A 72,089-nucleotide genomic window follows, 5' to 3' on the forward strand; every position below is an offset into this window, starting at 1 on the left:
TTGGATTGAGGATGATATGCAGAAGAAAAGTTTAATTTAATCTTGAGTTGTTTACAGAGAGCCCTCCAGAATTTTGACACGAATTGGACGCCTCTATCCGAGACTATTTGTGTGGGCAACCCGTGAAGACGAAAAATGTGTACAAAAAATTGTTTAGCCAACTGAGGCGCTGAAGGAAGACCAGGAAGAGGGATGAAATGTGCCATCTTGGAGAATCGATCAACGACCACCCAAACAACAGTGTTGCCACGGGATGGGGGTAGGTCTGTAATAAAATCCATACCAATCAGAGACCAAGGCTGTTCGGGGACAGGCAGCGGATGAAGAAAACCAGCGGGCTTCTGGCGAGGAGTCTTATCCCGAGCACAGACAGTGCAGGCTCGCACAAAGTCCACGACATCCGTCTCCAGAGTCGGCCACCAATAGAAGCGAGAGATGAGTTGCACAGATTTCTTGATGCCTGTATGACCTGCGAGATGGGAGGAGTGACCCCATTTGAGGATTCCGAGGCGTTGGCGTGGAGAGACGAAGGTCTTTCCTGGAGGAGTTTGCCTGATGGAGGCTGGAGAAGTGGAGATCAGGCAGTCAGGAGGAATGATGTGTTGCGGAGAGTTCAACTTCCGAGGCATCCGAGGAACGAGAGAGAGCATCGGCCCTAATGTTCTTATCGGCAGGCCGAAAGTGAATTTCAAAATTAAATCGGGCAAAGAACAGAGACCACCTGGCCTGGCGAGGATTCAGCCGTTGGGCAGACTGGAGATAGGAGAGGTTCTTGTGATCGGTGTAAATAATAACAGGAAATCTTGATCCCTCCAGCAGATGCCTCCATTCCTCAAGTGCTAATTTAATGGCTAGAAGCTCTCGATCCCCGATGGAGTAGTTCCTCTCCGCCGGAGAGAAGGTCCTAGAAAAAAACCCACAAGTAACAGCATGCCCGGAAGAATTTTTTTGTAGAAGGACCGCTCCAGCTCCTACAGAGGAGGCATCAACCTCCAATAGGAAGGGTTTAGATGGGTCAGGTCTGGAGAGCACGGGAGCCGAAGAAAAGGCAGACTTGAGCCGTTTAAAGGCGTCTTCCGCTTGAGGAGGCCAAGACTTGGGATTGGCATTTTTTTTGGTTAAAGCCACGATAGGGGCCACAACGGTAGAAAAATGTGGAATAAACTGCCTGTAATAATTGGCGAACCCCAAAAAACGTTGGATAGCACGGAGTCCGGAGGGGCGTGGCCAATCTAAGACGGCAGAGAGTTTGTCTGGATCCATTTGTAGTCCCTGGCCAGAGACCAAGTATCCTAGGAAAGGAAGAGATTGGCATTCAAACAGACATTTCTCTATCTTGGCATAAAGTTGATTGTCACGAAGTCTCTGAAGAACCATACGGACATGCTGGCGGTGTTCTTCTAGATTGGCAGAAAAAATCAGGATATCGTCCAGATATACAACAACACAGGAGTATAAGAGATCACGAAAAATTTCATTAACAAAGTCTTGGAAGACGGCAGGGGCGTTGCACAGGCCAAAGGGCATGACCAGATACTCAAAGTGTCCATCTCTAGTGTTAAATGCCGTTTTCCATTCATCCCCCTCTCTGATGCGGATGAGATTATAAGCACCTCTTAAGTCCAGTTTGGTAAAGATGTGGGCACCTTGGAGGCGATCAAAGAGTTCAGAGATGAGGGGTAGGGGGTAGCGGTTCTTTATCGTGATTTTATTAAGACCGCGGTAGTCAATGCAAGGGCGTAGAGAGCCATCTTTTTTGGACACAAAGAAAAATCCGGCTCCGGCAGGAGAGGAGGATTTACGGATAAAGCCTTTTTTTAAATTTTCCTGGATGTACTCCGACATAGCAAGAGTCTCTGGGGCGGACAGAGGATAGATTCTGCCCCGGGGTGGAGTAGTGCCCGGGAGGAGGTCAATAGGACAATCATAAGGCCTGTGAGGAGGTAGAGTCTCAGCTTGTTTTTTGCAAAAAACATCCGCAAAGTCCATATAGGCCTTAGGGAGACCGGTTACAGGGGGAACCACAGAGTCACGGCAAGGGGTACTGGGAACCGGTTTTAGGCAGTCCTTGAAACAAGAGGGCCCCCAACTCTTGATCTCCCCAGAGGACCAATCCAGGGTTGGGGAATGGAGTTGAAGCCAGGGTAGTCCAAGGAGGATTTCGGAAGTGCAATTGGGGAGGACCAAAAATTCAATCTTCTCGTGATGAGGTCCGATGCACATTAGAAGGGGCTCCGTGCGGAAACGTATGGTACAATCCAATCTTTCATTGTTTACACAATTGATGTAGAGGGGTCTGGCGAGACTGGTCACTGGGATGTTGAACCTGTTGACGAGAGAGGCCAAAATAAAATTTCCTGCAGATCCGGAATCCAAGAAGGCCATAGTAGAGAAGGAGAAGGCAGAGGCAGATATCCGCACAGGCACAGTAAGACGTGGAGAAGCAGAGTAGACATCAAGGACTGTCTCATCTTTGTGCGGAGTCAGCGTACGTCTTTCCAGGCGGGGAGGACGGATAGGACAATCCTTCAGGAAGTGTTCGGTACTGGCACAGTACAGACAGAGATTCTCCATGCGGCGTCGTGTCCTCTCTTGAGGTGTCAGGCGAGACCGGTCGACCTGCATAGCCTCCACGGCGGGAGGCACAGGAACGGATTGCAGGGGACCAGAGGAGGGAGGAGCCGGGGAGAAAAAACGTCTTGTGCGAACAAAGTCCATATCCTGGCGGAGCTCCTGACGCCTTTCGGAAAAACGCATGTCAATGCGAGTGGCAAGATGGATGAGTTCATGTAGGTTAGCAGGGATTTCTCGTGCGGCCAGAACATCTTTAATGTTGCTGGATAGGCCTTTTTTAAAGGTCGCGCAGATGGCCTCATTATTCCAGGATAATTCTGAAGCAAGAGTACGGAATTGTACGGCGTACTCGCCAACGGAAGAATTACCCTGGACCAGGTTCAACAGGGCAGTCTCAGCAGAAGAGGCTCGGGCAGGTTCCTCAAAGACACTTCGAATTTCTGAGAAGAAGGAGTGTATAGAGGCAGTGACAGGGTCATTGCGGTCCCAGAGCGGTGTGGCCCATGACAGAGCTTTTCCAGACAGAAGGCTGACTACGAAAGCCACCTTAGACCTTTCAGTAGGGAACTGGTCCGACATCATCTCCAAGTGCAGGGAACATTGGGAAAGAAAGCCACGGCAGAATTTAGAGTCCCCATCAAATTTATCCGGCAAGGATAGTCGTAGACCAGAAGCGGCCACTCGCTGCGGAGGAGGTGCAGGAGCTGGCGGAGGAGATGATTGCTGAAGCTGTGGTAGTAGCTGCTGTAGCATCACGGTCAGTTGAGACAGCTGTTGGCCTTGTTGCGCTATCTGTTGTGACTGCTGGGCGACCACCGTGGTGAGGTCGACGACAACTGGCAGAGGAACTTCAGCGGGATCCATGGCCGGATCTACTGTCACGATGCCGGCTGGCAGGTAGTGGATCCTCTGTGCCAGAGAGGGATTGGCGTGGACCGTGCTAGTGGATCGGTTCTAAGTCACTACTGGTTTTCACCAGAGCCCGCCGCAAAGCGGGATGGTCTTGCTGCGGCGGTAGTGACCAGGTCGTATCCACTAGCAACGGCTCAACCTCTCTGACTGCTGAAGATAGGCGCGGTACAAGGGAGTAGACAGAAGCAAGGTCGGACGTAGCAGAAGGTCGGGGCAGGCAGCAAGGATCGTAGTCGGGGGCAACGGCAGGAGGTCTGGAACACAGGCTAGGAACACACAAGGAAACGCTTTCACTGGCACAATGGCAACAAGATCCGGCGAGGGAGTGAAGGGGAAGTGAGGTATAAATAGGGAGTGCACAGATGAACACACTAATAGGAACCACTGCGCCAATCAGCGGCGCAGTGGCCCTTTAAATCGCAGAGACCCGGCGCGCGCGCGCCCTAGGGAGCGGGGCCACGCGCGCCGGGACAGGACAGACGGAGAGCGAGTCAGGTACGGGAGCCGGGATGCGCATCGCGAGCGGGCGCTACCCGCATCGCGAATCGCATCCCGGCTGGAGACAGTATCGCAGCGCACCGGGTCAGTGGAGCTGCCCGGAGCGCTGCGGTAGCGAGAGAGAAGCGAGCGCTCCGGGGAGGAGCGGGGACCCGGAGCGCTCGGCGTAACAGTATCTCCCACACTGTTCTCCTGAAATACTCTGTACTGCTGTGTACTCTGCTCCTTCTACAATGTAACCCCCACACTCCTCTCCTGAAATGCTCTGTACTGCTGTGTACTCTGCTCCTTCTATAATGTATCTCCCACACTCCTCTCCTGAAATACTCTGTGCTGCTGTGTACTCTGCTTCTTCTACAATGTAACCCCCACACTCCTCTCCTGAAATACTCTGTGCTGCTGTGTACTCTGCTCCTTCTACAATGTATTTCCCACACTGATCTCCTGAAATACTCTGTGCTGCTGTGTACCCTGCTCCTTCTACAATGTTTCTCCCACACTCCTCTCCTGAAATACTCTGTGCTGCTGTGTACCCTGCTCCTTCTACAATGCATCTCCCACACTCCTCTCCTGAAATACTCTGTGCTGCTGTGTACTCTGCTCCTTCTACAATGTATCTCCCACACTGATCTCCTGAAATACTCTGTGCTGCTGTGTACTCCGCTCCTTCTATAATGTATCTCCCACACTGATCTCCTGAAATACTCTGTGCTGCTGTGTACTCTGCTCCTTCTACAATGTAACCCCCCACACTGTTCCCCTGAAATCCTCTGTGCTGCTGGCATCCCTGTTGTGGCTTCTAACTTGTTTCCATTCCCACCATTGTCCATGCCCCATCAGTCTCTTTCCTCTTCACTTAAACACTCTGTGCTTCTGGGACTCCCTAGTAGGTTTCCTCCCTGACCTTGGCTACAGGTGCAGACAGAGCACTTACCTGTAATTTGGAATGGCGGTACATCCAAGGGAGAGCAGCGGCCGTCAGGTGGGTCTGTCCTCGCCGGACGCCCTGATCTTTCTTGGCCGTCATCTCCCCTGATCTCGTCTCTGTTCCTCTCTTCCATTTTCCCTTCTTTTTGCCTTCATTTTATAAGAAAGATGATAAAGTCTACAGAAAACGGCAGCCATGGGCGGTGAGGAGTCATGTGACTGTCCTGAGCGCTAGAGAGCCAATGAGAGATTGGAGGCGGAGTCACCTGTGGTCTGTGGTGATATCACAATGCTCCAGTGTTCTACATACGAGAGGGGAGAAGTATATGGACATATAGTAAATATACAGTATATATATATATACCTCGATGTCTACCATATATTCCATTACATCACAAAAAGATTTCCCATTTTTTTCCATATAAAACATTAAAAAGAAATGTATAAATTATGGGAGGGGTCTGCCTAAATATCATGGTGGTGGTGGTGGTGGGGGGCTATATACATAATGGGGACAGGTCTGCCTATATACATTATGGGTAGGGGGGTCTGCATATATATATATATATATATATATATATATATATATATATATATATATCCTATGGGGGGGTGTCTGTCTTTATATATTATGGGTAGGGGGGGTCTGACTATTTACATTATGGGGAGGGGTTGGCTACTAAATTACGGCTCCCAGCATAGATATTACTGCTACTACTACTGAAGAACTACTGCTCCCAGCATAAATATTACTACTACTCATGAAGAACTACTGCTCCCAGCATAGATATTACTACTACTACTGAAGAACTACTGCTCCCAGCATAGATATTACTACTACTCATGAAGAACTATTGCTCTCAGCATAGATATTACTACTACTACTACTACTAAAGAACTACTGCTCCCAGCATAGATATTACTACTACTACTACTACTGAAGAACTACTGCCCCCAGCATAGATATTACTACTACTCATGAAGAACTACTGCACCCAGCATAGATATTACTGCTACTACTACTGAAGAACTACTGCTCCCAGAATAGATATTACTACTACTACTACTACTGAAGAACTACTGCTCCCAGCATAGATATTACTACTACTACTGAAGAACTACTGCTCCCAGCATAGATATTACTACTACTACTGAAGAACTACTGCTCCCAGCATAGATATTACTACTACTACTGAAGAACTACTGCTCCCAGCATAGATATTACTACTACTCATGAAGAACTACTGCTCCCAGCATAGATATTACTACTACTACTGAAGAACTACTGCTCCCAGCATAGATATTACTACTACTACTGAAGAACTACTGCTCCCAGCATAGATATTACTACTACTCATGAAGAACTATTGCTCTCAGCATAGATATTACTACTACTACTACTACTACTACTACTACTGAAGAACTACTGCTCCCAGCATAGATATTACTACTACTACTGAAGAACTACTGCTCCCAGCATAGATATTACTACTACTACTACTACTGAAGAACTACTGCTCCCAGCATAGATATTACTACTACTACTGAAGAACTACTGCTCCCAGCATAGATATTACTACTACTACTGAAGAACTACTGCTCCCAGCATAGATATTACTACTACTACTGAAGAACTACTGCTCCCAGCATAGATATTACTACTACTACTACTACTGAAGAACTACTGCTCCCAGCATAGATATTACTGCTACTACTGAAGAACTACTGCTCCCAGCATAGATATTACTACTACTACTGAAGAACTACTGCTCCCAGCATAGATATTACTAATACTACTGAAGAACTACTGCTCCCAGCATAGATATTACTACTACTACTGAAGAACTACTGCTCCCAGCATAGCTGCATGAAATGGCCTAAAAGACATCCCAACTAAAAAACACCTGATGCCAAATAAATAGGGAGTAACTCCTGTGTAGGGGCAATACTGGGGGTGAATACTGTAGAGGCCGCTAATGGGAATAACTATTGTCCAGGGGCACTGATGGGGTTAATGACTGTGTGGGGCACCACTGGGGGTAACTAGTGTGCGGGTATTACACTTTTCATACCCCCCCTCCCAGAATGTAGATGTTCTGCTCTGATGCCAGTGAGATTATCGGCCTCATTTATCACAACCGTCTCCTTGTTGCCCCTAGCAACCAATCACAGCTCAGCTTTCATTTCTTAACCTCCTCTGGTAAAATGAAAGCTGTGCTGTGATTGGTTGCTATGGGCAACACAGATCCTTTTCCTATTAGACAGTTTCCATATATCTGCCCCATAGTGTGTTACCTGGAGTCCTGTGGTAACAATGAGAACCTTCTAGAAGAAGATGATGGAGGTTGTAGTTCCTCCATGGCGTCCATCAGATGGCGGTCGCTCGGTGCAGGGAGGTCCATCAGATGGCGGTCGCTCGGTGCAGGGAGGTCACTTACACTTCTCCTCTTACAGGTCATCCAGGCCCAAAATATAGGTGAGAAAGTCTATAGAAAACGGCAGCCATGGGCGGTGAGGAGTCATGTGCCTGTCCTGAGCGCTAGAGAGCCAATGAGAGATTGGAGGCCGAGTCACCTGTAGTGATGATGTCATCAGCTGTCACATGATGTCACAATGCTCCAGTGTTTTACAGGAGAGAGGGGAGAAATGTATGGACACATAGTAAATATACAGAAAAAAAAGAAAGAATATAATTATATATGTTTACAGTGCTATATACCACTCTGCCATAAACTACGGTAAATAATCAATAAATATGTTTAAAAATATGAAAAAAAATTGCCCCTATTATCCCCCATAACTCCCCTGATTCCCCCATAACCCCACATAAAAGCCCCTAAAATTCCTCCCATAATCCCCATAGCCCCCCTAAAGCCGCATGTGAGCGCCGTCAATTTTAGAAAAATACCAAATGCCAAAACACATCACATCACATGTCACAAAAGAATGGAAGAAAAGGTGATTGAAAAGTCAGATCAATGCCAAAATGGCACCAATAAAGACTACAGATTATGGCGCAAAACATAAGCCCCCTCCCCCATACAGCTTCATAGACAGAAAAATAAAAATGGAATAGGGGTAAGAAAATAGAAATGTATTATTTATTTATTTCTAAAAGTAGCAAAAAATGATAAAAATGTTACAAATTTGGTGTCATTGTAATGGAACCGATCTGAGGAATACAGATAACATGGACATTTTACTGCACATAGAAACGTGTAAAACGGAAGCCCCCCCCCCCCCCAATCAGCATAAATGCATTATTTTTATTTTCCATTTTACCTCACAAATAATTTTTTTTGTTTGTTTCTCCAAATAATCCAAAAAATTTCTCCAAAATTTTATGATGAAATGAAAGTTGACCTTACAAAGTAGAATGAGTCCCTCATACGGGTCTGTGATGGGAAAGGGACAGATTTGGGGTTGGGTCACATGTGCCGTATTTTGCTGCGTGTTGACTTCAATAGGTAGGAAAATCCGCAGCAGCAAATACGCTGCAAAATACGGCACGTCTGACCCGACCCGAATGGGTCTTAGAAAATGAGGAGAAGAAAATGCAAAAATTTATAACTTTTAGCAATTCCCCCACAGACCCATAATAGGCTTCTTGTTTATTGTGTGACCTATTGTACTTTGTAATGACACCTTTCCTTTTACCATAAAATGTTTGGCCACAGCCTTTTAGCCTTTCTCAGTGCCATTATTAGCTCTTAAGTGGCAGAAACCTCACCTACCCTTGGGGGAATATGTCCCACTTGCAGCAAAAGAGAAAGAAGCAACTATCTCAGCGATTATCTCAGTCTATAACTGATTTGTTTCGGACCTGGACATGCTCCAAGATGGCGCCATCTTGCTTAAGCTCTGCTGACCTCTCTGAGAAGCTCCCAGACCCTACAGACCTCACTCCTGACACCATGTTTCAGAACATCAAGCAACTCTTCCAGACCGAACTGTCTAAGGCTGCTACCAATCTTTCATCTCAGTGGCGAGAGCTGGGGCAGAGGGTAGCAGACTCTAAGGCCAAGTTTGACGACTTGGCGGACGCGATAAGAAACAACCTCCGTGTCTTGGAGGATCCCTTGACACAGCTACAGGCCCTTAAGCTGAAACCCGAGGACCTCGATAACCGCTCTAGACGAGTGAATTTGCGGATCCGTGGCTTACCGGAGGAGGTGACAGAGGTCTCTTAGACGATTTCCTCCCTGTTCTATGAGCTGGTCCCACAATTGTCTGTTTTGTCCGCATACACAGGGCCCTGGCTAGACCCAAGAATCCTGATCTACCGCGGGTCGTGATCCTAAAACTTCATTATCCTGAGGTTAGAAACCTTATTTTACAGGCTGCTAGAAATGTCCCTGCACTCCCTGGTGCCCCCCCCCCCCAGTGCATATCTACACTGATCTAGTTCCTTCCACCCTAGCTTGGGACTTTCACCCAGTAACGTTGGTGCTACAGTGGGGAGGGGTGTGGTATAGATAGGGATTCCCCTTCTCCCTCTCCTTTCAAGTGAATGGCCACTCCCACACTGTTCGCTCCCTGACTGATGCCAAGGATGTGCTCTCCCAGGAACGCATTAAGCTAGTAGACCAACCACCTTTGCCCGAGTGTTTAGGCTGCTTGATTCGTACCTGGATACCTGTTGCTAAGGACCGGTGTTCATCTCTCCCTCCTTCGGTGGACCCTCTTCCTCCTTGAAAGCTGAATACTGACTGTATTGTTACACCCTGTTACCTCTGTTGGGACGCTGCTCTGTTTTCTTCAGCTTGGATGGACATTCCTGTAGTCTCCCGATGGACTAGTGCACTTTACACCCTGGACATGTCATTGGACTGCCCCCTCTTCCCCTCTACCCCCCCTAGTTGGTCGGTTGTGGTCACCCACTCCCTTTCTTCAGGAGTCTTGTCTGCGGTCCAGAATACTGTTTTCCACCATCCCTCACTGGGAATTAGGAAGAATGTCAGACAACTCTCTCCGGCTGCCCGTCTCTCCTATTCTATGGTTTTGTTTACATTTTGTCTTTTTTTGTGTTTTTGTTTATTTTTTGTTTATGCAGGCATGGTATTATATTGCATGGATGTTCCATTTTTATGTCCTGGGTGCATGCCACCATTATTCCTGTAGTAGTCTTTTGCATGGCATCTAGGCCTTCATTTTTCATAGGTCGTATAAAAGGTTTTACTGCTTTTCGTTCACATCTAAATGTTGCAGGGTGAGGACTCTCCTGAGTAACCCATTCCCACTCTCTGTACAACATGAATATATGGACCCTGAGGTGTTTTTTGATATTACTAGGTACTCTATATGATAAGGTTTTATGTTTGGTTAATACATATGCTCCTACTGACTCTCCCCTGACATTTTTTGGGAAGATGTGATGACTTACGATACTTTGATTTGGGCAGGTGATTTTAACATTTAGCAAACTAGATAATTCTAACTTGGCCCCATTTCGCAGGTCAGGGGCTCAACAACGCCTGCTTTAGTAATTGTTTATAGATCATGGTCTGACGGACGTTTGGCGTGAGCATAACGGAACAGCCAGGGGTTATTCTTATTATTCCCCTGCTCAGCTACATTTCACCAGGATTGAATGGGTGTTGACCACCCGCAGGACCTTACCTTCTCTCTGTCTGTTGGCGTGGTCCGACCATGATATGGTATGTGCTGTGTTCAATTTTATGACTCCTTTCACATCCCCTTTTTGGTGGCGTTTGAATGAGTCCCTATTTGCCTAGGGTCAAACAGCAGTTGGATTCAGATCTGTCCTCCTATTTCACCTTCAATGTTGACTCTGATACTGCCCCTGAATGGGGATGGTTGGCCCACAATTCTTACATTCATGGACAAATCATATCTTTAGCCACAGGCATCAAGCACGACCGTAAAAAACGCAAGCAGCCCTTAGAGGCTAAATTGCAGAGACTTACATTTGTGGTCAGGGCTACCAACGTGAATAAGCTGCCTGAAAATAACAACAATACCTAATAATGATAACAACCATAATATTAGTAACGACAATAGTAATAACGATCATAGTTATAACCATTATAACGATACCTTATGACTATTAAATCTAACAACAACAACAAGGATAATGATAACATACTTACAGTGGTTAGAATTGTGACCAAAACCGCGACCGTGGGCATGCCTATAGAGGGCCAATAATTAAGCCGATTTCTTCTAAAGGTATGGTGTTCAGACTTACATTGTCTGAACACCATACCTTTAGAAGAAATCGGCTTAAGTATTGCCGAATACTAGGAACCCCATAATGACACCCCCCCCTGCTTTGAGGGGCAGGGGCGTACAAATGCCCGTGTCTCATCCGCTCGGCTGGTTGTAATTTATATATCCGTACTTGTATGATTGCTGTTACTTAACATGCTAAAGTATAGTAAGTCATAACCTCTACCAAGGGTCTGCCTATAAAGGGCCAAAAAATACACACAATATCCTTTTGATTCCCTACCACCACCTGAGCCAGCGATGTTATTACTCTGAAGCCGTGTCAGAACAACAAATATGCAGTGCATCCCCTTGCGGACGTGGCAGGCATAACTGGTATACTACCGCCTATGAGCCAAAATATAATTGCTCTGAAGCCGTGGCCGTAACCATGATTATGCAGTGCATCCCCCTGTGGACGTGGCAGGCATAACGGGTAAACCACAGCCTATGAGTCATGATATTATTGCTCTGAAACCGTGTCAGTAACAATACTTATGCAGTGCCTCCCCCTGCAGACGTGGCAGGCATAACAGGTATACTACCGCCTATTTGTCATGATATTATTTCTCTGAAAATGTGTCAGTAACAATAATTGCGCAGTGCAACCCCCTGCTGATGTGGCAGGCATAACAGGTATACTACTGTCTAAGTGTAGATATTATTACTCACAGGAATGAGTAATAATAATAACATAATTTGCAGTGAATCCCCCTGCAGACATGGCAGGTAAACCGGTAACATAACACCTATGTGAGGATAGCTCTGAAAACAATTTAGCAAGAAATATTACTTAGATGACTTACCAGTAGCAATAATTACACATTGCGACCACTTGCAGACATGGCAGGCATACAGAGTATACTACGAATTTGGGTTGTGAATATTGTTGCTCTAAAGACGTGCCAGTAACAATAATTACGCATGTGCATCCCCCTGCAAATGTGGCAGGCATGATGGGTATCCAACCTCCTATGAGTCATAATGTATTAATTCTGAAGACAGTTGTGAAGTAGAGGCTAAATGTAACATGACAAGTTAATCAGACTGCTAATAATGATCGTAACTGATTTTAATTGTTTTTATTGGCTGTAGTAATACATGTCTGCACCTATGTATCGCACAAATGCTATGAGCGTATCACCAGTATACAGCTGCGAATATATGAGCCGCGTTAATTAAGCGTATGCACCCACCATAAATGCTGTGTGTATGAACAGTATAAATGCTATGAGTACACGTACAGTATAAAAACTAGAAGCGGATGTGCAGTATAAAACTAAGAGCAAATGTACAGTATAAATGCTAAAAAAGTGCAGAGCTGTAGCCAGCTCCTTTTGCGCCCAAGGCAAGCCCAGAAAACTGCAACCCCCCCCCCCCCCCCCCCAAAAAAGAAAAAAGGTTAAAAAGTGGTTCTGGAGTATAATACAGGATATAACTCAGGATCAGTACGGAATAAGTAATGCAATGTATGTGTTACGCCGAGCGCTCCGGGTCCCCGCTCCTCCCCGGAGCGCTCGCTACACTCTCGCTCCCGCAGCGCCCCGGTCAGATCCACTGACCGGGTGCGCTGCGATACCGCCTCCAGCCGGGATGCGATTCGCGATGCGGGTGGCGCCCGCTCGCGATGCGCACCCCGGCTCCCTTACCTGACTCGCTCTCCGTCGGTCCTGTCCCGGCGCGCGCGGCCCCGCTCCCTAGGGCGCGCGCGCGCCGGGTCTCTGCGATTTAAAGGGCCACTGCGCCGCTGATTGGCGCAGTGGTTCTAATCAGTGTGTTCACCTGTGCACTCCCTATGTATACCTCACTTCCCCTGCACTCCCTCGCCGGATCTTGTTGCCATTGTGCCAGTGAAAGCGTTCCCTTGTGTGTTCCTAGCCTGTGTTCCAGACCTCCTGCCGTTACCCCTGACTACGATCCTTGCTGCCTGCCCCGACCTTCTGCTACGTCCGACCTTGCTTCTGTCTACTCCCTTGTACCGCGCCTATCTTCAGCAGTCAGAGAGGTTGAGCCGTTGCTAGTGGATACGACCTGGTCACTACCGCCGCAGCAAGACCATCCCGCTTTGCGGCGGGCTCTGGTGAATACCAGTAGTGACTTAGAACCGGTCCACTAGCACGGTCCACGCCAATCCCTCTCTGGCACAGAGGATCCACCTCCTGCCAGCCGGCATCGTGACAGTAGATCCGGCCATGGATCCCGCTGAAGTTCCTCTGCCAGTTGTCGCCGACCTCACCACGGTGGTCGCCCAGCAGTCACAACAGATAGCGCAACAAGGCCACCAGCTGTCTCAACTGACCGTGATGCTACAGCAGCTACTACCACAGCTTCAGCAATCATCTCCTCCGCCAGCTCCTGCACCTCCTCCGCAGCGAGTGGCCGCCTCAGGCCTACGACTATCCTTGCCGGATAAATTTGATGGGGACTCTAAGTTTTGCCGTGGCTTTCTTTCACAATGTTCCCTGCACTTGGAGATGATGTCGGACCAGTTTCCTACTGAAAGGTCTAAGGTGGCTTTCGTAGTCAGCCTTCTGTCTGGAAAAGCTCTGTCATGGGCCACACCGCTCTGGGACCGCAATGACCCCGTCACTGCCTCTGTACACTCCTTCTTCTCGGAAATTCGAAGTGTCTTTGAGGAACCTGCCCGAGCCTCTTCTGCTGAGACTGCCCTGCTGAACCTGGTCCAGGGTAATTCTTCCGTTGGCGAGTACGCCGTGCAATTCCGTACTCTTGCTTCAGAACTTTCCTGGAATAATGAGGCCCCCTGCGCGACCTTTAAAAAAGGCCTATCCAGCAACATTAAAGATGTTCTGGCCGCACGAGAAATTCCTGCTAACCTACATGAACTCATTCATCTAGCCACTCGCATTGACATGCGTTTTTCCGAAAGGCGTCAGGAGCTCCGCCAGGATATGGACTTTGTTCGCACGAGGCGTTTTTTCTCCCCGGCTCCTCTCTCCTCTGGTCCTCTGCAATCCGTTCCTGTGCCTCCCGCCGTGGAGGCTATGCAAGTTGACCGGTCTCGCCTGACACCTCAAGAGAGGACACGACGCCGCATGGAGAAGCTCTGCCTGTACTGTGCCGGTACCGAACACTTCCTGAAGGATTGTCCTATCCGTCCTCCCCGCCTGGAAAGACGTACGCTGACTCCGCACAAAGGTGAAACAGTCCTTGATGTCAACTCTGCTTCTCCACGTCTTACTGTGCCTGTGCGGATATCTGCCTCTACCTTCTCCTTCTCCACTAAGGCCTTCTTGGACTCCGGATCTGCAGGAAACTTTATTTTGGCCTCTCTCATCAACAGGTTCAACATCCCAGTGACCAGTCTCGCCAGACCTCTCTACATTAATTGCGTTAACAATGAAAGATTGGACTGTGCCGTGCGTTACCGCACGGAACCCCTCCTAATGTGCATCGGACCTCACCACGAAAAAATTGAGTTTTTGGTCCTCTCCAATTGCACTTCCGAAATTCTCCTTGGACTACCCTGGCTTCAACACCATTCCCCAACCCTGGATTGGTCCACAGGGGAGATCAAGAGTTGGGGTCCCTCTTGTTTCAAGGACTGCCTTAAACCGGTTACCAGTACTCCTTGCCGTGACCCTGTGGTTCCCCCTGTAACCGGTCTCCCTAAGGCCTATATGGACTTTGCGGATGTTTTTTGCAAAAAACAAGCTGAGACTCTACCTCCTCACAGGCCTTATGACTGTCCTATTGACCTCCTCCCGGGCACTACTCCACCCCGGGGCAGAATTTATCCTCTCTCTGCCCCAGAGACTCTTGCTATGTCTGAGTACATCCAGGAAAATTTAAAAAAGGGCTTTATCCGCAAATCCTCCTCTCCTGCCGGAGCCGGATTTTTCTTTGTGTCCAAAAAAGATGGCTCCCTACGTCCTTGCATTGACTACCGCGGTCTTAATAAAATCACGGTAAAGAACCGCTACCCTCTACCTCTCATCTCTGAACTCTTTGATCGCCTCCAAGGTGCCCACATCTTTACCAAACTGGACTTAAGAGGTGCTTATAATCTCATCCGCATCAGAGAGGGGGATGAATGGAAAACGTCATTTAACACTAGAGATGGACACTTTGAGTATCTGGTCATGCCCTTTGGCCTGTGCAACGCCCGTGCCGTCTTCCAAGACTTTGTTAATGAAATTTTTCGTGATCTCTTATATTCCTGTGTTGTTGTGTATCTGGACGATATCCTGATTTTTTCTGCCAACCTAGAAGAACACCGCCAGCATGTCCGCATGGTTCTTCAGAGACTTCGTGACAATCAACTTTATGCCAAAATGGAGAAATGTCTGTTTGAATGTCAATCTCTTCCTTTCCTAGGATACTTGGTCTCTGGCCAGGGACTACAAATGGATCCAGACAAACTCTCTGCCGTCTTAGATTGGCCACGCCCCTCCGGACTCCGTGCTATCCAACGTTTTTTGGGGTTCGCCAATTATTACAGACAATTTATTCCACATTTTTCCACCATTGTGGCTCCTATCGTGGCTTTAACCAAAAAAAATGCCAATCCTAAGTCATGGCCTCCTCAAGCGGAAGACGCCTTTAAACAGCTCAAGTCTGCCTTTTCTTCAGCTCCCGTGCTCTCCAGACCTGACCCATCTAAACCCTTCCTATTGGAGGTTGATGCCTCCTCAGTAGGAGCTGGAGCGGTCCTTCTACAAAAAAATTCTTCCGGGCATGCTGTTACTTGTGGGTTTTTTTCTAAGACCTTCTCTCCGGCGGAGAGGAACTACTCCATCGGGGATCGAGAGCTACTAGCCATTAAATTAGCACTTGAGGAATGGAGGCATCTGCTGGAGGGATCAAGATTTCCAGTTATTATTTACACCGATCACAAGAACCTCTCCTATCTCCAGTCTGCCCAACGGCTGAATCCTCGCCAGGCCAGGTGGTCTCTGTTCTTTGCCCGATTTAATTTTGAAATTCACTTTCGGCCTGCCGATAAGAACATTAGGGCCGATGCTCTCTCTCGTTCCTCGGATGCCTCGGAAGTAGAGCTCTCTCCGCAACACATCATTCCTCCTGACTGCCTGATCTCCACTTCTCCAGCCTCCATCAGGCAAACTCCTCCAGGGAAGACCTTCGTCTCTCCACGCCAACGCCTCGGAATCCTCAAATGGGGTCACTCCTCCCATCTCGCAGGTCATGCGGGCATCAAGAAATCCGTGCAACTCATCTCTCGTTTCTATTGGTGGCCGACTCTGGAGACGGATGTTGTGGATTTTGTGCGAGCCTGCACTGTCTGTGCCCGGGATAAGACTCCTCGCCAGAAGCCCGCTGGTCTTCTTCATCCTCTGCCTGTTCCCGAACAGCCTTGGTCTCTGATTGGTATGGACTTTATTACAGACTTACCCTCATCCCGTGGCAACACTGTTGTTTGGGTGGTCGTTGATCGATTCTCCAAGATGGCACATTTCATCCCTCTTCCTGGTCTTCCTTCTGCGCCTCAGTTGGCAAAACAATTTTTTGTACACATTTTTCGTCTTCACGGGTTGCCCACGCAGATCGTCTCGGATAGAGGCGTCCAATTCGTGTCTAAATTCTGGAGGGCTCTCTGTAAACAACTCAAGATTAAATTAAACTTTTCTTCTGCTTATCATCCTCAATCCAATGGGCAAGTAGAAAGAATTAACCAGGTCCTGGGTGATTATTTACGGCATTTTGTTTCCTCCCGCCAGGATGACTGGGCAGATCTTCTACCATGGGCCGAATTCTCGTATAACTTCAGAGTTTCTGAATCTTCTTCCAAATCCCCATTTTTCGTGGTGTACGGCCATCACCCTCTTCCCCCCCTCCCTACTCCCTTGCCCTCTGGTGTACCCGCTGTAGATGAAATAACTCGTGATCTTTCCACCATATGGAAAGAGACCCAAAATTCTCTCTTACAGGCTTCATCACGCATGAAGAAGTTTGCTGATAAGAAAAGAAGAGCTCCCCCCATTTTTTCTCCCGGAGACAAGGTATGGCTCTCCGCTAAATATGTCCGCTTCCGTGTTCCCAGCTACAAATTGGGACCACGCTATCTTGGTCCTTTCAAAATTTTGTGCCAGATTAATCCTGTCTCTTATAAACTTCTTCTCCCTCCTTCTCTTCGTATTCCTAATGCCTTTCACGTTTCTCTTCTTAAACCACTCATCATCAACCGTTTCTCTCCTAAACTTATCTCTCCCACTCCTGTCTCCGGTTCTTCTGACATCTTTCCTGTAAAGGAGATACTGGCCTCCAAAAAGGTCAGAGGAAAAACCTTCTTTTTGGTTGACTGGGAGGGCTGTGGTCCTGAAGAGAGATCCTGGGAACCTGAGGACAATATCCTAGATAAAAATCTGGTCCTCAGGTTCTCAGGCTCCAAGAAGAGGGGGAGACCCAAGGGGGGGGGTACTGTTACGCCGAGCGCTCCGGGTCCCCGCTCCTCCCCGGAGCGCTCGCTACACTCTCGCTCCCGCAGCGCCCCGGTCAGATCCACTGACCGGGTGCACTGCGATACCGCCTCCAGCCGGGATGCGATTCGCGATGCGAGTGGCGCCCGCTCGCGATGCGCACCCCGGCTCCCGTACCTGACTCGCTCTCCGTCGGTCCTGTCCCGGCGCGCGCGGCCCCGCTCCCTAGGGCGCGCGCGCGCCGGGTCTCTGCGATTTAAAGGGCCACTGCGCCGCTGATTGGCGCAGTGGTTCTAATCAGTGTGTTCACCTGTGCACTCCCTATGTATACCTCACTTCCCCTGCACTCCCTCGCCGGATCTTGTTGCCATTGTGCCAGTGAAAGCGTTCCCTTGTGTGTTCCTAGCCTGTGTTCCAGACCTCCTGCTGTTACCCCTGACTACGATCCTTGCTGCCTGCCCCGACCTTCTGCTATGTCCGACCTTGCTTCTGTCTACTCCCTTGTACCGCGCCTATCTTCAGCAGTCAGAGAGGTTGAGCCGTTGCTAGTGGATACGACCTGGTCACTACCGCCGCAGCAAGACCATCCCGCTTTGCGGCGGGCTCTGGTGAATACCAGTAGTGACTTAGAACCGGTCCACTAGCACGGTTCACGCCAATCCCTCTCTGGCACAGAGGATCCACCTCCTGCCAGCCGGCATCGTGACAGTATGTACACAGTGACCTCACCAGCAGAATAGTGCATACAGCTCTGGAGTATAATACAGGATATAACTCAGGATCAGTACAGGATAAGTAATGTAATGTATGTACACAGTGACCTCACCAACAGAATAGTGAGTACAGCTCTGGGGTATAATACAGGATATAAATCGAGATTTTCCTAGCTTGTGACGGAAAATATTAGTTATATGAAGACAGGAGGCGAGTATCTTATGCATTAATCTTTCTTTATTAATGCCCATAGCAGAAAACTATCTTTCTTTATATAATTCAAACAGAAAAAACTTTTCTTCTTTGAAAACGATGAAACAGACTACATATCCCAGCAGTCCTTGCAATCCTGATAGCCACTCCTATCCCAGTGACTCTATATAAAGGACTGCCTTAGTAACACTCCTCCTCTTTCTTGAAGCGAAGTGCAGACTCCTAAGAATCACGAACTCCATGTAGAACTCGGTACCGCAACTCGATTCTTCGGCCAGCCGGCCAACACCTTCCGACTCCGGAGCCATAACACGGGCTTGTGGAACCTTGCCACAAACGACACTCCAACAGGGATGTCTTGAAATCGAACTTCGTCCCAACGGGGACTCAGGAACTAATAGATTATCCGCAAACAGGAATTCTCCACCGTAGTTCAATACCCTGTAGAAAAGAGAAGAAAAACTCGTAACAGGGTGGGTCGGGAGGGAAGATACTCGCCTCCTGTCTTCATATAACTAATATTTTCCGTCACAAGCTAGGAAAATCTCGATTTATATATCAGACAGGAGGCTCATATCTTATGCAAGTTTAAAGCTGCATCATAAAATAGACATCAAATTTAAGAATGATTCAGGTCAAAGGACAGACATAGAGACATGATCCTCCGGTCTAAAGTAAAATTGACGAAAGGTCGACTCTGAAGACCAATCTGCTGCCAATAGAAGGTCTGACAGCGAACCCCCTGAAGTAACCACCTTAGTGGCCATAGCTCCCCTAGTAGAGTGGGCGCCAAAAAGGGAAATGTCAATCCCTGACATTTCCATCACTGATGTCACCCATCTGGCCAGAGTGGCCGAGGAGACTGGATGGTGTGGTTGGACATATGAAACAAGTAATTGGAAATAGTCGGGGGAACGCAAAGGTGCCGTGCGCCTCTCGTATGCCTGCAGGCATCGGACGACGCAAAGTCGTGGATGCGACGGAAAAAAGGGGTAGAAAACCGAGTGCAATCTGGTTTTGGTTCTACGAACCACTGAGAAATTAACTCCTTCTGGCGAAAATTGTCGCCTGGAAATATCGAGGGCTCTCACATCTGATACCCTTTTAATGGAAACCAGACATAATAGAGTCGTGAGCTTGAAGGATAAAACCTTCAAGGAAAGAGAATCATTGTCTTCCCACGAGGAAAACATCTGTAACACTTTAGCAACGTCCCACGTGGTCTGATAACGCGGTCGCGGAGGACGTTTAAATTTTACGCCGCGTAGGAGACGGCACACCAAAGGATGTTTGCCTACAGGCAAAGAGTCCACCGGAGAATGGTATGCCGAGATGGCGGACCTGTATACATTGAGGGAACTATATGATTTTCCCGATTCACATGATTCCGCCAGGTAGTTCACTACTAATGAAACAGGTGCCTGAACGGGATTAACTTGTCGTTGATCACACCAACGAACCCACAATCCCCAGGCAGATCGATATGCCGATCTAGTCCCTGGGGCCCAGGCCAAGGCGAGGAGATCTCTAGCCGATTGTGAAAGGACTCCACTTGGGTCTGGCACCCCGAAACCAACCACGCCAGGAGAGGTAGTTTGCCCTCCAGCACCAACGGGTGTTGACCCTTGGTTGGATTTGTCAAAAGATGTGGGAAGTGGGGAAGTAGTCTGGGATAGTCCATCGAGATCCCCAGAATCAGAGGGAACCACGGTTGCGTCGGCCACCAAGGAGTGACCAGAACAACCCTCGCCTTCTGGTTGACTATTTGAAGGAGAAGTCTGGTGATCAGCGGAAAGGGGGGAAACGCATAATGCGTCCCTGTCGGCCAAGTCTGGCGAAATGCATCCACTGCTACTGCCTCTGGATCCGGCCTCCAGCTGTAAAAGCGGAATAACTGTCGGTTGAGGCGTGAGGCGAAAAGATCCGTGTGGAACGGACCCCAGAGACCCTGAAGCGTTAGAAACACAGATCGTTCCAGCGTCCAGTCGCTGGAATCTGTAAGGTATCGGGAATTCCAGTCTGCCACGGAGTTGGACACACCTGGAATATACTCCGCTATCGGAATAATGTTGCGAGAAAGGCAGAAATGCCAAAATTCGGACGCGATGTCCGCTAACAGCTTGGATTTCGTGCCCCCTAGGCGGTTGATGTATTGCACCGCCGCCACATTGTCCATGCGTAGTAATACGCAACAGTTGGATCTCTGAGAGAGGAAGCTCCTGAGGGCGAAAAAGGCCGCCAGGAGTTCCAATGCATTGATATGGAGGGAAGATTCTTCGACGGACCATGTCCCTCCTGTGGTGGAGTGGCCACACCGGGCCCCCCAGCCCTGTCGGCTCGCATCCGACTCCAAAACGACGTCTGGGCTGGAATTGAAGATCGTCTTGCCGTTCCATTCGACGGCATGCCGAAGCCACCACCGTAACTCTTCCTCCGATTCTGGACAAAGAGTGACCTCGTCCGCATAACGCAGACCCTGCCGTAAGTGTAGGGTCTTGAGGCGTTGCAGAGCCCGATAATGAAGCGGGGCCGGAAAAATGGCCTGAATGGAGGCCGCTAGCAGACCGACTATACGTGAGATCACTCTCAACGATACTCGGCCTTTTCGCAAGACTGCCCTGATTTCCTTGCGAATCAAGGCCAGTTTGGACTTGGGTAAACGTAGTACCGCCTGTCTGGTGTCCACTAAGAACCCCAAAAACTCTATCTCCTGACCTGGAGAGAGTACTGACTTTTTGTGGTTGATGAGGAAACCTAGGTCCTCCAGTAATGTCACTGTCCATATTTTGTGCAGACTGGCTTGCTCTCTGGAACGTGCCATTATTAGTAAGTCGTCCAGATATATTATCAGGCGTACGCCTCTGCATCGCAATGCGGCTACGACGGGCTTCATTATCTTGGTGAAGCACCATGGAGCTGATGAAAGACCGAAGGGTAGGCAAGTAAATTGCCACATTCTGTCCCTCCATAGAAATCTTAGAAATTGCTGAGAGGTAGGATGCATGGGAATTGTTAGATATGCATCCTTTAGGTCTATCTTGACCATCCAATCTCCCGGGATCAGGAGGTCTCGCAGTAAGTGTATCCCCTCCATTTTGAAGTGACGATACGTCACATGTTGGTTTAACTGTCTTAAGTTTATCACCGGCCGATAACCTCCGTCTTTCTTCTTGACTAAGAAGAGAGTGCTTACGAACCCGGGTGACCCGGGATCGACTTCTACTACCGCCTGTTTTGATATGAGTTCTTCTAGTTCCAAGTCTATGAGGCGTACATTTGGAGGAGAAAAATGAATGGGGTGCGGTCTGATGTTCATGACCGGTTGAGAGAGGAAATCTATGTGATAACCCGTTACCGCTGCCAGTATCCACGCGTCTGCTGTAATCGTGGACCAGACGTGGGTAAAATACTGCAGCCTGCCCCCCACAGGTATGTGTGTGTGGTAATGTGGCATCATACTCACCAGTGGGCGGACGAGATCTAGGGAATCCTCTGCCTCCGCGTCCCCTCCAGGGGCGTCCTCGTGGGGGAAAGAAAGGGGCCGGTTGTGCCACAGGGATTGGATATTGCTGTTGAGCGGTAGCGTAAGGTTGAGCGGGGGGTCTGGAATAAGCTCTGTAATAATTGTTACGGCCGGCAGAGCGACCCCTACCTCTGCCGGCCTTGTGAAAAACCTTAGTCCCAGTACCAGGCTTTTTAAGAGAGGATTGAGCCTTGTCAAGGCTGGTGAACAGACTAACGAATTTGTTTATGTTTTTGATCAAATCCTCTCCAAATAGGAGGCCTTCGGCTGAAGGTCCCGGCTCAGTCTCAGCCAAATGAGACAACTGGGGGTCGAGTCTCATTAATATCGACCTGCGTCGCTCAGTAGAGCATGTAGTATTGGCCGAACCCAGGAGGCAGATGGCCCTCTGTGCCCAACCTCTTAATTGGGTCAAGTCCACGGGGTCATCTGTGGAAGCCGCTTGTTCTGATAAATTTAATATTTTTGTCAGAGGACCCAACAAGTCTAAAATGCGATCTTGTATCGCCTTAAATGAGCGCTCGATACCTTTTTTGGTATACTTGCCATTCTTTAGTAGGTACTTTAACAGTACTGGATCAATTTCAGGTGTATGGGCCACCTTTTTGGAGACAAATGGCCTGGGGCATTCTGCCCTCAGTTTGTTCCTATTGACCCTGTCCAGGGTCCTCCTTGTCCAGTATTCTACATATTGTGATACTTGCGGTAGGGGTGCCCAGTCACCTGACCGCGGATGCGATATTGCATCCGGGTTGAAGAATGGTTCCCCTAGGGAGTCTAAGATGGCCTCAGAAGGCAAGTCAGGGTCGAATTCTTTTAAGTCAGACATAAGCCCAGCTTCCTCAATCTCCGAATCAGAATCTGTGGTCACTGTCACCTCGGATCCTTCTGAAGATTCGTCATTAGACGTATCATTAAAGGAGTTCGGCTTTGCTCGCCTAAGGGACTTAAGGCGTTTATGTGGTATCTCCTTGTGAGTCAAGGGTCGTTGAGGATTCTGTTCAGGAAGGCTGGGTTGACCGGCCGTGTTGGGTCCGGTCTTATGCATCAATTCTACTTCCCCTGCCGGGGAGTCGGAATACGCAGTAAGGTGTCTGCGTTTGAAAGGAACTTTCCCTTTCTTAACATTACTCACTGTAACCTGGGAGGTGGAAGGGTTAACAGTAGAGGACAGTGCAGCCTGCACAGACCTGTTGATGAGGTCTTGAATTTGAGCAGCTGTGAGAAGCTGAGGTGAATCAGATGGAAAATCATCCACTGTCACCTCCCTGGGTAAGGTATTAGCTCCTTCTGCCATGATAATTCTATAATAGTACTAATTAGGGCTATAGTAATGTAAATGTATTACAATCTAGAGTAACCAAGTAATTATTAAGCGCCCTGCACTGAGTAAACTAAGTTTTCAGGGCAGCACAGAACAAGGCTGAACTCACTATACAGGGACAAATCTGTAGGTACCGCTCTCCTCACCGCTCGCAGCAGACTGGCGATGCGGTGAAGAGGAGGTACGGAACTAGGGTGTTCTCAGCCGTAATCTCGCGATGTTACGGCTGAAAACCCAATGATTGGTCAGTAAATGACCGCGCCTCACGGAGGGCCCGCCCCCTTCCCTGACCGCGCGCGCGAGTCGGAGCCGCGGCGGGAAAGGAGAAGAAGAAGGGGGGAAGGGTAAAGGACGCTCACAAGATGGCGTCTAAAGGTAAGAGTATGAGGCAAAAGGGGAAAAGAAAAACAGGATTAGGAGGGAGGAGAAGAGCGCCCGAACGTGCGGACAGCGGCTCTCTTCTCCCTACGATATAACAAGGGCAGAAGCCCAGAGGAAAAAGAGAATGAATAGAAAAGAGAGAATGAAATATTTAAAGAGAGAGTAGTAAGATATTGTTAAGTGTAAACACAAAACAATTCTGAATACACTGCACAGGTATGAACAATTTAAGAAGAATTTAAGAAGAATTTATACATGAATTGAAGTAATACTTATCTTATCTCTGCCATGAGCAGAAAGAAAGAGGAGGAGTGTTACTAAGGCAGTCCTTTATATAGAGTCACTGGGATAGGAGTGGCTATCAGGATTGCAAGGACTGCTGGGATATGTAGTCTGTTTCATCGTTTTCAAAGAAGAAAAGTTTTTTCTGTTTGAATTATATAAAGAAAGATAGTTTTCTGCTATGGGCATTAATAAAGAAAGATTAATGCATAAGATATGAGCCTCCTGTCTGATATATAACTCAGGATCAGTACAGGAAAAGTAATGTAATGTATGTACTCAGTGACCTCACCAGCAGAATAGTGAGTACAGCTCTGGAGTATAATACAGGATATAACTCAGGATCAGTACAGGATAAGTAATGTTATGTATGTACACAGTGACCTCACCAACAGAATAGTGAGTACAGCCCTGGGAGTATATTACAGGATGAGGATGCCCATACTACATTATAGAAAAAAAAAAACCTGTACTCACCTCCAGTGCTCCTATTGTGCCCATCTCCGGTCCCCCGGTGTAATCCTGAGCTGAAGAATGTTTTGGGCCCGGAGTGACATTGTGGCCCACTGTGTCATACTGCTGCTAAGCCTCCGTAGTGATGTCCCACCTCGGCCAGCTAAGCAGCAGCATGGCACACTGGGTCCCGATGTCACTCTGGGCCTAAGTGTCACACTGCAGCTCAGGAAGAGGACTGCACCCGGGGACCGTAGCAGGGCACAGCGGGAGAGCTGGAGGTGAGAACAGATTTTTTTTTTATAAACCTGTAGTATGGACATTCATCTAAAATGTCCTCTGAGCTGACCAGGTCCACCGACGCAAAATTGCGGTGTCCTGATCAGTTCACACGGGGAGCGGAGGGTCCCTACCTGCCTCCGGTTTATCCTATCAGCCCCTAAATATAAATAAGCCCCTTCCCTAATTAACGTTCTGATCAGCCTCCCTTTACCCATTTTTAAAATAAAATAATGTAAATAAAAATAAACGTGGTGTCGCCTCATGCGTAAATGTCCGAACTATTAAAATATAACAATAATTAAATAAACCACACGGTCATTGGCGTAAACATAAAAAAATGCCAAAGTCCAGAATTGATGATTTTTGGTCACTTTATATAACATAAAAAAAGACAAAAATGGTAAAGCTAAAAACTACAGATCATGACACAAAAAGGGAGCCCTCGTACAATATTATAATAAGGAGGCATATTTACAAATGAGAGGACACAGTGGGCATTATTATTTATTTATACATAAGGGGACACAAAAGGGCTTATGAGGGGGCACGAGGGCATATTTAAAAAATTAGGAGGCATCGTAAATATGAGGGGGACACAGAGGGCACATTTTTATATGAGAAGAACATAAGGCAATATATATATTGCCCTCCTGTTCTTCTCATATAAAAATGTGCCCTCGGTGTTCCCCTCATATATATAATGCCCCACAGTGCACCCTCATATATATATAATGCCCCACAGTGCACCCTCATATATATTTGATTGTGTGTCTTGGCCTTACCTGTTCGCACTGTTATCTAAATTTGGTTTCTTGGGTCCCTTTATTCTGATTTTGACTAATTTGTACTCAGCGCCGACTGCATACTTGTCGCCAGCTCTTTTCGCGTTAGTGATAAAGCTTTTGGCAGAGTTGATTAGGGATCATCCTGACATCAGTTGCACAACAATTGGCTCGTCTGTGTATAAGGTGAAACTTTTTAAAGATGGCCACTTGTTGACTCTTACGAATCCCCTTGTGTCCTTGCTGAATATTTTTCAACTTTGTGATGATTTCGCCCAGTGGTTGGAGCTACGTGTAAATATAACGAAATCTGAGATACTCTATTGTAATGTCCCGCCTCTTACACAACAGTCTATTGCCCATACGTTTGGCTTTAAAGACTTTCTCTGGTTTTTCCTATTTGGGGATTAAATGGACATCCTCCCTTCAGTCCCTCTACGGGGTTAAAGGGTAACTCTCATTAAAATAAATTTTTGCTATTGCACTCCTTATGGTAAATAAAAAATATTTCTAATATACTTTGTTTAAAAAAATTAAGTTATCTATGTTTTAATTGTGCTTAAAAAGGCCCAAGAGCACATTTTCCCGCATCTTATACACAGACTTAGGACCGAGGTCCAAACACAGAAAGTGCAGCCTGGAGTGCTGCTTTCAGCAGCCAGGGAGCCGCCGGTAATGGCCGACATCCGCAATCATGTGGATGTCCGCCATTTAAGGGGTACTCCGGTGCTTACACATCTTATCCCCTATCCAAAGGATAGGGGATACCTGACCGCGTGAGTTCCGCTGCTGGGGACAGCTATCACGCCCCCTGCCGTAGGCTTGCATTGAGTGGCAGAGCGTGACGTCACACGCCGCCGGCCGTGTGGTCGTCGGTAATCAGACATGGAGCGAACACGCTCCGGGGACTGATTACAAACGGGGGTGCGCGTGCAAGATCCCGGGGGTCTTTTGGATAGGGGATAAGATGTGTAAGCACCGGAGTATTCCTTTAACGTCAGATGCAGTGATCAATATAGATCACGGCATCTCCGGCAGTGGGGTACTTTAATTGGATGATGGGATCACCTGCAGCGGATGATTTAAATTTTTATTGGGGGGAGGGGATATTTCACATTCTTTTTTAAAGCTTTAATAGTCTCCATAGGTGATTATTTGTAGAAATCATTTGATTGCTAATACTGTTCAGTGTCATGCATAGGGCATAGCACTGATCAGTGTTATCGGTCATCTTCTGCTCTGGTCTGCTCGATCTCAGACCAGAGCAGAAGACCCCAGGAGACGGACGGAGGAAGGTGAGGGAATCTCCATCCGTCTCCTGGGGTCTTCTGCTCTGGTCTGAGATCAAGCAGACTAGAGCAGAAGATGACCGATAACACTGATCAGTGCTATGCCCTATGCATAGCACTGAACAGTATTAGCAATCAAATGATTGCTACAAATAGTCCCCTATGGAGACTATTATAGTGTAAAAAAAAAAAAAAATGTGAAAAAATCCCCTCCCTCAATAAAAATGTAAATAATTAGTTTTCCCATTTTACCCCCAAAAAAGAATAAAAAATTAATTAATAAACATGTTTGGTATTGCCGCATGTGTAAAAATCTGAACTATCAAAAAATATTGCTTTCTCAATCTCATATGGTGAAAGGCGTAAATGTAAAAATATTTTATTCCCAAATTTTTTTTTATAAAAAAACTTAAATATAAACAAATGTGGTACCGATACAAACTACAGATCACAGCGCAATAAATGAGCCCTCATACCTCCCTGTATACAGTAAAATAGGAAAAGCTATAGGTGGTCAAAATAGAGCAGTTTCAAACATACTAATTTTGTTAAAGTAGTTTGAGATTTTTTTAAAGCGGTACAATTCTAAAAAGGCATATAACATGGGTATCATTTTAATTGTATTGACCCACAGAATAAAGATGTCATTTTTACTGTAAAGTGTACAGCATGAAAACTTAAAAAAAATAGAAAAATTTGCTACATTGCGGTTTTCCCACATAAACAATATTTTTTTGGTTGCGCCGTACATTTTATGGTGAAATAAGTGATGTCATTATAAAGTAAAATTGGTGACGCAAAAACAAGCCCTCATATGGGTCTGTGGAAGGTAATATAATAGAGTTATGATTTTTAGAAGGCAAGTAGTTAAAAACGAAAATGAAAAAATAAAATCGGCCTTGTCCTTAAGGGGTAAGAACTGCCTCCACTGAGACCACCACTTTTGTAAAAGTGTGTGGGGCTGAAGAAATGCCAAACCGGAGGGCTACAAACTGAAAATGTTTTAAGACTCCCTTGACCTAGAATGCGATCCTCAAAAATCTTCCGGATCCAGGATGGTTGGGAATATGGAGGAAGGCTTCCTTGAGATCCAAGGTAGTCAGGAAATCTTCCGGCAAAATAAGATTGGTTACTGACTTTATAGCTTCCATCCGAAAGTGATTGTGCTTCATGTACTGATTAAAAAATCACTACGTACTGAGCCTTATGTGACCCTGCTCTAAGGATACGTTTACACATGCGTATTTTTGCTGCCGTTGACCTAAATGGGTAGCAAAATCTGTTACGGCAGACCTGCAGCAGAAAATATGCACGTGTGAACGTACTCTAAAGGTCTTGTTCACATGAGCGGATTTCCTTTCAAACCTGCTGTGAGTTCGAAAGACGGCGGCTCTCCACTGGCTGCCAGCAAAAATTTGTTGGCCATTTTTGAAGTCAATAGGGTCTGTGGCGGATTTTCAACAGCGTAAACCCGCTGCTAAAAAAAATCTTCTGCTGACAGGCCACAGAGACCCCGCCCCCATTAAAATTTGCAGCAGGAAATACAAGTTTGAAAGGAAACCCGCTTATGTGAATGAGCCATAAAGGTTGGAGTTTTTCCAGATTTACTCCTGTGCCGGGTAGTACTCTGTAAAGCTGAGGTTGGTGCTCTCAAATCACCCAAGTGCAAGTAAAAAGTGCAAACGTGTTCACACAAAAACCGTGCATGAGGATGCAGTCCATCACAAGCCCTTCACCGAAAGGAGAGAGGCCCCCCCCACCCAACAAAACCCTTAACCTCCAAGCCTTAAGGCACCTGCGAGGCTCCAGGAACAATGTCCCTTTTCGACAAAGCTACTCAGGGACCTAAAAGTGTTCCCGGGGGGCAACTAGGCGTTAACCAGGTTGCCACGAAGGAACCAATAAAACCGGTTTGGTACTCATGCCAAACAGGAATACCACGGGGTATGGCAGGGAGTTGACACACGTCCTCTAGATCGGCAGGAGGAACACCCAGAAGGGCAACCGCACCCTACCAAATTCTTGTGACACATAAAGAACACAAACGTGAGCACAGTGACAAAAACCATATAAATAAATAAGTGAATGTGCGCTGCGTAAAACTGCCCGGACATCCGTCCGGATCTATAGAAATTACTCTGCAGATCAAAAGCCAGAAGGCCGGAACAGTAGAGGTGAGTGCTTGGAAGAGTGAGAGATAACGTGCGTGCTTCGTGCCATCTGTCAAGTGGGGTTGCCAATACCAAATGAGTTCCGGCACCCTGGGGTCACCACTGGAGGCTCTGCTTTATTAGACTTTCTACATGTCAAAATTAGCACAGAACAAGGAGTGCTTACAAATGCCATGGCAATTTTCTTCTGCAGGTCAGTACAATTATGGCGAAACCTAATACATATACTTTTTAGAATGGTTCATTACAGTGACACTATAAAATGTATTTTTCGTTAAAAAAAAAAAAAGTTATTTTTGTGCATCTCCATGGTTTGAGAGCCATCTTTTTTCACTGACGCAACTTTTGGAAATTTTGCAATTGTTTAGATACTTTGTATGTTAGGATTGTGCCTAAATAATAATTGTGAATTGAAATTTTGTGAAAGATATTTTGTATGTAAAAATTTTACAAAAGAAAAAAAAAAGAAAAGAAAAAGAAACCTCGGCACTCAGGATTTCCTTTGAATAATCCTCTGTGTTTTATTCACATGTAAATCACAATGTAACACAGTGTTTCTAGTCAATTTACTAATTATTTGTGATTTTTTTCACACGCCCCTTCCCATAGATTTGCACTGAAGGGGTGTGGTGTGACATCTCGAAGGGTGTGGTGTGACATCTCGAGGGGCGTGGCGTGATGTCACGACCCCACAGCCCGCACCCAGCGTTTGGAACAAAATATTCTGAACACTGGGGCAGTGGAGTACCCCATTAAGTATGCGAGAAATACACAACAAACAAATAGCATACTATTGGATTTGTGTGTGTCTGCACAAAATACGGCCACTTGGGCAAATATTTTGCCCAAAAATTACTATCCACTGCATCTGCCAGAAAAGTAGACCCACACTAAGAAAGTGTGGTAGATGAAAAGTCACAAAAAAAAAAACTGCAACCATGTTCACTACGCAATAAATGCAACTTATAAACACAAAAACAAGTGTAAAGAAAATAATAAAATTCCCCCCATTTTGCTTCTTATATAACAGGCATTTTCAATCATAATTTATTCCTCTAAATGGCTTTACTGTAACAATTGTGTTAATTATTTTACTGTATTATTTGCCAATAAAAAAGTTAAATTAAAAAAGGCTGCTTCACTGCCTGAATTATTTGGTATTTATGAAGATGTGATTTGTGGATAAAAACGTTTCCCACATTCTGGTTATTATGACTTCTTCCGTGTGTGAATTCTCTGATGTTCAACAAGATGTGATTTCTGAGTAAAGCATTTGCCACATTCTGAGCATGAATATGGCTTCTCCCCAGTGTGAGTTCTATGATGTAGAACGAGACGTGATTTCACAGCAAAACATTTCCCACATTCTTGGCATGAAAATGGCTTCTCTCCTGTGTGAATTCTATGATGTTCAACAAGCTTTCTTTTCTCCAAAAAACATTTTCCACATTCTGAGCATGAAAATGGCTTCTCGCCTGTGTGAATTTTTTGATGGCGAATAAAAGCTGTTCTTTCCCTAAAACATTTTCCACATTCTGAGCATAAAAATGGCTTTTCTCCTGTGTGAGTTTTTTGATGTTCAACAAGCTTTGATTTCAGATAAAAACATTTCCCACATTCTGAGCATGGAAATGGTTTCTCCCCTGTGTGCGTTCTATGATGTTCAACAAGCTTTCCTTTCTCCGAAAAACATTTTCCACATTCTAAGCATGAAAATGGCTTCTCGCCTGTGTGAATTCTTTGATGGCGAATCAAATCTGTTCTCTCCCTGAAACATTTTTCGCATTCTGAGCATGAAAATGGCTTCTCTCCTGTGTGAGTTTTTTGATGTTTAACAAGAGCTGATTTTGGATTAAAACATTTGCCACATTCTAAGCATGGAAATGGCTTTTCTCCTGTGTGAATCCTCTCATGGTCAAGAAGATTTTTTCTTATAGAAAAACATTTCCCACATTCTTGACACGAAAATGGCTTTTCTTCTGTGTGAGTTTTTTGATGTTCAACAAGGTGTGATTTTACAGTAAAACATTTCCCACATTCTTGGCATGAAAAAGGCTTCTCTCCTGTGTGAACTCTCAGATGTGCAACAAGCCTTAATTTCAAAGTAAAACATTTCCCACATTGTGAACATGAAAATCTCTTCTCCCCAGTGTGAATTTCTTGATGGCGAATAAGATTTACTTTCTGCCTATAACATTTCCCACATTCTTGGCATGAAAATGGCTTCTCCCCTGTGTGAATCCTCTGATGGTCAACAAGATATGATTTCATAGTAAAACATTCCCCACATTCTTGACATGGAAATGCCTTCTCCCCAGTGTGAATTCTCTGATGTTGAACAAGATGTGATTTCATAGTAAAAAGTTTCCCACATTCTTGACATGAAAATGGCTTCCCCCCTGTGTGAGTTCTCACATGTCTATCAAGCTGTGATTTGAAAATAAAATATTTCCCACATTCTTGGCATGAAAATTGCTTCTCCTCTGTGTGAATTCTCTGTGTATCTTGTGTGGTATGATCATCTGCTTTATAATATGAAGATATAAGATTCTCCTCTGATCTCCTGGTACTGTCATCTGCCAAGGATAAAACAGTTTATGTTATTTATCAGTAATAGAACCTTAAACATTTTGCCCACATGTACAGTCAGTCACATGTACAGTCAGTCACATGTACAGTCAGTCAGTCACATGTACAATTAGTGCTGAATTATTTCATTATTTGACATCATAGAACATTCTCACTATCTGATCTAATAATCTTCTCTCCCCCATCTCCTGCAGTAAGACTGAGATCGCAGTGATCATTTTTTCTTTTTCTTCTCGCCTTCTTAAAACCACCACTCATACCCATTCACAGACCAATACGAGGGCTTGTATTTTGCAAGACCAATTGTACTTTGTACTGACACCCTTCATGTTATCATAAAGTATACTGGAAAATTGAAAAATATGTAATTTTGGATGCTTTAGTTTTTACAATACAGAGGTCCCTCAACATACGATGGAAATCCGTTCCAAATGGACCATCGTTTGTTGAAACCATCGCATGTTGAGGGATCCGTGCAATGTAAAGTATAGGACAGTGGTCTACAACCTGCGGACCTCCAAATGTTGCAAAACTACAACACCCAGCATGCCCGGACAGCCAACGGCTGTCCGGGCATGTTGGGTGTTGTAGTTTTGCAACATCTGGAGGTCCGCAGGTTGTAGAGCACTGTTAGAGGAAGTTAACTCACCTGTCCCCGCCGCTCCGGACCGTCACCGCTGCCCTGGATGTCGCCGTCCATCGCTGTCGCCGCGTCCCCTAGGTGTCCCCGACGCTCCGGCAAGGCCTCTGCTTCCCCAGCATCCGCGCTCTCCGTCGCCGCCATCATGTCGGTACGCACGGCGCTCCTATTGGATGACGGGACGACGTGATGACGTTGATGGGGAGCGCCTACGATGCAGGGGATCCCAAAGAGGACGCGCCGAAGCCCCGAGGACAGGTAAGAGACATCACCGGAGCTCACGGGGCACCGTAAACGGCTATCCGGCGGCAGCTGAAGCCGTTTATACGATGGCCCCGACATAAAAAAGCATCGTATGTTGATGCTGCCTTCAATATGCGATGGCCTCAGAGAGACCATCGCATGTTGAAATTATCGTATGTCAGGGCCACCGTAGGTCGAGGGGTCACTGTACTTTTTTTTATTCTATGTGTCAGTACAATTTCATCTATGACTTATCTTATCGACCCATAGAATAAAGAGAACGTCAACTTTACTCTATAGTACAATGTAAAAACTAAAGCATCCAAAACATTTTTTCATTTTACTACTGTTAGGATTAGCTACTGTTAGTAGTTGTTATTTAGTCTAGGATGTGCACAGGAGCTGAACCATCTATAAGTCTGCAGCTGTTGCTTATATTTCAGCAAATCTTCTATCTCTTTCTTTCTTCTATATATAATTGTGAAAATACTTTTTCCTCATCAGCAATGTCACATTTTTACCCATATTTTATTTATTTTTAGGCTGAATAGGAAATGTATAGAATAAAAAGTAACAGCAGATGTACACCAATTTTTTGAATTTTTTAGAAATTCCCTTTGAAACTGACTAAATAACATCTGTGACTCCACTCTGCATTTAATGGTTACTACTCACCTGGACAATAACCTGTAGGAATGTCCTCTTTATACTGTTCATCACTGCTCACATCTGTCTCCTCTTCTTCCTTTATGTCTGTAGTATTAATATAGTTCAGATCTTTCCCTGTAGGAATGTCCTTCATATACTGCTCATGACCGCGCACATCTGTCTCTTCTTCTTCTTTTACCCTTATGTTTGTAGCATTAATATAGATCAGATCGTTCCTTGTAGGAATGTCCTCTTTATACTGCTGATTGCCCCTCACATCTGTCTCTTCTTCTTTTACCCTTTTGTCTGGAGTATTAATAGAGTTAAGATCTTTCCCTGTAGGAATGTCCTTTTTATACTGCTCATCACCACTCACATCTGTCTCTTCTTCTTCCTTTATGTCTGTAGCATAGATAAGATCTTTCCCTGAAGGAATGTCCTTCATATACTGCTCATCACTGCTCACATCTGTCTCTTCTTCTTTCTTTATGTCTGTAGTGTTAATATAGTTCAGATCTTTCCCTGTAGGAATGTCCTCCATATACTGCTCATCACCACTCACATCTGTCTCATCTTCTTCTTTTACCCTTTTGTCTGGAGCATTAATAGAGTTAAGATCTTTCCCTGTAGGAATGTCCTCCTTTAATTGCTCATCATTGCTCACATCTGCCTTTTCTTCTTTCGTTATGTCTGTAGCAAAAATAGAGTTCAGATCTTTCCCTGTGGGAATGTCCTCCTTATACTGCTCATCACTGCTCACATCTGTCTCTTCTTCCTTTATGTCTGTAGCATTAATATGGAGCAGATCTTTCCCGCCAGGAATGTCCTCCTTATACTGCTCATCACTGATTACATCTGTCTCTTCTTCTTTTACCATTCTGTCTGGAGCATTAATATAGATCAGATCATTCCCTTGATTCAAAAGCTGTAAAAGAAATATTGTAAAAGTCATCAGACAGTAAAGTCACCTGGAATATTTTTAGGGTGAAAAAAAATTATAAAAGCACGGCTGTCTTTTGGGTAATGTATCAGGATAATCTACTTTATGTGGGAGTGTACATAAGGAGTAGCATTTTTTCAAGCCATTATATACTGTACCTTATATATTGCATGTTTCACCAGGTTTCTGCTCAATCTTAAATTTTTAGTTGTCTCTAAGCTGGTGGGTGCACCCTAGCCTCTATGATGTCTTCCATACACTGGATACACAGACAAGAGGATCCTGTTCTTCTGTCTCTTTATAGTACACACTAAAAATCAGCAGTAGCATGGAGAACATTATAGAGAAGTAGTGAGCAGTCTACGGCTAGGCTCTTTTAATAATGTCGGTGTATCTGATTAGGTCTGTGTGACTTTTCTGTCTTAACTTTAGACCAGTGTTTCCCAACCAGGGTGCCTGGCTACCCAGACATGCTGGAAGTTGTAGTTTTGCAAAACCTGGAGGCACCCTGGTTGGGAAACACTATTTTAGATAGCTGACTTAGAATGCCTTTCTCTGTACGCACATGCACCAAGAGATTCATTAGTCTTCCTCCCTAACGGAGGTCCTTTTCCTTAATATTCCTTTGTAAAAACTGAACAGAAGTATTCATTTAGACAGTCAGCTAGCCCATTTTAAATTACATTTTATTATCATAATGCCCAAAAATGACATAACAGGAGGTGTTATCTCAGCCTTATAGCTGCAGGTCTCCAAGAACAAGGGTTCTCAACCAGAGGTAAGCGTACCCCTAGGGGTATGCCAGGAGTTATGCGGGGATACAGCATTTCGCTGACAAATACCGGCCATGCATTTGCCAGTATTTGTCATCGCAGGGCGGGGATTGGACACCACAGTCACCGCGGCAGCTCACTATAGTGTACCATGAGCTGCAGTGGCTGCTGGGCCTGATGTATGACATCCCTGACAATGTGCGGAGCCGGAAGGACAGCGCAGAAGGATGTCACTCGTCAGTGCGGCCCTCTGACTCCCGCCGAACGGCATAGACAAAGGCCTGGGAAGAATGTTAAACTAAGTGTAACACCGCAATATGGGAGGGTGTTATTGTATGTATCTCATATATTGGCCTAGGGGGATCGGAGAGGAGAATAATGGCACAAGGGAATTAATATGGGGGGGGGGGTGAATAATGGCAAAAGGGGATCAGAGGGAGGGGGGAATAATGGCAAAAGGGGATCAGAGGGAGGGGGGGGATAATGGCACAGGGGGATTCATATGGAGGAGGGGGATAATCCTTATCAGATGTTATCATATTTTACATCTTTTATTATTTATTATCAAATATATGTAGAATGGAATATTTGTGTACTAAAGCTAATGCTATGTTTTATGTGGTATGTTGTGTCTTCTTTCTCTCTATCCTTGTTTGTTCTTCCTTTTTTTGCTTCCTGCTACAGGTTGTTACATCAGTCGGAGGATATTCAAATGAAGCCACAAATAAACCTTGCTATCTCCTATCTGCATTCACGTGCTTTGTATTGTATTTATGCCTGCTGTTATGTATTATAACATATGTTATGTATAGTTCTAAATGTCCTTTCATCTATTGTACATTGAGCTGTGCCTTTGTCCATGTGTTGCACGCTATTTATATATATTGTTCCTCCATATCTCGGTGCCTTTTAGGTATATATTTGTATACTGTTGTTGTCATCCCCTGATGAACCGTTGTATATCACAAGATACACGGGGAAACGCGTTGGGATATACGGTTGTTCATCATAGGAGAGCCCCTCTTTTTCTTATGTATTGATACTAATTATACTATTGTCATTGGGTTTTTTACGAGGATTAAATAAAATTGTTAATTTTTAGCTACATGGTTTAATGTTACTCGGATAATCCTTATCCCCCCCCCCTCTCAATCTTAATCCTTTTATCCGATTATGGCAAAAGGGGATCAGAGGGAGGGTGAAATAATGGCACAAGGAGATTAAGTTTCGCATTAGAAAGGTAAGTACACGCCATTATGAAATTAAGTACTTTTATTACTTATTTTGTCCACGGGTACGCCTCGCATGTAAGTTCTGCACAAACTTACGCGAAAGGGGTACCTGCGGACATACTTTCACCCATTGGGGGTACAGTTGCGAAAAAGGTTGAGAACCACTGTCCTAGAAGCTGGAAATTAAGATAATGGATCAATAACAACCTCAGGACCCTCGTACACATGTATATCCGGCATGGCTAGACAGGCTTCAGGTTGTGTCAGTGGAGGAGATCAGAAAGAAGTCAGATCGGAAAAGGGACAAATTCCTTTGTGATAAAAGCAATTACGACACAGACGCAGTGTTCACTTGGAGAAATCAAAAACCCGCAGGAGTTAATCAAAAAGGGAGAAGGAGAAAATTTCTAAAGAAAAAACAGAAGTCCTGACTATTGGACCACAGACTCTGATACGAGTGCATCGGATGAAGCCAACAAGGAAACAACTAGGGATCAAAAGTCGAAAGATAAAAAAGATGAAGCCCCTTTAGGAGAAAGATTAGGAGGGGGAAGCATAAGAGGAGGAATGAACAGATACCAACAGAAGGGAAAGACAGTGTCGTGGCAGGAGTAACTAGTACAGACAATGTCATCAATATCGGAACAAAAAACAACAGAGCGCTTCTGTGTGCGATCTTCCAGACCAAATGGGATAATGTGGGATAATGAGGAACGCACTCACCTGGTCAGGTTGTGCATATTCCAGGCACAACGCTGATGTGGGCTTAATGTAACAACTGCTGCGGCTTCCCACGCTGGATCCACCGGCGTGTAAGAGACAGTGAAGGAGGAGGAAATCGGAAGCTGAGATCGCGCTGTTGCAGAGAAGATTCAAGGATACTGGTAGAAGTCTTAATTTCTTTTATTCTATTCACACAACGCGTTTCTGGATATTAATAATCCTTTCTTCAGGCGTGATACAAAACACAGAATGCAGGAGATATATATATAAGGGAAGTGACGTATCGCACCTGGATAACAACACGCCCACAATTCTCACACAAGTAAACATAATGGATATTATTAATGCTACATATAATCACTAAATAATAAATCCACTATATTCCACAATAGATAATAAACCTGTCCAATAACAGAAAGGATTATTTTACAAAAAAATGCAATAATGTACAAATGCATAAAAACACATTGATACATAAAAAACACACAATAAAACCTACATTAAAAGGCCGTTTTTTCTATACACTCATTTAACCCCTCGGGCCACCCGCCCTGTCCTCACCCATACCACCACGATAATACCTATTATCAGTCCGAAGCGGGACACACTACCGCATTATTTCCCACTGAAACATCGACTGTCTACAGTCACCAAATCAATAGCCACGTCATCTCTCTCTTTGATTCCACATCTGGAAATAAATTCACCAACATTAAAAAGTACAAAAAGAAAAATAGACCACGGGGATGCAGGGGGGGCCGCAAAAAAGGAAACATATTTAACATATTATCACATGTATTGGGTGATAATGAGATTTCCCTTTTAGCCAAGGGACTCTCATTTTGTCCCTCTACTGCTCCGGACCCTTTTCAGTTGTTTTTGGATTTGAATGAATATATTCGCAAATTGGCCCTCACACGTTTTTTTTGTTTTTAAGGAAAACAAAACAGGTAAACTTGAAGCAAATATTCCGACTAATGTTGATGACCATGACAATATTGATATTTTAGATGCACGTGGTAAACATATGGATGTGCACAAAAAATCCACTTTTTTTCCTCTGGGACACAGAGGCAATTTTGTGGAGACATTTTACTCATTGGTGGGGAATGATTTTAGGAACATTAATGAAACTCCCCGTTTGACTCATAAGGATAATTTATCCTTGGAAGAACGAAAAGCGCTCAAATCATTAAGAAATAATGAGAATATTATAGTGAGACCCGCTGATAAAGGGGGGGGGGGGGTACAGTCATTTTAAATAGATCGGATTACATTAAGGAGGCAATGCGAATCCTTTCGGATATGAATTATTATGAAGTCCTGTCAGATGATCCCTCTGTAAAATATTTTGAGGATTTTTTATTCTTTATCAAGAATGCCTTTGACATTCAGGTGCTAAATAAAAATGAATATGCATTTTTAAAGATCAAAAATTACCAACTCCCCACCTTTTATTATTTGCCAAAGGTCCACAAGGATCAAAGTAATCCCCCCGGGAGACCAATTATCTCTGGGGTTGGTGCTATTAGTTCCCACCTATCCCATTTTGTGGACCTTTTTTTTACAGCAATATGTGTTGGAACTGCCTAGCTTTTTAAGAGACTCCACCCAGCTCATTCAAGAATTGGAATTTTTTAGAAATATTGATAATAATAATTATTTATTTATAACCTTGGATGTTAGTGCTTTGTATTCCAACATTTTAAAAGAAAAAGGGCTTGGTGCAATCAGATACTATTTGGAACAAGATGCTGCTATATCTAGTGCCCAGTTGGAATTTCTTCTTTATTCCATTGATTTTATTCTTGAGCACAATATTTTTTCTTTTAATGGACACATTTTTAGACAGACCCTCGGTTGTGCGATGGGGACTCGATTTTCCCCAAGTTATGCAAATTTATATATGGGGCATTTCGAGTCCCTTCGCATTTTAAATCCGCACATCATATTTTATAAGCGTTTTATAGATGATTTATTTATACTTTGGAATGGCACTGAAGATGAAGCAACACTTTTTATTAATGAAATTAATCACAATGATTGGGGATTATTATTTACTCCAACTATTTCATCTACCAGTTGCGTGTTTTTAGATTTGGAAGTTTTTAAAAATAACACAGATGAAATACAGACACGCACACATTTCAAAAAGGTAGATGTGAATAGCTTTTTGAACTTTAATAGTTGTCATTATCCGAAATGGATTTTAAATGTCCCATATGGACAATATCAGCGTGTGCGGAAAAACTGCAGTTCTGATGCAGATTTTCTTGTGCAATCTAAAATACTGCAGGAAAGATTTTTAGAAAAGGGTTATTCCAAAAAAATAGTGTCCACTGCTTTTCAGAAAGCAAGCACCTTAGAACGCAAGGAGTTGGTACATAAAATAAATAAAAAGACAAAAGGAAGGAATGCTGTGATCCAGAATATTAATAATAAAAGGAAATTTAATTTTATTACCACTTATAACAATAATCCTGATCGGATCCGGGGGATACTGACTAAATATTGGGGAATCCTGCATGCAGATCCGATTTTAAAACAAGTTTTACCAAAGAGACCTAATTTAACATTTCGAAGGGCAAAAACCCTTAGAAATCAGTTAGCCCCAAGTAGGCTAAAAATATTGAATAATGATGTAATCTCTAGAGATATTACAAAAAATGCAAAATCAGGTACCTTTAAGTGTGGGACCTCGAGATGTCTGTGCTGCAAATGGATCCCCTGTAAGAATACATCCCTACTAACATCTTTTTCCACTCAGGAGGTAATAAAGTGCAGGGATAGTGCAAATTGTGCATCTTCTTTTGTAGTTTATTTACTAATATGTAGATGTGGGATCCAATATATTGGGCGCACAGTGCAAAGTTTGCGAGCTCGAATGAACAAACATCGCTCTAATATTGCAAAAAAATTTATGTAGCACAGTGTCTCGAGACACATAACCTTAAGTCACCCTGATAATATCGACTGTCTGTCAGTTTTTGTAATCGAACAAATTCCTGCTAATAATCCTAATCGGTATCAACAGTTAATTAACCGAGAATCGTATTGGATTTTTAGATTTAATACTATGTGGCCCGAGGGGTTAAATGAGTGTATAGAAAAAACGGCCTTTTAATGTAGGTTTTATTGTGTGTTTTTTATGTATCAATGTGTTTTTATGCATTTGTACATTATTGCATTTTTTTTGTAAAATAATCCTTTCTGTTATTGGACAGGTTTATTATCTATTGTGGAATATAGTGGATTTATTATTTAGTGATTATATGTAGCATTAATAATATCCATTATGTTTACTTGTGTGAGAATTGTGGGCGTGTTGTTATCCAGGTGCGATACATCACTTCCCTTATATATATCTCCTGCATTCTGTGTTTTGTATCACGCCTGAAGAAAGGATTATTAATATCCAGAAACGCGTTGTGTGAATAGAATAAAAGAAATTAAGACTTCTACCAGTATCCTTGAATCTTCTCTGGAACAGCGCGATCTCAGCTTCCGATTTCCTCCTCCTTCACTATCAATATCGGAAGTCATTGCCGTCTTGTCCAAGGGTCTTAATTATGGACGGCATGAGGGGTTCGACTTCCCCCAGTTTGAAGTCGACCTCTTCAAAGCAGTCAGGAAAATAAATCTGCATAAAATATTTAACAATAAGGAAGATTCGATCTTTCGTTAACAAAAAGAAAGTCACCAATATGCATAGGCCTATTAGGTTTTAGTGTAGCTTCAGGTCTTGATGAAAGGGAATCCGATGATGTGAGGATATTGGCTGCGTTAGCTGCAGACTCTTCATTCGTAGAAAGTAAAGAGATATATACAACTAAATTCTCAGGGGGAAAGCCGTCAACTTTTAACCCCCAGTATGCCCAGGCACTCCATTAGATCTCTTCACTACTGCGGTGCTTAGCGATACGAGATGCTTAGTTCATCCAGAGAAAGATCTCAATACAGAAGAGAAAAAGGCCTTTGATTGGGTCAGTAATCAACCTCACTTAACCCCTTAAGGACGCAGCCCTTTTTCACCTTAAGGACGCAGCCCTTTTTCACAATTCTGACTACCGTCACTTTACGCATTAATAACTCTAAAACGCTTTTACCGAATATTCTGATTCTGATATTGTTTTTCATGACATATTCTACTTTATTTTTGTGGTAAATTTTCGTTGTTACTTGCATCCTTCTTTGGTGAAAAATCCCAAAATATCATGAACATTTTGAAAATTTAGCATTTTTCTAACTTTGAAGCTCTCTACTTGTAAGGAAAATGGATATTCCAAATACATTTTATTTTTCTTCACAAATACAATATGTCCACTTTATGTTGGCATCATAAAATGGACATATTTTTACTTTCTGAAAAAATTAGAGGGCTTCAAAGTAGAGCAGCAATTTTCAAAAATGTCATGAAAATTGCAAAATCTGAAGGGACAGATGTTACAGAACTACAACTCCCAGCATGCCTGGGCAGTCTTGGCATGCTGAGAGTTGTAGTTTGGCAACATCTGGAGGGCTACTGTTTGGGCACCACTGTAACAGTGGTCTCCAAACTGTGACCCTCCAGATGTTGCAAAATTACAACTCCCAGCATGCCTGGGCAGTCTTGGCATGCTGGGGGTTGCAGTTTGGCATCCACTAGGAAAGGGCAGCAGTAAAAATCGCTTACTGCCCCTTCCTTCCCCCCCCCACCTTTGTTTCCCTACCTGCGCCGTGATCGGCTGTCTCCAGCGACGATCCCCACGGCATCTTGTCCTCAGGTATCGGCCTCCATCTTCTCCCCCCGTTCTGCCTGACATCCAGGGGTGGGCAGAATGGGGGGTTGCCATGGCAACCCACTGTCCTGCGCTGCCATTGGTGAGAATCAGTTCTGGCCAATGGCAGGGGATAGGAGAAGATCGCAGCACTGTGACCTCGCTCCTATCCCTCAGGATGATTGGGGCTGTCACTGACATCTCCGATCATCCCTATTTTCCGGGTGATCGGGTCACCAAAGACCTGATCAGCCCGCAATAGCAGAAAATTGCATGTCTGAATTGACATGCGATTTTCTGTGATCGCCGACATCCCCCCTCGGCGATGTGTCCCGGGATGCCTCGGCGATGTGCCGGGATGCCTGCTGAATGATTCCAGCAGGCATCCCGTTCCGGTCCCCAACCGGCTAGCGGCGGGGACCCGAATTCCCACGGGCGTATGCATATGCCCTACGTCCTTAAGGACTCGGGATGCAGGGCATATGCATACGCCCTACGTCCTGAAGAGGTTAAAGGGGGAATTCCATGCAAAAACATATTATCCCCTATCCAAAGGAATAGGGGATAAGATGTCTGATCGCGGGGGGCCGCCTTGATCTCCCTGCAGCACCTGCATTCTATGCTGGGCTGCGTCTCCAGTTTCGGAAACCTCCGGGTTTCCAGGACTGGGGACGTGACGTCACGCTACACCCCCTCCATTCATGTCTATGGGAGGCCGTCACGCCCCCTCCCATAGACATGAATTGAGGGGGTGTGACGTCAGGGAACGCAGGTGCTGCAGGGAGATTGCGGGGGGTCTCAGCAGCGGGCCCCCCACGATCAGACATATTATCCTCTATCCTTTGGCCCCCACAGCGCTTCTATATATGCCCCCCCCCCTCCCCGACGTGGGGGGGGGGACATATATAGAAGCGCTGTGGGGGCCAAAGGATAGAGATATAAATGTGCTGCGGGGGGCAAGATATATAGAAGCGCTGTGGGTCCAGACATATAACCCCCCCTGCGATTCAGCAACCAAGTAGACGCAGCAGCACTCCAGCGTAGTGAAAATAGTGACTTTTATTTATCACCAAGATGCAATAGCGACGTTTCAACCACCTCACGTGGCCGTCCTCAAGCAGTGTGAGTTACATAATACGTGCTTTAAATAAGGGAAGACAATGTGACCTCACTTCCTGTGGGCGTACAATAATTAGCATGTGTAAACAAACAAGTAGGTTCACAGTAATAGACCTCTATACATCCCATGTACAGGGAACCCTGTTCTACTGCAAAATTAAGTGTAACATCAAATAAAGTGTAGAAAAACAAAACACTCGTGCTAAACACACAATATACAATTACTATGCAGTACAGTGTTATATATAAAACAATGTTCCGTGTCAATCAGTCCATACCTCCAGTCCCGGACGTGGGACCCGAACATAGAGATCTCAAACATACCCCTGACTCCTCCATAGGAACGAAAAAAAGCAATATCATAGGTGATCGGCGTTCTTGCCGACTGTAGTAGTTTCCGGTGACCGGATCCAAGCTTCCGGTTCGCAGGCCTGTGGTATTCCAATTTACACATGCGTGGTGTTCCGGCTGGAGACTTCAGGTCATCTTGGATGTTGGCAGGCCCTCTCTCGGGGTATTGGCGCCTGCGCACTTGTCGACCGAGCTCGCACCTGCGCCTCGGCACCTTGAGCTCCCGGTCCGCCATCTTAGGTGCTAGAAAGTGGACAGTTTAAGGCTTGACATAGTCCCTGTGTTGCCAGTACTTCTCCCAGCGGGCCCACGGTGTCAGTGCAACTGGTGATTGGCTCCCCACTATTTGGGGTTGTTCACCAGTGTACCGTAACTTTTGCTAGACCACCTAAACGGTACGGGTATAGCGGAGAAAACACCGGCCCCTGATATGGAGATTTAATGTACCTCATGAATGTCTAGCCCGTCCACAACATCCAGTTCTCCATGACAGGTAGACACCACTCTAGTTAAATTGGAGTCCACATCTTGGCCCAACACAAATTGTGAAAAGAAAAATTTTTTACAAAAAGAGAGTAATCCTAATGGAGGTTTCAACTTTCAGGTGGATGATGGAGATCTGGTCGGGTTTCCACGTCGAACCTGGATCTGAACACAAATAAAAGTATTACTAATGTGATATAGTGTATATATAAAAAAATATTCAATTAGGAAAACACTTATTACACAGATCAGGATGTGTCATTGTTATCTCAAGCAGTTAGGCGTTACAAATAGCATGTGTTACCTTAAAGTCAACATTCAGACCCTCTGGTTTGAGGGTATGGAGTTGGAAAATCCATTTAAGTTCCTTCTTTTTTAATAGACTTACACGGTCCCCGCCCCTTTTAAGGGGGGGGTGACGTGATCAACTAGCATAAATTTCAGGTCCTTTTCTCCATGGCCTGCCTCTAGAAAATGCTTTGGAACTGGTAGATCTTGTTTTTGTTTCCGTATAGTGTAACAGTGTTGATTTATACGTGTTTTGAAGTCAAAGGTTGTTTCCCCTACATATAGTTTTTTACAAGGGCACCATAGTATATAGATGACAAAGTCACTCGTACATGTCAAGTAATATGGAATTTTGTATTTTATGCCAGTAGTAGGGTGTTGAAAAAAACTGCCTTTCACCATGTAGGTGCAATTCACGCATCTTCTACACGGGTAAGAGCCAGTGTTTTCCACTGTCAAAAATCTCTGAGTCTGTTTCCTCAGGGATACGTCCGCCTTGATGATTTGGTCTTTCAGATTCCTAGGGCGTCTGTAAGCCATCAGTGGTGGTATTTGAAATTCAGGAATGTTTGGGTACTCCTTCTGGAGCAGCACCCAAAATTTCCTCAATATGGTGGATATTTTTCCAGAAGTATTATTGTATGTTGACACAAACGCTACTCTTTTGTTCGTGGAAGCGTGTTTATTGGGATTCAAAAGATCATGTCTAGAGGTTGCTTGAACCTTATCCCGGCAGCTGGAAATGAGTTTCCTCGGGTACCCTCTCTGTAAAAAATTGTCTGCTATTTTATTCATAGCTGGTTCAAGTTTGTCAGGAGTGCTGACAATCCTTTTTTACCCTCAATAATTGACTGGTGGGAAGAGACCTCAGCATCGACTTAGGATGGCAGCTGTCATATTTCAAAATAGAGTTACAATCCGTATCCTTAGTGTAGAGGTCAGTGGATAAGCAATTACCGCTTACTTCTACCCAGGTGTCCAAAAATTGGACACCAGACTTAGAAGAGGTAAGAGTAAATTGTATGTTCTCATGGATGGTGTTTAAATATGCATGGAAGTCCCCTAGCTGGCCTTGGGAGCCCGCCCATGCGATAAAAATATCGTCAATGTACCTCCACCACCCCAGTACATGGCTGAAGTGGTGGGATACATAGATGCGTTGCTCCTCAAGACCAGCAACGAAGAACAGATTTGCGTAGGTCGGCGCCACATTGGTGCCCATTGCGGTGCCGACCTGTTGAGTAAAGTATTCATCATTGAATACAAAGTAATTCCTAGTAAGCACCAAGGTTAGCAAGTCTATCAAAAAAGAAACTTGTTCAGTAGTGAAATCCTCAATAATGGTCTGTTGTACACATTGTATTCCCTCTCTGTGTGGTATAGAGGTATAGAGACTAGTTATGTCCAGAGATGCCAGTATAGTCCCTTCTGGAATGAAAATTTTCTCAATCTTATTAATGAAGTCAGCTGTATCCCTTAAGTAAGATTTCGCATTATATACATAAGGGCGGAGTACCTTGTCAAGAAAAATGGAAAGGTGGCTCGTCACTGAGTTAGTGCCCGATACAATCGGGCGTCCAGGCGGGTCCACTAGGGACTTGTGGATTTTCGGTAGTAAGTAAAGTACCGGAGTACTAGGATGTGTAACAGTGAGAAAATTGAATAGGGGTTTATCAATCAAGTTACTCTCTAGTGCGTTTTCAAGTCTGTTCGTTGCTGGTCTTGAGGAGCAACGCATCTATGTATCCCACCACTTCAGCCATGTGCTGGGGTGGTGGAGGTACATTGACGATATTTTTATCGTATGGGCAGGCTCCCAAGGCCAGCTAGGGGACTTCCATGCATATTTAAACACCATCCATGAGAACATACAATTTACTCTTACCTCTTCTATGTCTGGTGTCCAATTTTTGGACACCTGGGTAGAAGTCAGCGATAATTGCTTATCCACTGACCTCTACACTAAGGATACGGATTGTAACTCTATTTTGAAATATGACAGCTGCCATCCTAAGTCGATGCTGAGGTCTCTTCCCACCAGTCAATTATTGAGGGTGAAAAGGATCGTCAGCACTCCTGACAAACTTGAACCAGCTATGAATAAAATAGCAGACAATTTTTTACAGAGAGGGTACCCGAGGAAACTCATTTCCAGCTGCCTGGATAAGGTTCAAGCAACCTCTAGACATGATCTTTTGAATCCCACTAAACACGCTTCCACGAACAAAAGAGTAGCGTTTGTGTCAACATACAATAATATTTCTGGAAAAATATCCACCATATTGAGGAAATTTTGGGTGCTGCTCCAGAAGGAGTACCCAAACATTCCTGAATTTCAAATACCACCACTGATGGCTTACAGACGCCCTAGGAATCTGAAAGACCAAATCATCAAGGCGGACGTATCCCTGAGGAAACAGACTCAGAGATTTTTGACAGTGGAAAACACTGGCTCTTACCCGTGTAGAAGATGCGTGAATTGCACCTACATGGTGAAAGGCAGTTTTTTTCAACACCCTACTACTGGCATAAAATACAAAATTCCATATTACTTGACATGTACGAGTGACTTTGTTATCTATATACTATGGTGCCCTTGTAAAAAACTATATGTAGGGAAAACAACCTTTGACTTCAAAACACGTATAAATCAACACTGTTACACTATACGGAAACAAAAACAAGATCTACCAGTTCCAAAGCATTTTCTAGAGGCAGGCCATGGAGAAAAGGACCTGAAATTTATGCTAGTTGATCACGTCCCCCCCCTTAAAAGGGGCGGGGACCGTGTAAGTCTATTAAAAAAGAAGGAACTTAAATGGATTTTCCAACTCCATACCCTCAAACCAGAGGGTCTGAATGTTGACTTTAAGGTAACACATGCTATTTGTAACGCCTAACTGCTTGAGATAACAATGACACATCCTGATCTGTGTAATAAGTGTTTTCCTAATTGAATATTTTTTTATATATACACTATATCACATTAGTAATACTTTTTTTTGTGTTCCGATCCAGGTCTGACGTGGAAACCCGACCAGATCTCCATCATCCACCTGAAAATTGAAACCTTCATTAGGATTACTCTCTTTTTCTAAAAAATTTTTCTTTTCACAATTTGTGTTGGGCCAAGATGTGGACTCCAATTTAACTAGAGTGGTGTCTACCTGTCATGGAGAACTGGATGTTGTGGACGGGCTAGACATTCATGAGGTACATTAAATCTCCATTTCAGGGGCCGGTGTTTTCTCCGCTATACCCGTACCGTTTAGGTGGTCTAGCAAAAGTTACGGTGCACTGGTGAACAACCCCAAATATTGGGGAGCCAATCACCAGTTGCACTGACACCGTGAGCCCGCTGGGAGAAGTACTGGCAACACAGGGACTATGTCAAGCCTTAAACTGTCCACTTTCCAGCACCTAAGATGGCGGACCGGGAGCTCAAGGTGCCGAGGCGCAGGCGCGAGCTCGGTCGACAAGTGCGCAGGCGCCAATACCCCGAGAGAGGGCCTGCCAACATCCAAGATGACCTGAAGTCTCCAGCCGGAACACCACGCATGTGTAAATTGGAATACCACAGGCCTGCGAACCGGAAGCTTGGATCCGGTCACCGGAAACTACTACAGTCGGCAAGAACGCCGATCACCTATGATATTGCTTTTTTTCGTTCCTATGGAGGAGTCAGGGGTATGTTTGAGATCTCTATGTTCGGGTCCCACGTCCGGGACTGGAGGTATGGACTGATTGACACGGAACATTGTTTTATATATAACACTGTACTGCATAGTAATTGTATATTGTGTGTTTAGCACGAGTGTTTTGTTTTTCTACACTTTATTTGATGTTACACTTAATTTTGCAGTAGAACAGGGTTCCCTGTACATGGGATGCATAGAGGTCTATTACTGTGAACCTACTTGTTTGTTTACACATGCTAATTATTGTACGCCCACAGGAAGTGAGGTCACATTGTCTTCCCTTATTTAAAGCACGTATTATGTAACTCACACTGCTTGAGGACGGCCACGTGAGGTGGTTGAAACGTCGCTATTGCATCTTGGTGATAAATAAAAGTCACTATTTTCACTACGCTGGAGTGCTGCTGCGTCTACTTGGTTGCTGTATCTAATTGGGGCTCGAGGACCAGGGCCCATCCACAGCCTGCACCCACTGCACCTATATATCTATATATCTTTCCCCACCGCAGCGCTTCTATTTGAAAACCCCGCCGGGAGCCCTGAATGGCCCCTCAGTACCGGACATTCAGGGCTCCCGGCGGGGAATTTAAAAATTAAAGTAAAATACATCGTACATTGCAGGGGAGCACAGCATGCCGCCCTCCCCCCTGTTTAATAACTTATAATCGCAATGGGTCTCAGAAGTGAGATCCGGTGCGATCATTCCCTCAGCTCCTGTACTACAACCCCCATCATGGAACAGAGTCTGTTCCATGATGGGGATTGTAGTACAAACACTAATTTAGCCTCCACAGCCATATATGTAGTGTTTTACCCTTTATTTTGTGTTAGTGTAGTGTAGTGTTTTTAGGGTACATTCACACTGGCGCAGGTTTACAGTGAGTTTACCGCTAGGAGTTTTCGCTGCGGCAGAAAATTTGCCGCAGCTCAAACTTGAAGCAGGAAACTTACTGTACTGTACCTGTGTGAATGTACCCTGTTGCAAACCTCCAGCTGTTTCAAAACTACAACTGCCAGCATGTACTGACAGACCGTGCATGCTGGGAGTTGTACTTTTGCAACAGCTGGAGGCACACTGGTTGGAAAACCTTCAGTTAGTTTCTGTTACCTAACTCAGTATTTTCCAACCAGTGTGCCTCCAGTGGTTGCAAAACTACAACTCCCAGCATGTACTGATCGCCAAAGGGCATGCTGGGAGATGTAGTTATGCAACAGCTGGAGGTACGCAACTACAACTTCCAGCATGCCGAGACAGCTGATTGCTGTTTGGGCATGCTAGGAGTTGTAGTTTTGCAAGATCTGGAGGACTACAGTTTATAGATCACAGCAAAGTCATCTCCAAACTGCAGCCCTCTAAATCTTGCAAAACTACAAATCCCAGCATGCTCAAACGGCTGTCTGGGCATGCTGGGAGTTGTAGTATTGCAACATCTGGGGGGGGGGCTACAGTTTAGAGAGCATTGTATCGTGGTCTCCAAAGTTTAGCCCCCCACCAGATATACCCCGCCGGGAGCCCTGAATGGCCCCTCAGTACCGGACATTCAGGGCTCCCGGCGGGGAATTTAAAAATTAAAGTAAAATACATCGTACATTGCAGGGGAGCACAGCATGCCGCCCTCCCCCCTGTTTAATAACTTATAATCGCAATGGGTCTCAGAAGTGAGATCCGGTGCGATCATTCCCTCAGCTCCTGTACTACAACCCCCATCATGGAACAGAGTCTGTTCCATGATGGGGATTGTAGTACAAACACTAATTTAGCCTCCACAGCCATATATGTAGTGTTTTACCCTTTATTTTGTGTTAGTGTAGTGTAGTGTTTTTAGGGTACATTCACACTGGCGCAGGTTTACAGTGAGTTTACCGCTAGGAGTTTTCGCTGCGGCAGAAAATTTGCCGCAGCTCAAACTTGAAGCAGGAAACTTACTGTACTGTACCTGTGTGAATGTACCCTGTTGCAAACCTCCAGCTGTTTCAAAACTACAACTGCCAGCATGTACTGACAGACCGTGCATGCTGGGAGTTGTACTTTTGCAACAGCTGGAGGCACACTGGTTGGAAAACCTTCAGTTAGTTTCTGTTACCTAACTCAGTATTTTCCAACCAGTGTGCCTCCAGTGGTTGCAAAACTACAACTCCCAGCATGTACTGATCGCCAAAGGGCATGCTGGGAGATGTAGTTATGCAACAGCTGGAGGTACGCAACTACAACTTCCAGCATGCCGAGACAGCTGATTGCTGTTTGGGCATGCTAGGAGTTGTAGTTTTGCAAGATCTGGAGGACTACAGTTTATAGATCACAGCAAAGTCATCTCCAAACTGCAGCCCTCTAAATCTTGCAAAACTACAAATCCCAGCATGCTCAAACGGCTGTCTGGGCATGCTGGGAGTTGTAGTATTGCAACATCTGGGGGGGGGGCTACAGTTTAGAGAGCATTGTATCGTGGTCTCCAAAGTTTAGCCCCCCACCAGATATACCGGTTTCTGTAGTCTTCATAAGGGATCCACACGTCATCGCCGCCCGCCGCAGTCGGTCAGGTAAGGGACCACCACCGGTCACTCTACAGTTCCCCCGTTCTGCCCGGAGTACCGTCAGTGGGCAGGACGGGGGAACCGAACTTTAACCCCCTTGCCCCCGATCTGTTATTGGTCGTCGCGTCTTGATGACTAATAGCAGGCATAGGAGGGGTGGCACCCCTGTCACCTAACTCCCATCCCTTCAGGGGGACCGGGGGTGTCTTGGACCCCTGATTTTTCGGGTCACCGTAGACCGGTATAACCCGTATCCGCCGAAAATCCTCGGTCTGAATTGACCGTCTTAGGACCCCCCTGGGCATATGCAAGGGATGACTGCTGATAGGGGACTGGAATTCCCACGGACGTATCCATACGCCCCACGTCCTTAAGGACTCGGGATGCAGGGCGTATGCATACGCCCTGCGTCCTGAAGAGGTTAATAATGGATGAATACTCATAGTGTGAAAGGAGCCTTAGGAGAAAAGCGGTACGGAAGACAACGGCCGTGTGAACCTAGCCTTAGAAGGTGATGAGGGAAATACAAAAATAAACATTTGTTTCATTAAGGCCAAATCTACCTGCATCATTAAAGGGTTAATGGTAACAATGGAGGAATCGCTGCTGTTTACATCCACAAATACAAAGTAAATAAAAGTTCTTCAATAATTTCTATGTCCCCCGTAATGACGTCACCGAGAACTGCGACTCCTCCTGATGACATCACAATCCTCACATGTGACCACAAATATATATATATATATATATATATATATATATATACACTACATACCTCCACTGTGGAGCTGTGTATGTGTGTGTTTTATATGTCTGCAGCAGAGATGCGTGTAATGTGCATGTAGCTGAGCTGTATGTGTACACAGTAGAGCTGTATATGTGTAATGTGCATGTAGCTGAGCTGTATGTGTACACAGTAGAGCTGTATATGTGTAATGTACATGTAGCTGAGCTGTATGTGTACACAGTAGAGCTGTATATGTGTAATGTACATGTAGCTGAGCTGTATGTGTACACAGTAGAGCTGTATATGTGTAATGTACATGTAGCTGAGCTGTATGTGTACACAGTAGAGCTGAATATGTGTAATGTGCATGTAGCTGAGCTGTATGTGTACACAGTAGAGCTGTATATGTGTAATGTGCATGTAGCTGAGCTGTATGTGTACACAGTAGAGCTGTATATGTGTAATGTACATGTAGCTGAGCTGTATGTGTACACAGTAGAGCTGTATGTGTGTAATGTACATGTAGCTGAGCTGTATGTGTACACAGTATAGCTGAATAAGTGTAATGTACATGTAGCTGAGCTGTATATGTGTAATGTACATGTAGCTGAGCTGTATGTGTACACAGTAGAGCTGTATATGTGTAATGTGTATGTAGCTGAGCTGTATGTGTACATAGCAGTGCTGTATATGTGTAATGTACATGTAGCTGAGCTGTATGTGTACACAGTAGAGTTGTATATGTGTAATGTACATGTAGCTGAGCTGTATGTGTACACAGTAGAGTTGTATATGTGTAATGTACATGTAGCTGAGCTGTATGTGTACACAGTAGAGCTGTATATGTGTAATGTGCATGTAGCTGAGCTGTATGTGTACACAGCAGAGCTGTATGTGTAATGTACATGTAGCTGAGCTGTATGTGTACACAGTAGAGCTGTATATGTGTAATATACATGTAGCTGAGCTGTATATGTGTAATGTTTATGTAGCTGAGCTGTATGTGTACAGAGTAGAGCTGTATATGTAATGTACATGTAGCTGAGCTGTATGAGTACACAGTAGAGCTGTATATGTGTAATGTACATGTAGGTGAGCTGTAAGTGTACACAGTAGAGCTGTATATGTGTAATGTACATGTAGCTGAGCTGTATGTGTACACAGTAGAGCTGTATATGTGTAATGTGCATGTAGCTGAGCTGTATGTGTACACAGTAGAGCTGTATATGTGTAATGTGCATGTAGCTGAGCTGTATGTGTACACAGTAGAGCTGTATATGTGTATTGTACATGTAGCTGAGCTGTATGTGTACACAGTAGAGCTGTATATGTGTAATGTACATGTAGCTGAGCTGTATGTGTATACAGTAGAGCTGTATATGTGTAATGTACATGTAGCTGAGCTGTATGTGTACACAGTAGAGCTGTATACGTGTAATGTACATGTAGCTGTGCTGTATGTGTACACAGTAGAGCTGTATATGTGTAATGTGCATGTAGCTGAGCTGTATGTGTACACAGTAGAGCTGTATATGTGTAATGTGCATGTAGCTGAGCTGTATGTGTACACAGTAGAGCTGTATATGTGTAATGTGCATGTAGCTGGGCTGTATGTGTACACAGTAGAGCTGTATATGTGTAATGTGCATGTAGCTGAGCTGTATGTGTACACAGTAGAGCTGTATATGTGTAATGTGCATGTAGCTGAGCTGTATGTGTACACAGTAGAGCTGTATATGTGTAATGTGCATGTAGCTGAGCTGTATGTGTACACAGTAGTGCTGTATATGTGTAATGTGCATGTAGCTGAACTGTATGTGTACACAGTAGAGCTGTATATGTGTAATGTACATGTAGCTGAGCTGTATGTGTACCCAGTAGAGCTGTATTTGTGTAATGTACATGTAGCTGAGCTGTATGTGTACACAGTAGAGCTGTATATGTGTAATGTACATGTAGCTGAGCTGTATGTGTAATGTACATGTAGCTGAGCCGTATGTGTACACAGTAGAGCTGTATATGTGTAATGTACATGTAGCTGAGCTGTATGTGTACACAGTAGAGCTGTATATGTGTAATGTACATGTAGCTGAGCTGTATGTGTACACAGTAGAGCTGTATATGTATAATGTACATGTAGCTGAGCTGTATGTGTACACAGTAGAGCTGTATATGTGTAATGTACATGTAGCTGAGCTGTATGTGTACATAGTATAGCTGAATATGTGTAATGTACATGTAGCTGAGCTGTATATGTGTAATGTACATGTAGCTGAGCTGTATGTGTACACAGTAGAGCTGTATATGTGTAATGTGTTTGTAGCTGAGCTGTATGTGTACATAGCAGTGCTGTATATGTGTAATGTACATGTAGCTGAGCTGTATGTGTACACAGTAGAGCTGTATATGTGTAATGTGCATGTAGCTGGGCTGTATGTGTACACAGTAGAGCTGTATATGTGTAATGTGCATGTAGCTGAGCTGTATGTGTACACAGTAGAGCTGTATATGTGTAATGTGCATGTAGCTGAGCTGTATGTGTACACAGTAGAGCTGTATATGTTTAATGTGCATGTAGCTGAGCTGTATGTGTACACAGTAGAGCTGTATATGTGTAATGTGCATGGAGCTGAGCTGTATGTGTACACAGTAGAGCTTTATATGTGTAATGTGCATGTAGCTGAGCTGTATGTGTACACAGTAGTGCTGTATATGTGTAATGTGCATGTAGCTGAGCTGTATGTGTACACAGTAGAGCTGTATATGTGTAATGTACATGTAGCTGAGCTGTATGTGTACACAGTAGAGCTGTGTTTGTGTAATGTACATGTAGCTGAGCTGTATGTGTACACAGTAGAGCTGTATATGTGTAATGTACATGTAGCTGAGCTGTATGTGTAATGTACATGTAGCTGAGCCGTATGTGTACACAGTAGAGCTGTATATGTGTAATGTACATGTAGCTGAGCTGTATGTGTACACAGTAGAGCTGTATATGTGTAATGTACATGTAGCTGAGCTGTATGTGTACACAGTAGAGCTGTATATGTGTAATGTACATGTAGCTGAGCTGTATGTGTACACAGTAGAGCTGTATATGTATAATGTACATGTAGCTGATCTGTATGTATACACAGTAGAGCTGTATATGTGTAATGTACATGTAGATGAGCTGTATGTGTACACAGTAGAGCTGTATATGTATAATGTGCATGTAGCTGAGCTGTATGTGTACACAGTAGAGCTGTATATGTGTAATGTACATGTAGCTGAGCTGTATGTGTACACAGTAGAGCTGTATGTGTACACAGTAGAGCTGTATATGTGTAATGTACATGTAGCTGAGCTGTATGTGTAATGCACATGTAGCTGAGCCGTATGTGTACACAGTAGAGCTGTATATGTGTAATGTACATGTAGCTGAGCTGTATGTGTACACAGTAGAGCTGTAAATGTGTAATGTACATGTAGCTGAGCTGTATGTGTACACAGTAGAGCTGTATATGTGTAATGTACATGTAGCTGAGCTGTATGTGTACACAGTAGAGCTGTATATGTGTACTGTGCATGTAGCTGAGCTGTATGTGTACACAGTAGAGCTGTATATGTGTAATGTACATGTAGTTGAGCTGTATGTGTACACAGTAGAGCTGGATATGTGTAATGTGCATGTAGCTGAGCTGTATGTGTACACAGTAGAACGTTCGCTGGAATTGCTGGACCAGATTAACTTTTTCAGGTGCAAACTTTACACGGCCCTTCACAATTCTTTTACTGTTCACAATGCCGGATAGTATACATTTCTTTACCTCCTCCCCTATTTCACAGGTGTCTTGCAATAAACAGATTTCACTGACAAAGTCCCATACACTTTCTGGCGCAATTTCTTTTTCTGCATCTGTGTGCGAATTTTCAGCAATACAGGACACAGTTAAGACTGGGGGGTACTTTTTGCATAAGGCGCACAACCGTATCCTGCTTGTAGGACGCCAAAAGTTGTGGTAGAGAGTTTGATGGAAAGGGCAGATGTTATTACCCTAGGGGCAGATGGCATTAACCCCTTGTATCCTCTACACCACCCAAAGGTATGGCCGCTGGATCCTGGGCTAGGCACGGGGCAAATAATGACTCCGACGCCAAGTTACGGAACAACGGCTGCTTTACTGAGGTAGACAGATGGAATAGTCTTTACAGCTCAGTTAGGCTCAAGGAAGTGACCAGTGACTGTAGAGACTTGCGGGCTCTCTGGGACTTGTAGTGGACTTGGATTAATTGCTGCAGACCCACACTGAATTTATACAGACTGATCTTGACCATAACTGACTAGACTTCACCACTTGTGTAGCTTACCAGGTTTTGATGTTCACTTGTGGGGCACTTGGTTGGTGGAAGCGTGGCTGCGTGGTTAGGCCTTGGGTCTCATCAGGACACCAGACACTCTCAGGTCTTGACTGTACTCTTCCTCAGCTACGCAACTACTCACTAGCTAGCTCTTCCCTGGGTTTATATGGGGGAGACTTTGGATGGGTCTTATAGGTCACCAACAAGTCACCTGGTCACTGACACCTTCCCTGGTTGCAGAGCTTAGTAACAACATTTAAAGGCATATTACAATATACAGACAATGCAATAGATTATACAAGGCACTTATTAACCATTTATATTACACAGATTAAGGAGGGACTCAGGGGACACTGCAATAGAGTCCGCCAGACAGGACAGCAAGGGTACAGGGGTGCAACTCTTGTACTGGGCCACCACATGTGTATAGGGAGAGGTATTAGCAGTAGAGTGGGAAGTACTCATGGGTGTATAGGGAGAGGTATTAGCAGTAGAGAGAAGTGCTCATGGGTGTATAGGTAGAGGTATTAGCAGTAGAGAGAAGTGCTCATGGGTGTATAGGTAGAGGTATTAGCAGTAGAGAGAAGTGCTCATGGGTGTATAGGTAGAGGTATTAGCAGTAGAGAAAAGTGCTCATGGGTGTATAGGTAGAGGTATTAGCAGTAGAGAAAAGTGCTCATGGGTGTATAGGTAGAGGTATTAGCAGTAGAGAAAAGTGCTCATGGGTTTATAGGTAGAGGTATTAGCAGTAGAGAGAAGCGCTAATGGGTGTATAGGTAGAGGTATTAGCAGTAGAGAGAAGTGCTCATGGATGTATATGGAGAGGTATTAGTAGTAGGGGGGAAGTGCTAATGGGTGTATAGGGAGAGATATTAGCAATAGAGGGAAGTGCTCATGGTAGTATAGGGAGAGGTAGTAGCAGTAGGGGGAAGTGCTAATGGGTGTATAGGGAGAGCTATTAGCAGTAGAGAGAAGTGCTCATGGGTATATAGGAAGAGGTATTAGCAGTAGAGAGAAGCGCTAATGGGTGTATAGGTAGAGGTATTAGCAGTAGAGAGAAGTGCTCATGGGTATATAGGTAGAGGTATTAGTAGTAGGGGGGAAGTGCTAATGGGTGTATAGGGAGAGGTATTAGCAATAGAGGGAAGTGCTCATGGTAGTATAGGGAGAGGTAGTAGCAGTAGGGGGAAGTGCTAATGGGTGTATAGGGAGAGGTATTAGCAATAGTGGGAAGTGCTCATGGGTGTATAGGGAGAGGGAAGTGCTCATGCAGCTGTAGAGAGCACTGGTGAGACCTCACTTGGAGTACTGTGCGCAGTACTGGAGACCTTACCTTCAGAAAAATATAAATACATTGGAGAGAGTTCAGAGAAGATACTAAACTTGTCCCTGGATTAAAGGATAAAACTATATATATGTATATAGTGTATAGAAGAAAGAGGAGACAGATGGGATATGATAGAAACTTTTATATACATAAAGGGAATCAACAGGGTAAAGAAGGAGAGGAGATTTATATAGAAGAAAAACTACCACAAGAGGACATAGTGTTATATAGAGGATATAGTGTTCTATAGAGGGGAAAGGTGTCTGCAGTAATATCAGGAAGTATTACTTTACTGAGAGAGTAGTGTATGCATGGACTAGCCTTCCTGCAGAAGTGGTAGCTGCTAATAGAGTAAATTATTTTAAGCATTCAAGGCTATCCTTCATATAAGAAAGGGATAGACACAAGGTTATCCTTCATATAAGATAGTACTAGGAATAAGGCTATAATTCATATAAGATAGGGATAGGCATAAGGCTATCCTTCATATAAGATAGGGATAGGTATAAGGCTATAATTCATATAAGATAGGACTAGGTATAAGGCTATAATTCATATAAGATAGGGATAGATATAAGGCTATGCTTTATATAAGATAGGGATAGACATAAGATTATCCCTCATATAAGATAGGACTAGGAATAAGGCTATAATTCATATAAGATAGGGATAGTTATAAGGCTATAATTCATTTAAGATAATAATACTGCTGGCACTAACCTCCAACAGGCCCAGAGTGTATAAATGGTGTTCTTGGGCCTAGGCGTTAAGAGACTGACATTATTTAGGCTGGTTAGGAGCAATTAAAATTTTTGGTCATTTTTCCAAACTAGCCCACCATCAACCTTGCTGGTGCTGCTACCTCCAGCCAGGCCTGTGATATCTGGCTGGCAAAATTGAAAAAAATAAAATTCTTTTGAACCTCCTGCTGTACAGAGGCTACTACATCTCTTACCAGTCTATTACTTCCTTCTGTAGTTGGGCTACTACTAGTCCCTGTAGTCCGCCATCACCCTTGCTGCTGCTGCTGCTACATCAAGCCAGGCCTGGGCCGCCTGGCAAAATTTAATTAAAGACTTAATTAAAAACCATTACCTATTTTTGACTAAAAATTGGTAGCTACTCCCAAAAAGGGGACATTTTTTGAACCCTCGACAAAATCCTTGACACCTTCCTCGCTTGGCAGACTGGAAAACTACTCCCAAAAAGGGACAATATTTTTTAGATTGTTTCAAATTTTTTGTATGGAAAACATTGACTTTATCATGACTGTACAAAAATTCTTTAATTTCCAGCATGTCAAAATCACCATAAGCCAAAGAATTTGACAACCAAAAATTCCAGAATTTTTTTAATGTTTAAGCTTGATTTTAAAATTTTCAAACTTAAATTTAATATTTTCAAACTTTCATCAGGTTCTTCTCTATTTTAAGACAGCATCACCAATCCTGTTGTTACTTTCAAAAAGGCTTATTTTTAGAACGCTTGGAAAATGCTTCTGTATCTTCTTATACTATTGTGTGCATTTTAATACCAACAGTGACCTAGCGTGAACCAGGGATAGTTTAGGCCGCTCTATTTTAGTGTGAATAAGCCTTAAAAATCAGTGAGCGCATTAAAGAAGCTGTTAGTTACCATGGGTTACCACATGTCGCCCTAACTGAGCATTAAAGCCATTTTAAAACTATGTGAATACATTCCTAGCAGTGTTATACAGGGCTTAATAGCTGTTAGGCTGTGTTAGAAATTTGGGGCTTATTTGATTGCCGGTTAGGGTTGAACCGAGCCAAATTGAACTGGTAATTTTGAAAAAGTTTGTCAAAACCGGCAATTTGAACTTTCAAGTGTTTTCTTATCTCTAATCCAAACCATCATTGAAGACCACTATAAATACACTGCCCGGTATCTTGAAGAAGAAGTTGGAGGACTACTACCCCCAATATAGCCCAGTCACCATATCAGTACCTAGAGTGCCGATGGATCCCAGGACACTATTGCCCCACTCCTTATCTTTCTTGGTTATTTTACTACATGATAGTACAGATGGATTGGACCTAGTTGGCCATATTTGTCGCTGACCTGTTACAACCACCAGTTATTGTACGCACTTGTTGAGCTTTTGTCTTCTATACATTTGTCTTAATATGACCATTTGGACCCTCACAACTCTGGGTCCTCAGGAAATTGATGTTAAACTTGGAATATGTCAATTCATTTGTTGTCTGTCAAAGACTTTTCCTTCATTTTCTGTGTTAGTTTTGCCAAAAAATTATTAAAAAATAACAGCGTCCGCCTATTTCTCAAGAAGTTAATGTACTAGGCCGCTGTCTGAACACTGTCCTATTATTATATATGATTCTTCTTGCTGACGATACAAGAAGTATTTACCAGCTAATGGAATAAAGATGGACTCACCGATAGTGACCGCTGTACTGAGCTATTGTTCTCTGGTTTTAGCCAAAAAACACCTTTATACCCCCACAAGTGCGTATTGTATATCTCCGCCAGAGCAACATTACACCACAAAGCAAGTGTTCTCTGATGTCAGCCAAACTATATGGGCTGAATGGTTCTAATGGATTTAACAATGTAAAGTCTATTAAATAAATGACAACATAGACGAGAGAAGAAAAAATACACAACAAGTGGAGGCATAGATACATTTTAATAATTTTATTAATAAGTAAGAGAACAAATAACATTTGACAAATACATTTGGAAACAATAGTATTTTCCCAAATTCACCCGATCCCTCTTAGTTTTGTGTACACATGAGATGGGGAGTAGAGACTTGGTTGGGAAGTATAAAAAACAAGTGTAAAGGTTCAGTACATACAAATTATGGAAATTATTGGGAAATATAAAAAAAAAAAAGAAAATATGTAAAAAACTAATGGTGCATGATTGGTATACAAATTAGGGACCTGATTGTGATGTGTAAAAATAAGTGTGCAGGATTAGTATATACAAATTAGGGATATATTGGGATGTATAAAAAATATATGATTGGGATATATTAAAAAAATATAGAAAAAAGGGTGCATGGTAAATAAAAAAAACTATGTAAAAAAATAAGAGTGCGTCATTGGTATACAAATTAAGAACATAACTGGGATATAAAAAAAATAAGTGTGCAGGATCAGTATATACAAATTTGGGAAATATTGGGAAATATAAAAAAAAATATGATTGGGATATATAAAACAAATGTGTAAAAAATAAGGGGGTGAATGGTAAATAAAAAAAATTGTATAAACAAAATTAAAAAAACTGTAACAAATAAGAGTGCGTGATTGGTATAAAAATTACGGAAATGACTGGGAAATATAAAAAAAAATAAGTGTAAAGGATTTGGGAAGTATAAAAAATATAAGAAAAATATATAAAAAAATAAGGGTGCATGATTGGTATACAAATTAGGGACATGATTGAGAAATACAAAAACTAAGTGTGCAGGATCAGTATATACAAATTAGGGAAATGATTGGGATGTATAAAAAATATATGATTGGGATATATTAAAACATAAAAAAAAAAGGGGTGCATGGTAAATAAAAAAAACTGTAAAAAATAAGAGTGCTTGATTGGTTTACAAATTAGGGAAATGACTGGAAAATATTAAAAAATATAATTGTTAAGGACTTGGGAAATATAAAAAATAGAAAATATGTAATGGTAAATAAAAATAATTGTATATAAAAAAAATAAAAAACTACCGGTATGTAAAAAATAAGAGTGCATAATTGGTATACAAATTAAGGACATGACTGGGATATAAAAAAAAATAAGTGTGCAGGATCAGGATATGCAAATTAGGGAAATGGTTCAGAAATAAAAAAATATAAGAAAATATGTAAAAAACTAAGGGTGCATGATTGGTATACAAATTAGGGACATGATTGGGAAATGTAAAAATAAGTGTGCAGGATCAGTATATACAAATTAGGGAAATATTGGGATGTATGAAAAATATATGATTGGGATATATTAAAACATTTGTAAAAAAAAATATAAAAAAGGGATGCATGGTAAATAAAAAATAACTAAAAAATAAAAGTGCGTGATTGGTATACAAATTAGGGAAATGACTAGGAAATATAAAAAATTAAGTGTAAAGGATTTGGGATATATAAAAAATATAAGAAAATATGTAATGGGAAATAAAAAAAAATATATTTAAAATTTTTTTTAAACTATGTAAAAAGTAAGTGCATAATTGGTACACAAATTAAAGACATGACTGGGATATTAAAAAATATAAGTGTGCAGGATCAGGATATACAAATTAGGGAAATGGTTGGGAAATATAAGAAAATATGTAAAAAACTAAGGGTGCATGATTGGTATACAAATTAGGGACATGATTGGGATATATAAAAAAAAGTGTTTGGGATCAGTATATACAAATTAGGGATATATTAGGATGTATAAAAAAATATATGATTGGGATATGTAAAAAATGTGTAAAAAAATATATTAAAGGGGTGCATGAGGGTGCATGGTAAATAAAAAAAACATAAAAAAAACTTCAAAAACTGTAAAAAATAAGAGTGCGTGATAGGTATACAAATTAGGAAAATGACTGGGAAATATAAAAAAAAATAAGTGTAAAGGACTTGGGATATATATATATATTTAAACATCTAAAAAAGGAGGGGTGCATAAGGGTGCATGGGAAATAAATAAAAAAAACTATATAAAACATTAAAAAAAGAAACTAAAAAAATAAGGGTGCATGATTGGTATACAAATTAAGGACATGATTGGGAAATATAAAACTAAGTGTGCAGGATCAGTATATACAAATTAGGGATATATTGGGATGTATAAAAAATATATGATTGGGATATAAAAGATTTAAAAAAAAATAGGGTTGCAAGAGGGTAAATGGGAAATAAAATAAAAAAAAATAATATAAAATAACCTATGTAAAAAAAACAAAAGAGCGCAGAATTGATATACAAATTAAAGGAGTACTATGGCGCTTTTTTTATTAACCCTCCGTACCCGGGCTGTAAAATGAAAAATAACAAACTTTAACTCACCTGCCTACATTCCCCCGTTGCTTCGATGTCGGTGTTCCGTTCTCCGGTCCCTGTCTTCTTCCGCTTCCTGCGGGTCGGTGAGTCACGCTGCATTCAGCGTATCACTGGCCGCAGCCGGACACTGCTGCGGCCGCTGATACGATGAGAGCAGCGTGACTCACCCACCCGCAGGAAGGGAAGAAGACAGGGATCGGAGAACGGGACACCGACATCGAAGCAACGAGGAACGTAGGCAGGTGAGTTAAAGTTTGTTTTGTTTCATTTTGCAGCCTGGGCATGGAGGGTTAATTAAAAAAAAGTGGCATAGTACTCCGTTAAGGACATAACTGGGATATAAAAAATTATTTTGCTGGATCAGGATATACAAATTAGGGAAATGGTTGGGAAATATAAAAAAAAATAAGAAAATATGTAAAAAACTAAGGGTGCATGATTGGTATACAAAATAGGGACATGATTGGGATATATAAAAATAAGTGTGCAGGATCAGTATATACAAATTAGGGATATATTGGTATGTATAAAAAAAAGCATATGATTGGGATATGTAAAAAAAGAAATTGTAAAATTTTTTTTAAAAGGGGGTGCATGAGGGTGCATGGTAAATAAAAAAAACATAAAATAATAACTTAAAAAACTTTGTAAAAAAATAAGAGTGCGTGATTGGTATACAAATTAGGGAAATGACTGGGAAATGTAAAGAAATATAAGTGTAAAGGATTTGGGAAATATAAAAAATATAAGAAATGATGTAATGGGAAATATTTTTTTTTATATATAACAAAATTTAAAAACTGTAAAAATCAAGAGTGCATAATTGGTATACAAATGAAGGACATGACTGGGATATTAAAAAAAAAGTAGTAAGTGTGCAGGATCAGGATATAAAAATTAGAGAAATAGTTGGGAAATAAAAAAAATATAAGAAGATATGTAAACAATTAAGTGTGTGTGATTGGTATACAAATTAGGGAAATATAAAAAAAATATATGAGGGTTGCAAGAGGGTGAATGGGGAAAAAAATTATAAAAAATAACCTATGTAGAAAAAAAATGAAAAAGAGTGCAGGATTGGTATAAAAATTAAAGGAGTACTATGGCGCTTTAAAAAAAATAATTAACCCTCCATGCCCGGGCCGCAAAATGAAACAAAACAAACTTTAAATCACCTGCCTAAGTTCCCCCGTTGCTCCGATGTCGGTGTACTGTTCTCCGGTCCCTGTCTTCTTCTGCTTCCCGCAGGTCGGTTAGTCACGCTGCTCTCAGTGTATCACCGACTGCAGCTGGACATTGCTGCGGCCGGTGATACGCTGAGAGCAGTGTGACTCACCGACCCGCAGGAAGGGAAGAAGACAGGGACCGGAGAATAGGACACTGACATCGGAGCAACGGGGTAACGTAGGCAGGTGAGTTAAAGTTTGTTTTGTTTCATTTTGCAGCCCGGGCACTGAGGGTTAATGAAAAATAAAAGCGCCATAGTACTCCTTTAAGGACATGACTGGGATATAAAAAATTTGTGTGCTGGATCAGGATATACAAATTAGGAAAATGGTTGGGAAATATAAAAAATATAAGAAAATATGTAAAAAACTAAGGGTGCATGATTGGTATACAAATTAGGGACATGATTGGGAAATATAAAAATAAGTGTGCAGGATCAGTATATACAAATTAGGGATATATTGGGATGTATAAAAAAAATATGTGGGATATATAAAAAAATTTGAAAAAAACATATAAAAAAGGGGGTGCATGGTAAATTAAAAAACAAAAAATTACTTAAAAAACTTTGTCAAAAAAATAAGAGTGCGTGATTGGTATACAACTTAGGGACATAATTGGGAAATATAAAACTAAGTGTGCAGGATCAGTATATACAAATTAGGGATATTTGGGATGTATAAAAAATATATGATTGGGATATATAAAAAACATTTGTAAAAGAATATAAAAAAATGGGGTGCATGGTAAATAAAAATAAAAAATGATGTAAAAAATAAGTGTGTGTGATTGGTATACAAATTAGGGAAATGACTGGGAAATATAAAAAAATATATGAGGGTTGCAAGAGGGTGAATGGGAAAAAAAATTATAAAAAATAACCTATGTAAAAAAAAGAAAAAGAGTGCAGGATTGGTATACAAATTAAAGGAGTACTATGGCGCTTTTTTTTTTTTTATAATTAACCCTCCATGCCCGGGCTGCAAAATGAAACAAAACAAACTTTAACTCACCTGCCTAAGTTCCCCCGTTGCTCCGATGTCGGTGTACCGTTCTCCGGTCCCTGTCTTCTTCTGCTTCCCGCGGGTCGGTTAGTCACGCTGCTCTCAGTGTATCACCAACCGCAGCCGGATATTGCTGTGGCCGGTGATACGCTGAGAGCAGTGTGACTCACCAACCCGCAGGAAGGGAAGAAGACAGGGACTGGAGAATAGGACACTGACATTGGAGCAATGGGGTAATGTAGGCAGGTGAGTTAAAGTTTGTTTTGTTTCATTTTGCAGCCCGGGCACGGAGGGTTAATAAAAAATAAAAGCGCCATAGTACTCCTTTAAGAACATGACTGGGATATAAAAAATTTGTGTGCTGGATCAGGATATACAAATTAGGGAAATGGTTGGGAAATATAAAAAATATAAGAAAATATGTAAAAAACTAAGGGTGCATGATTGGTATACAAATTAGGGACATGATTGGGATATATAAAAAAATAAGTGTGCAGGATTAGTATATACAAATTAGGGATATATTGGGATGTATAAAAAAATATGTGGGATATATTAAAAAAAATGTACAAAAATGTATAAAAAAAGGGGGTGCATGAGGGTGCATGGTAAATAAAAAAACAAAAAATATCTTTAAAAACTTTGTCAAAAAAATAAGAGTGCGTGATTGGTATAATACAACTTAGGGACATAATTGGGAAATATAAAACTAAGCGTGCAGGATCAGTATATACAAATTAGGGATATGTGGGATGTATAAAAAATATATGATTGGAAAATATAAAAAACATTTGTAAAAGAATATAAAAAAAATGGGGTGCATGGTAAATAAAAAAAACAAAAAAAAATGATGTAAAAAATAAGTGTGTGATTGGTATACAAATTAGGGAAATGACTGGGAAATATAAAAAATATATGAGGGTTGCAAGGGGGTGAATGGGAACAAAAAATAAAAAATTATAAATAATAACGTATGTAAAAAAAAGAAAAGAAAAAGAGTGCAGGATTGGTATACAAATTAAAGGAGTACTATGGCGCTTTTTTTTTTATAATTAAACCCCCATGCTCGGGCTGCAAAATGAAACAAAACAAACTTTAACTCACCTGCCTAAGTTCCTCCGTTGCTCCGATGTCTGTGTACTGTTCTCTGGTCCCTATCTTCTTCCGCTTCCTGCGGGTCGGTTAGTCACCTTGCTCTCAGTGTATCACCGACTGCAGCCGGACATTGCTGCGGCCGGTGATGTGTTGAGAGCAGCGTGACTCACCGACCCGCAAGAAGGGAAGAAGACAGGGACCGGAGAATATGACACTGACATCGGTGCAACGGGGTAACGTAGGTAGGTGAGTTAAAGTTTGTTTTGTTTCATTTTGCAGCCCGGGCACGGAGGGTTAATAATAAATAAAAGTGTCATAGTACTCCTTTAAGGACATGACTGGGATACAAAAAATTTGTGTGCTGGATCAGGATATACAAATTAGGGAAATGGTTGGGAAATATAAAAAATATAACAAAATATGTAAAACACTAAGGGTGCATGATTGGTATACAAATTAGGGACATGATTGGGAAATATAAAAATAAGTGTGCAGGATCAGTATATACAAATTAGGGATATATAGGGATGTATGAAAAAATATATGATTGGGATATGTAAAAAAATTTGCAAACAGAATATAAAATAGGGAGTGCATGAGGGTGCATGGTATATAAAAAATAACTTAAAAAACTTTGTAAAAAAAAAATATATATATACAAATTAGGGATATATTGGGATGTATAAAAAATATATGATTGGGATATATAAAAAACATTTGTAAAAGAATATAAAAAAAATAGAAAAATTGGGTGCATGGTAAATAAAAAAAAACAAAAAAAACTATGTAAAAAATAAGTGTGTGTGATTGGTATACAAATTAGGGAAATGACTGGGAAATATAAAAAAATATATATGAGGGCTGCAAGAGGGTGAATGGGAATTTTTTTTTTTAAATGATAAAAAAATAACCTATGTAAAAAAAAAGAAAAAGGATGCAGGATTGGTATGCATATTAAAGGAATACTATGGCGCTTTAGTTTTTTTTATAATTAACCCTCCATGCCCGGGCTGCAAAATGAAACAAAACAAACTTTAACTCACCTGCCTAAGTTCTCCCATTGCTCCGATGTCGGTGTAGTGTTCTCCGGTCCCTGTCTTCTTCTACTTCCTGCGGGTCGGTTAGTCACGCTGCTCTCAGTGTATCACCGACCGCAGCCGGACATTGCTGTGGCCGGTGATGTGCTGAGAGCAGCGTGACTCACCGACCCGCAGGAAGGGAAGAAGACAGGGACTGGAGAATAAGACACTGACATCGGAGCAACGGGGTAACGTAGGCGGTGAGTTAAAGTTTGTTTTGTTTAATTTTGCAGCCCGGGCACGAAGGGTTAATAAAAAATAAAAGTGCCATAGTACTCCTTTAAGGACATGACTGGGATATAAAAAATTTGTGTGCTGGATCAGGATATACAAATTAGGGAAATAGTTGGGAAATATAAAAAATATAACAAAATATGTAAAAAACTAAGAGTGCATGATTGGTATACAAATTAGGGACATGATTGGGAAATATAAAACTAAGTGTGCAGGATTAGTATATACAAATTAGGGATATATTGGGATGTATAAAAAAATATATGATTGGGATATGTAAAAAATTTTGCAAACAATTTTGCAAACAAAATATATTTACCATGCATGAGGGTGCATGGTAAATAAAAAAACATAATAACTAACTTAAAAAACTTTGCAAAAAAAATAAGAGTGCGTGATTGGTATAAAACTTAGGGACATAATTGGGAAATATAAAACTAAGTGTGCAGGATCAGTATATACAAATTAGCGATATATTGGGATGTATAAAAAATATATGATTGGGATATATAAAAAACATTTGTAAAAGTATATACAAAAAATTGGGTGCATGGTAAATAAAAAAAACAAAAAAAACTGTAAAAAATAAGTGTGTGTGATTGGTATACAAATTAGGGAAATGACTGGGAAATATAAAAAAAAATATATGAGGGTTGCAAGAGGGTGAATGGGAAAAAAAAAATTTAAATTATAAAAAATAACCTATGTAAAAAAAAAATGAAAAAGGTTGCAGGATTGGTATGCATATTAAAGGAGTACTATGGCGCTTTTAAAAAAAATAATTGCCCGGGCTGCAAAATGAAACAAAACTTTAACTCACTTGCCTAAGTTTCCCCGTTGCTCCGATGTCAGTGTAGTGTTCTCCAGTTCCTGTCTTCTTCTGCTTCCTGCGGGTCAGTTAGTCACGCTGCTCTCAGCGTATCACCGACCGTAGGCCGGACATTGCTGCGGCTGGTGATATGCTGAGAGCAGCGTGACTCACCGACCCACAGGAAAGGAAGAAGACAGGGACCGGAGAATAGGACACTGACATCGGAGCAACGGGGTAACATAGGCAGGTGAGTAAAATTTTGTCTCGTTTCATTTTGCAGCCCGGGAACGAAGGGTTAATAAAAAAAAAAGTGCCATAGTACTCCTTTAAAGACATGACTGGGATAAAAAATAAATTTGTGTGCTGGATCAGGATATACAAATAAGGGAAATGGTTGGGAAATATAAAAAATTATAAGAAAATATGTAAAAAACTAAGTGTGCATGATTGGTATACAAATTAGGGACATGATTGGGAAATATAAAAAAAAATAAGTGTGCAGGATCAGTATTTACAAATTAGGGATATATCGGGATGTATAAAAAATATGTTATTGGGATATAAAAAAAAATCTAAAAAAGGGGGAGCATGAGGGTGCATGGTAAATAAAAACCCCCACAAAATAATAACTTAAAAAACGTAGTAAAAAATAAGAGTGTTTGATTGGTATAAAAATTAGGGACATAATTGGGAAATATAAAACTAAGTGTGCAGGATCAGTATATACAAATTAGGGATATATTGGAATGTATAAAAAATATATGATTGGGATATATAAAAAACATTTGTAAAAGAATATAAAAAAAATTGGGTACATGGTAAATAAAAAAAAAAAAAGATGTAAAAAATAAGTGTATGTGAATGGTATACAAATTAGGGAAATGACTGGGAAATATAAAAAAAATATATGAGGGTTGCAAGAGGGTGAATGGGAAAAAAAAAATTATAAAAAACAACCTATGGAAAAAAAAAAGAAAAAGGGTGCAGGATTGGTATGCATATTAAAGGAGTACTATAGCGCTTTTTTAAAAAAATAATTAACCCTCCATGCCCGGGCTGCAAAATGAAACAAAACAAACTTTAACTCAGTTGCCTATGTTCCCCCGTTGCTCCGATGTCGGTGTACTGTTCTCCGGTCCCTGTCTTCTGCTTCCTGCGGGTCGGTTAGTCACGCTGCTCTCAGTGTATCACCGACCGCAGCTGGACATTGCTGCGGCCAGTGATATGTTGAGAGCAGCGTGACTCACCCACCCGCAGGAAGGGAAGAAGACAGGGACCGGAGAATAGGACACTGACATTGGCGCAACAGGAAAATGTAGGCAGGTGAGTTAAAGTTTGTTTTGCTTCATTTTGCAACCCGGGCACGGAGGGTTAGTAAAAAATAAAAGTGCCATAGTACTCCTTTAAGGACATGACTGGGATATAAAAAAAATGTATGTGCTGGATCAAGATATACAAATTAGGCAAATGGATGGGAAATATAAAAAATATAAGAAAATATGTAAAAAAAACTAAGGGTGCATGATTGGTATACAAATTAGGGACATGATTGGGAAATATAAAAAAATAAGTGTGCAGAATCAGTATATACAAATTAGGGATATATTGGGGTGTATAAAAAATGCATATGATTGGGATATGTAAAAATTTTGTAAACAAAATATAAAAAAGGGGAGTGCATGTGGGTGCATGGGAAATAAAAAAACAAAAAATAACTAAAAACTTTGTAAAAAATAAGAGTGCGTGATTGGTATACAACTTAGGGACATAATTGGGAAATATAAAACTAAGTGTGCAGGATCAGTATATACAAATTAGGGATATATTGGGATGTATAAAAATATATGATTGGGATATATAAAAAAAAATTTAAGGAATATGAAAAAAAGTGGTGCATGGGAAATAAAAAAACAAAAAAAACTATGTAAAAAATAAGTGTGTGTGATTGGTATACAAATTAGGGAAATGACTGGGAAATATAAAAAAAAATATGAGGGTTGCAAGAGGGCGAATAGGGAAAAAAATTATATAAAATAACCTATGTAAAAAAAAAACAAGAAAAAGAGTGCAGGATTGGTAAAAAAATTAAAGGAGTACTATGGCGCTTTTTTTTTTTTTTATAATTAACCCTCCATGCTCGGGCTGCAAAATGAAACAAAACAAACTTTAACTCACCTGCCTAAGTTCCTCCGTTGCTCCGATGTCGGTGTACTGTTCTCTGGTCCCTGTCTTCTTCCACTTCCTGCGGGCTGGTTAGTCACGCTGCTCTCAGCGTATCACCGACCGCAACCGGACATAGCCGGTGATGTGTTGAGAGCAGCGTGACTCACCGACCCGCAGGAAGGGAAGAAGACAGGGACCGGAGAATAGGACACCGACATCGGAGCAACGGGGTAATGTAGGCAGGTGAGTTAAAGTTTGTTTTATTTAATTTTGCAGCCCGGGCATGGAGGGTTAATAAAAAATAAAAGTGCCATAGTACTCCTTTAAGGACATGACTGGGATATAAAACATTTGTGTGCTGGATCAAGATATACAAATTAGGGAAATGGTTGGGAAATATAAAAAATATAAGAAAATATGTAAAAAACTATGGGTGCATGATTGGTATACAAATTAGGGACATGATTGGGATATATAAAAATAAGTGTGCAGGATTAGTATATACAAATTAGGGATATATTGGGATGTATAAAAAAATATATGATTGGGATATGTAAAATTTTTTGCAAACAAAATATAAAAAATGGGGGAGGGGGTGCATGAGGGTGCATGGTAAATAAAAAAACATAAAAACTAACTTAAAAAACTTTGTAAAAAAATAAGTGCGTGATTGGTATAAAACTTAGGGACATAATTGGGAAATCTAAAACCAAGTGTACAGGATTAGTATATACAAATTAGGGATATATTGGGATGTATAAAAAAATATATGATTGGGATATATAAAAAAACATTTGTAAAAGAATATAAAAAAATTGGGTGCATGGTAAATAAAAAAACAAAAAAAAAATATGTAAAACATAAGTGTGTGTGATTGGTTTACAAATTAGGGAAATGACTGGGAAATATAAAAAAATATATAAGGGTTGCAAGAGGGTGAATGGGAAAAAAAATTATAAAAAATAACCTATGGAAAAAAAAAAAGAAAAGGTGCAGGATTGGTATGCAAATAAAAGGAGTACTATGGCGCTTTTTAAAAAAAAAATAATTAACCCTCTATGCCCGGGCTGCAAAATGAAACAAAACAAACTTTAACTCACCTGCCTAAGTTCCCCCGTTGCTCCGATGTCGGTGTACTGTTCTCCGGTCCCTGTCTTCTTCTGCTTCCTGCGGGTCAGTTAGTCACGCTGCTCTCAGCGTATCACCAACCGCAGCCGGACATTGCTGCGGCCGGTGATGTGTTGAGAGCAGCGTGACTCACCGACCCGCAGGAAGGGAAGAAGACAGGGACCGGAGAATAGGACACCGACATCGGAGCAACGGGGTAATGTAGGCAGGTGAGTTAAAGTTTGTTTTGTTTAATTTTGCAGCCCGAGCATGGAGGGTTAATAAAAAATAAAAGTGCCATAGTACTCCTTTAAGGACATGACTGGGATATAAAAAACTTTGTGTGCTGGATCAGGATATACAAATTAGGGAAATGGTTGGGAAATATAAAAAATATAAGAAAATATGTAAAAAACTAAGAGTGCATGATTGGTATACAAATTAGGGACAAGATTGGGAAATATAAAAAATATGTGTGCAGGATTAGTATATACAAATTAGGGATATATTGGGATGTATAAAAAAATATATGATTGGGATATGTAAAAATTTTTGCAACCAAAATATAAATATTGGGGGGGTGGGGGGGGCATGAGGGTGCATGGTAAATAAAAAAACATAAAAACTAACTTAAAAAACTTTGCAAAAAAATAAGTGCGTGATTGGTATAAAACTTAGGAACATAATTGGGAAATATAAAACCAAGTGTACAGGATCAGTATATACAAATTAGGGATATATTGGGATGTATAAAAAATATATGGGATATATAAAAAAAAACATTTGTAAAAGTATATAAAAAAAATTGGGTGCATGGTAAATAAAAAACAAACCAAAAAAAACTGTAAAAAATAAGTGTGTGTGATTGGTATACAAATTAGGGAAATGACTGGGAAATATAAAAAAAATATATATGAGGGTTGCAAGAGGGTGAATGGGAAAAATAAATTAAAAATTATAAAAAATAACCTATGAAAAAAAAATTAAAAAGGTTGCAGGATTGGTATGCATATTAAAGTACTATGGCGCTTTTTTTTTTAAATAATTAACCCTCCATGCCCGGGCTTTTTTTTTTTATAATTAACCCTCCATGCCCGGGCTGCAAAATGAAACAAAACAAACTTTAACTCACTTGCCTAAGTTCCCCCGTTGCTCCGATGTCAGTGTAGTGTTCTCCGGTTCCTGTCTTCTTCTGCTTCCTGTGGGTCAGTTAGTCACGCTGCTCTCAGCGTATCACCGACCGCAGCCGGACATTGCTGCGGCTGGTGATATGCTGAGAGCAGCGTGACTCACCGACCTGCAGGAAAGGAAGAAGACAGGCATCGGAGAATAGGACACTGACATCGGAGCAAGGGGGTAACATAGGCAGGTGAGTAAAATTTAGTTTTGTTTCATTTTACAGCCCGAACACGGAGGGTTAATAAAAAAAAAAGTGCCATAGTACTCCTTTAAGGACATGGCTGGGATAAAAAAAAAAATATTGTGCTGGATCAGGATATACAAATTAGGGAAATGGTTGGGAAATGTAAAAAATTATAAGAAAATATGTAAAAAACTAAGGGTGCATGATTGGTATACAAATTGGGGACATGATTGGGATATATAAAAATAAGTGTGCAGGATCAGTATTTACAAATTAGGGATATATCGGGATGTATAAAAAATATGTTATTGGGATATAAAAAAAAAATCTGAAAAAGGGGGAGCATGAGGGTGCATGGTAAATAAAAAAACATAAAATAACAACTTAAAAAAACATTGTTAAAAATAAGAGTGTTTGGTATAAAACTTAGGGACATAATTGGGAAATATAAAACTAAGTGTGCAGGATCAGTATATACAAATTAGGGATATATTGGGATGTATAAAAAATATATGATTGGGATATATAAAAAAAACATTTGTAAAAGAATATAAAAAAAATTGGGTGCATGGTAAATAAAAAAACAAAAAAAAAACTATGTAAAA

The 72,089-nt window shown here is 42.4% G+C and overlaps 1 protein-coding gene across 1 annotated transcript; it reads right to left on the bottom strand.

The window, feature by feature from the left end:
- Positions 1–29,468: 29,468 nt before the first annotated feature.
- On the bottom strand, positions 29,469–33,588 carry LOC130296292 (gastrula zinc finger protein XlCGF26.1-like). Its single transcript, XM_056547685.1, has 2 exons — positions 33,099–33,588; positions 29,469–31,527 (listed from the first exon to the last, which is right to left on the bottom strand). The coding sequence occupies exons 1-2, from the start codon at positions 33,514–33,516 to the stop codon at positions 30,161–30,163; spliced, it is 1,785 nt and encodes a 594-aa protein (XP_056403660.1). The 5' UTR covers positions 33,517–33,588; the 3' UTR covers positions 29,469–30,160.
- Positions 33,589–72,089: the final 38,501 nt, after the last annotated feature.

The sequence above is a fragment of the Hyla sarda genome, chromosome 1 (assembly GCF_029499605.1).
Source record: "Hyla sarda isolate aHylSar1 chromosome 1, aHylSar1.hap1, whole genome shotgun sequence".
Lineage (NCBI taxonomy): Eukaryota > Metazoa > Chordata > Amphibia > Anura > Hylidae > Hyla > Hyla sarda.

What these genes read in the sequence shown, in the direction of transcription:
- LOC130296292 (XM_056547685.1), bottom strand. Translation starts at nt 33,516, where the DNA reads ATGAAGGACATTCCTTCAGGGAAAGATCTTATCTATGCTACAGACATA. An exon ending in TCCTACAGGTTATTGTCCAG is followed by an intron (nt 31,528 to 33,098) that starts GTGAGTAGTAAC and finishes TATCCTTGGCAG; the next exon opens with ATGACAGTACCAGGAGATCA.